Here is a 72,089-nt window from a genome sequence, read left to right as displayed (position 1 = left end):
CCAGTCTTTGTTGCAGACAATACACCAGTTCAAATTGGACAATATGGAAAAATAGTCACATTAACCATTAAAGTTTATGATAAACTCTATAATAGCCAAGTTTTTATAATTAAAAAGAATGGTGCGACTGTTGGGGTTAAGCCAACGATAGAAAATATAACCACACATGATACATTTTATGGGGTAAAAATAAGAGTTGCTGGAATACAATTTACTTTTCACCTGCATTTGACATCAGCAAACGATTTCACGAGCTACATTGTGGAAGCACGCAACGATGTAGGATGTAATTACTTCTACGTACGAGTACAATCTGAAAGTAAGTTAACTCAAAATCTTAAAATGAATATTTAAAAAAGAAATTAGCTGCATATTTTTATAAATATACTACAAACATGTTTGATTACTGCAGATTTGTTAACATATAAAGAGGAAAAATAATTCATGAAAATAAATTTTTATAAAACTAGTATATCGTGTAAAGAAATGCACGAAAAAAATCAAAAGTAACGCAAAGTGCTTTCACAGATGAACATAGACAAGAATACTCACTGTTAAACAATAGCTTGAACGCCTCAGAAAGCAAAAACGACGTGTCGTTTTTATCTTAAAGTTGAACTTCATGTGTTAGATTTCATCCAGAACTAGTTCTTCTTCCCTTTATTACAATCAATTTTATTAGTTTTAAAAAGCTGTTTCTAACTACTGCTCACGAAACTATTTTATTATTTTGTTTTCTGTTACAAATTACATTTACAGGTTGCCCGGAACCACCATCAAATGTTTCAGTTAAAGCAACAGGACAGATAGTAACCGTGTCATGGATTCCAGGTTTCAATGGAGGTTTCGACCAAGAATTTTTCTTAGAATTTGGAACAGACTTCAGTTTGAACTTTACAGTAAGAGTACCTGAAAAGGAAACTAAAGAGGAGAAAATGGACCACAGTTTAGATAACCTGTCTCCAAACACAGCATATTTTATTTGCATATTTTCTAAAAACAAGAAAGGAGATAGTAATAAAACAGATTACGTTGCTTTCGTGACACCACGTAAGTGTCTCCTAAATCTGTTCCTACTTATATACTGGACACCAGCTTAGCTGCAAACAAGTTCTATTGTATAAAGCAGCATACTCTTTAAAAAAGAATATTTTTGCAAAGCATTTAGATTTAGATTGCAAAATACATAAGTTGAGGATGAAATTGCACGTTGGTGTCTTTGTAGTACGTCCTGCATCTATTAACATCTTAGAACGTATTCACAATCAAAGACAATCTCTTTCAATTTACTTCATTAACCGTATAACTCCTTACGTATCCATTTTCTATAAATTCTTGGCTTTCAAAGTGTTTAGTTTGGGCGTTCCTGAAAAGCTTTTTCGGCGCACCAAAATTGTACAATGTTATTTTCATTTTTTGGCACTGGAACCCAAGTGTAGCATCAGCTCAGTACTCAGTGCATAAGTTCTGAAATGATTATTAACATACCTTTTTTTAATTCGCCGTTGATAAACTAAGAAATTAGTAAAAAAAACTAAAGTTACAACTCCCTCAAGCAAAGTTGACCGTAGATGGATTTGGTTATTATTTTATGTCTAGTTTGGTCAAATGGCTCATACGCGTTGAAGTGCCAATACATGTTTGTGACTTTCACAGATTTGGGTTATATCGTTTCATACGAAGAAACATATGAAAAGGTCTTCGTGGTATAAAATTTATATAGAAAATATCATATGGCTTTTTCAATATCACATCCGTATCAACCCAAGACACCAATATAATCCCAAGAGCTCTGCTCGAGGGATTATATTGGTTGGGGTTGATACGGTGTGTGATATTGAAAAAGCCATATCATATACACTTTATTATATACATGTACCTCACGTAGATGTTTTTTATGTGACATGACGTCATACATATAAGGGGATTTGAAATGACGTCATACAGTTAGAGGTTTGACTTGACGTCATACAGGTTAGGGGTTTGATAAAGCCTTTGCAACAGTAACTGCAATCGATGACGTGACGTCATACAGATTAAAGGTGTGATAAAGCCTTTGCAATCGTGCTGATATCGATATCATCACGGGTGACTGATACAGCACGCTTGCCAATGACTGTATTACACATACAATTTATCTGTATTTACTACTAAGTATATAATTAAAAGTGTTATTTCATTTATTTTTATTGTTTATCATTTCATTCATCCAGAGGTATCACAAGAAGAGTCTACTTTGCATAGAAAACTAATTGCACTACCAGTAGTTACCACGATTGGATTGTGTTTAACTATTGGAATTGGAATTTTTCTGTACATAAAACAGAAAGGTAAATAGTATATGTTAGTTAAACCTTACATTGTATTTCAAAAGCGATATTGAAATTTTACGTTTATATGAGTCTATCAATGAACGTTTTTAAATTTACGAAACTGCTGATATTCGAAATGAACACATCAACGAAATAAGGCCACCTGCTTTAAAACTAGGGTAATTGTTTGGAAAAAAATGCAGTAATTAATTGTATATAAAATAAATATAATCTAGAGATGAGCGTACATGACATAATAAAGCGATAAGATACGGATGAAAGCAATATCTTATATCTCTTTTTTTTAACTTGCCAGTAATGGTATTGCTGAAAGGACCTAAATTATAATCTAAAGGTATATACCAATAAAAAAAGTGAAGGTACCAAGCGGGCAACCAAAAATCATTATTCCAAAAAAAACCAATAACAAAAAAAAAAAATGACAACACCTAGCCAAAAAGAAAATCGACGACAAGGTAAGCAACAATAACAAAACCCAACATTGAAAACCAAAGATTGATTAACACGAACACAAATCAAAACCGGGGTGAATTAAGGTTTCCCGTAAGGGTAAGCACTTCAACCATTGCGGTACTCATTGCAAGAAAATATACAATAATAAGATGCATTCAGGTATGTCACGATCGAAGAAAGGACGACCGGATAGTGGTTATGAAAAGTGGCACATATCATGTCACTAGAATGTCGTATTAACTCGGAGATATAAACTCCATATGCAAGAGCTGATGAAGAAATCTTGCTACAAAGAAATGGAAAGTTTATAATATCAATCTCTTTTTTTGAAGTTCACAATTTGGAAGCTGAAATCAGCTCTTTTGTCGTAAAGTAAAGTTTTCAACCGACCCTCTTTTTCAATTGTAGATGTGTATCAAGATACGAAGCAGACCGTGTATATCCGTGGTGTCCTTTGTTTAAAGATCATTTAGAAAAAATGCACAAAAGAATGAAAGAAAATAGTCACCAAACTTTGAATTATTCATGTTTAAAGCGAAACATGAAATAAAATGTAAATGGGAGCTTCATTACATTTTCCCGAGAGGCTTATGTATGAAGTTTGCCTTTGAAAATAAGTAAATAAGTTAGCAATTCCAATCTGAGGTGAACAGTTGGTTTTAATAAGGATGGCGATTGTCTGTCGAAATACAATTCCTCCGACTGTTGATTAAATGGTGTCAATTGAACAATATAAAAAGGGGGTTACTTCCGGGTTTTTGCTTTGGTTCGTGTTGCTCCTTACTGTTTTTCTGTGAAGTGTTTTGTAAATTCTGTTTCTTCGTTTTTCTTTTTGACCATGTTATTGTCTATTTTTCTTCAACTTGATTTTTCTGTTCTGCCACTTATTTCGACAAGATCCAAAAAATATAATTTTTACCCATAAAATATTTAAGTTCAAGTACCTGCTTGAAATGTGATCCGCTAATCCGAAATAAAAGTTTCTATACGATTTTGAGTTCATGAAACAAAAAGGAAAATTATACAATGTCATAGAAATTCTCTTGATAAAAATTAAAATGAAATTTTTCTTGATATTTTTTTTTACAGCAAAAGGATCATTTGGAACAAATATAAGGTATGTTGTAATTGAAAAGATATTGCATTCCTATCATATGAGAATGGAGTGGAACAACTGAGAAAACTGAATGATATATACATTTATTAAAGATCAATTATGTACATAAAGCTAATTTTATACGTATGTCGCCACTCATAGAGTTTTTCTACGTGTTGAAGGCCTATAGATGAAGAACAGCAACAAAAGCGCTGTATCTTTGCTTTTTTTTTTTGCTGTTCATGTACTGATTTCGTGTCATGAATGGATACCACACTTTACTTTTCTACTATAGAAATTAATGACCAATTCCGAAGTAGTAATATTTCATTGTAAAGATAATGACAAATATACTGCCCTCCCATATGAAAATAAGCATTGAACGTGACATGAAAGAATTATTTCTTTTTTATTTAATTTGCTATTACCACATTATTTTTCGCCGATGATGCTTGAAACAAAGTAACTTTTATCCAAATTTATTGAATGCCGAAGATAAAAAAAATCTTTAGTAATAAACTATTTTAGCAAAAAAGTGTCCAGACAGTTGTTGGTCATTACATCACAGACATTGTCGAATTAAAAAGTGACACATGATCAGTTATACTGTTGTGGATTGACAGTCTACAGTATTTTAAGGAAGGAATATCACTGGAAAAAATGATTGAAGAGAAAATTTGGAAAATGTTCTGCCTTGGAATAGTATTGCTATTGAATAATTATACACATATTAACTTTACTTTTAGTGGCACTGAAGATGAATATGCATCGGATACTCAAGGTACAATTAAAACACAATTAATTGTTTAGTTTAATGAATCCATTATCTACTGCATACTAGCATAAAGTATTTCAGGTGGCGGGGGCGTCTTAATTAGAATCCATAGTATATTTTAATAATTTGTCAAAAAGAAGTTTTTATCATGCTTTTTTCAAAAATATAATAAAAAGTATGGGTTACCGGACTTTTTTTCAAGCTACAGGTTGTGCAAAATTGTCAGATTTTGTATAGATTATGCATGGAAAATCCAATTTTGTGTGACAAAAAGAAAACTACATGATAAAAAAAAAGATAAAATGTGCGAAGATAGCTCCTATAACATGCTTTCAGATAAGAAAAAGAAAAAATGGGGTCACCGAACTTGTTTTCTTGCTATATATTAAAATAGGTAAATTCACAATACTTTCTATTATAAAAATTACTTTATCTGAATTATCTCCCCTACTATCTGAGTTATCTCCCCTTATTTTGCAAAGTTGAAAGAAATGAATCAAACACATATATAGTGTTTTTTTTTTTTTAAATTACAGCCGTAAATATGATAAAACACATATTTTTCCATATTTACATCAAAAGTCTTTCACATGAATTACATACTACTCTAAAAAATTGCACATTTCATCAAAGATTTAGACCAACTGTTATCTGCTACCTTAAAATCCAAGATGGAGGAAGACACCCGAGCCACCTTAAAAAGCTTTGTAAACGGTTATTTTTTTTAAATAAAGTGTATCAATAGGAAAGGTAACGTCTTGACTGTTTAGCTCCTTCGTTCATTTTGAAGATGAGAATAGGTGGTATGATTGACAATGAGACAAATCTCCAGAGGAAACCACATGACACACAAGTTAACAACTAAAGTTCACCGTACGACATTTAACAATGATTGATTGATTGTCGGTTGCTTAACGTCCAGTGGCAAATGTTTCACGCATTTTCAGGACGACAACAAATCAATAATACATACAAAAGGCAGGTCCTGCATTAGAGGGCAACTGGAAAGAAGGTCGAGGACGACTACTGAAAAATAAAGATAAATCGATGGGACACAAATTTAGCCTTGCAACAGGCCACTTATGGATCCCTCAAAGAATTGTTGAATGGGATCTTAACGTGCGAAGAACGTGGCACTCTCTTTACTCGAGGCATTGGTTTTTATTTGGCAAGTGTTTTACCGCCAGTTGTAAGATGACTAAATGTAGTGACCATACTTCTATTTCCCAGTCACACTTGGGGGTAAAACATCTTGGGTTTTGTATATAAAATAGAATATTAGCGAAAACCGAAAATACAAATAACTTTAAAGGTTGCAATGATATAAACTATTTGGTTTAAGATAAGTTTATTGTTTTAATGTTTAATTTCTAGGGAATTCCGTTGAAAACCGCCTGTACCAGTCTGCTGAATGTTTAGATCCAGAAACCAGACGAGGTGAAGCAGAACTTGATAACCCAATAGCATCATCTTCGCATGATAATCAACTATACCAGATGCAGATGCAAACTTACAACGAAAATGATGGTAAAAAACTTATTTCGTTAATAAGCAATTTAAGAGGTAGATAATGTTAGAAATTTCATACATGAACACGTGCTGAAATAGGGGAGGTACTACAGTATTTGTCCATACAAAACAAGACATGCTGTAAAATGTAGGCACTAGAAAAACGGGACACGTTTGCATTTTCCTCTAGCGCAGATTTCTCAATTTACTTGTATTCCGGATTTTGGGTCTGCTTTTCACGAATTATGCCACCTTCGAACATACTTTGATATAATTAAAATCAATTACATACGATGTTCATAGCTTCACATTCTATTTGTAAAACCGATAAGGTCTTTATTATTTTTAGCAAACCGGGAAGTCGAATTAACGTGTTTGTATTCATATCATTTTAGTATGATTTAGTCGGATCGGTGACTGTGTAATGACGATTTGTGTTTTACTTGTTTATTTAAAAATGTATCCGTGTTATTCCGGATATAAACTAAAACCTGATCGAGAACAAGGATTTAAAAACTAAACAGTATACAGTTACATTTTATAATCACAGATATCAAATTTGTTGCCGCTGAATCCCAATTATGGTCACATTAACCTATTATGTCTGTTTTGGTTGCTCACCGAATTTTGTCAATATAACAAAACTATAAACAACTGTACTTCAAGTGGGAGGTTTACCCCACCATTTTCTTTTGAAAATGCATGTATCAAGTCAGAAAAATGGCAGTTGTCCTTTTACTTGTTCCTTTAATTGATAGCGTTTGTTTTTTTTTCAGTTTTTATGGACTTCCCCTTTTTAAATTTGCCTTGGAGTTAGGTATTTTTGTTATTTTTTTTTTTCGATAAGGTACGTTATGACATTCTACATCATTTTTAATTTTAAATCATTCTAGGAAAGAGTTTGCAATGTGCACTAGTTCAGAAAATTGAGAAATTACCAGTAGAACCTATGTCAAAGGTAAATGTCTTATATTTTCAGAGTGCAATGTTATTATATACATATATATATATATAGTTTTTCAGAGGTTTCTGTTTAAGATAAGAGAGGTCAGAAGACACTAATAGATCAAACTTCATTGGTCAACAGAATATCTTAAAAGCGTTGAAAATACAATTTTCTTAACGAAGACACATAATGTCAAATCAGACGACATGTTTTACCAAATGGAAATGTCTGTTGAATCTAGCTAGTGACTCCTTTTTAATAAACATTTAACATATATATATATTTAATTTTGTTATTTTATATATCGATGATGTATGTTAACACAATTTTGGCTGCTGGATCCCAATTATTGTCACGTCTGTTTGGTTGCTTACACTATTTTTGTCAATATAACGAACAATAGTTAGCCCGTATATATAGTTTTCAGTGATAAGTTTAGCTAGCTATAAAACAAGGGTTAACCAATCATTTTCTGCGGAAAATGCAAAACCAAATCAGGAATATGACAGTTGTTCCGTTGGTTAATGTATTGGAGCGTTCGGTGTTGTCAGATTTTACCAGAAAATCGCTTCGGACGCATGGAATTCATAACGTATTGTTTTTAATTTGTTATGGACATTTGCAGAAAAAGATGGATTACATATATCCAACAAGATAGTTTAAGTTTTTTTTTATCAACATCTTTCATTTACATAATTTAAATATCCAGTTAAGTGAAAGATTATACAGTTCTGCTCTTTTGTTTGAAATTAAAAATCGTACATAAAATAGATCTTTGACTGGTCATATGTCGTGAAAAAAAGTGTTTCGTTTCCAAGCGAAATGTCATTACATATAACTAATTCTCTTATTAACCCATTTATATCATGTAAAAAAAACTTTATTTGATGCTTGATCTGCAGAGACAACAACATGTTTGTCAAGGAGGTAGACAGATGTTGGACAACATTTAGGTCTCGAAAGATATATTTTACACGAACGATAATAGACTCATTGCGTTCTTTATTTTGTACCAACGACCTCGCAGCCTTAATCCATTCTGAAAGAGTATCTACATATTCTGTGTCATCTTTTGTTCATTGTCTGGCGTAATCATCAAGAGAGCCGAAAGCTATCAGAGATATTCAAACTCATATGTCCAAAATAAAATGACAACGACATGGCTAAAAACAAACAATAGTATAAATACAAAACACAACATAGAAAACTAAAGACTAGGCAACACGAACTCCAACAAAAGCCGGTGGTGATCCAGGATGTTCCGGGAGGGTAAACAGATTTTGCTCCACATGACTGTGGCACCCGTCGTGTTACTCAGGTAAGTACAAACCCGGTGAAAATTTTTCTCAGTAGGTCACATTCTGGGAAAAGAACTAAATTCATTCCAATTGGAAGGATTTTGGCTCATAAGGATTTTATGCAAAGAAAGGAAATAGGTTTTTTGACATGGTTTTGTCAGTTAATTTCGACTTATGTGTTTACATGTCCCTTTGGTATCTTTCGCCTCTCTTTTATGTACAGTACATTTACAATATTAATTTAAAATAAAGTCGTTTTCTTTGAATGTTTTGTTTTGTTTTGTTTATTAGAGTTTTAGTTTTAATTAAAGTGAGTAAGCGATCGTTGACCAATACGTGTATGTTTGAAAAATATGGCGCAATACATATTTACCTATCATATAATATCAAATGTATGTCTTGATTGCAGATTATTGAAGCTGACTTGAACTATGCAGAAATTGTATTTGAGGACCGACAATTGCCTGGTCCAGTGATTATTCACGGAATTGATGATAAGACAATATATTCTGACATAGTTATTGGAGACCAATTTCCAAATCTACTATCCACCAATGACAGTTCAAGTGAAAGTGAAGACGATTTTATTTATGTAGATGGAATCGAAAATTACACTGAAAGAAGGAAAATGAATGCATCTCAGCAATAATTGTTGTGTACATACCATGTATATAATTATGTAAAATTCAATTCTGATTGTGTTCTACTATTTTCTGTATAAAACTTAACACTGGACAAACATACTGTTTACAACCAATGCATACATAGCATCACTATGGAATACGAGGCAATCTACATTACTCGATTAAAGATTTTCTACACGAGAGAGCACATGACGTCGTCCTCGAAAATGCAAGATCCAACCATGTACCTGTCCAGTCTGGAGTTCCTCAGGGCAACGTCAAATACTATTGCTGCTATACATCTATGCCTTAACGTATTACTCCGTCAACAAATCATCAGTTCGACTTTTTGCCGATGATTGCGTCCTGTTCATGCAAATAAAAAGTAACAGAGACATGGACCTACTCTAAGAATATATGGAGGCACTACAAGCATAGGCGAATGGCTTGCTAATGAAATTTCATCCTAAAAGATGCGAAGTCCTACAAATTACCAACAAGAGAAAACATGTTAAAACAACTATATAAAATGTATAGCCATGTCTTAAAGGAAGTTGAATTGAAAAACATTTGGGAGCAAACATACTCAAAACAATTAACTGGAGTACGCACATAGAAATGATAAAACAATTCAAAACAGAAGGGCTTTCTTGCAACACCTACCAGTGCCCACGCAAGACAAAGGAACTCTGCTATAAGATCCCCATAAGACCACAGATGGAGTATGCCAGCATCATATGGGATCCATACATAAACAACAATATTTATAACCTGGAAATGGTACAACGTAGGGCCGCAATACCGTAATGGGCGACTATCACCTAACAATAAGTGTAACAAACCTTTTTCTTCAACTGCAATGGTCAACCCTACAACAACGTCGAACTATGAACAGGTTCATCATGCTGTATTGCATTGTCAACCACCTGAGTGTAATACCAAAAACCCTACTTAGTTTCAAAAGTAACAACTTAAAGAAGACACAACCAAAGATTCATTGTTCCATTTACAAGAACGCAGGTATACCAGTTCTCGTTTTTTCCCGACACTATTCCATAACCAAACAGCCTTCAATTAAATACCGTTGTCAGTAACTCAGTCTGAGTTGCAGAAGACAAAGATGTGTTAAGAACTGTTGCGGTGATTTTATTTGTACATATGGTTTTAACTGCACTGCAAAACAGTTCGATGGTCGAGGGTACATTATAAAGGATTGACAATTAAATCCTAAACATGACAAAAGGGAGAAGAAAATGGTGATTTTTGTTTACCCCATTTTGGCAAACGAATCAAAGAATGCAAATTTTGATACAATAAATATCCAAATAAGGTATGCTATTTTGATCAATAACTATATCATATGTGGCCTTAGGCTGTTTTTGCTCTTTGGTCGGGTTGTTGTCTTCTTGGCACATTCTCCGTCTCCATTCTCATTTAATAGATAAAATTATAAAAGTTATCAGTTTGTTTAATTACACATTGTATGCCTTCTTCTTGTCATATATTTGTATGTCCATGTTTGTTATACTAGGTTTTGTTCATTTTGTCACAAATCATTTTTTGTTGATTCATACGTCAAAAACATTTCAATTTTGAATACAACTAACACAATCGTTAAATATCTTTTTTATCGACGTATGCTATTTATGTTTTCATCAATATAAAACTAATGGAAACTTATCTGTGTTTTTCCTTTGAAAACGCTATTGTTCACGTCGCAAAAAGAACGCTCACGTGACATAGCTTTAACAGTTCCAATTGTACAGTTATAGATGCGTTTTTCGACAAGTAACGTCTCTTCAGTGATGCTCGACGCCAAAATACTTTAGTATAATTGTATAATAGCAAATTGAATAAAACAATATTCGTATTTTCGTGCCAGTACCGATGTAGATATTCACAGAGGAAACCTACATATTATCTAGTCATTTCTTAGATTATTTTCTAGTCTAATTTGAAATTAAGCTAGAAATATGGGCCATATTTTACGTTTAACGAATGTTGGACGCGTGTGTGACTTTGAAGAAAATGCACTTGTCAGTCTGTATATGTTTTTCAATTCAACATCAAGGACAGTTAAGTAAAGGATGTGCCTATTTATATTATATAAGTGCACTTGAAAAGTTAACAACCACTTTAATCTATAGTTAGACACCAAAAGCACGATACTTAAGTGATTATGTATTAGTTCAAATATGTTCTTACTCGGTTTTCAAACTCCTTTAATTCAAAAGGTAAGAATTTCATACTTTTTTCTGGATCTTTGTGCATTTATTTAAGATTGTTCTGGATCCTAGATTTAAAATATTATTATAAAAATAACAGAAATGAGCTAAAAGAGATGAAAACATTGACAGCTCATAAGACATGTTTTCTCATCTAGACAAGATAAGGTGCAATAACTAAATGTTATTGTTTTTATACACAGATTAAGCCTATTCCTCACATATGTTTTACAGCATTGTGTGTTTGTAAATATTCCTCGACTCAGGTTCAAATGTAAGAACAGTAAACCATTGTAGATTTTTTGTCTTGATTTTGACATATAAATTTCTAAAATTACAAAACCTATCATTGTCAGGTTCACGTTGAAGCTATATGTAACCTATAACACCTTAAGCATAAATTCCGCCGACAAAAATACACGGAAAGGTAAAAGATGGATCTTTTCGGCGGAATTTATGTTTATGCACAAAAAAGATACACATGTATTTGCACCTACCTCAATCCCTGTTTTATGTACATGTTTCTTTAATTTAAAAGTTTACGAATATATCCAAGCTCCATACTACAATTTAAGTATAAACACATATATAAGATGCAAAAAATCTAAATATGCACCTACATTTAACTTTTAATGCCCATAAACACAGATGTAAACTATTCAAATATACGAACTTGACCATTTTTACCTGTATAGCTATCTTATAAAGAGTTCCAATTTCAATGGAATATCAGCCTGGTCCGATGTAGCCTAAACGCGTTTTCGATATTTAGCTTTTTTGATATTTGGTAAAGGGAAATACTAGAACGAGAAAAATGATTGTTTGGCAGCAAAACTCATTTCATTACATTAGCGAAATTATTGTTGAAATCCAATTAAAATGTATGAAATGAAAATTTATTTTTAAAAATCAAATTCAAGTAATTTTAAATAATCTTAAATAAATGCATAAAGATTTATTAACTTGACTGTCATACACAACTGTGAAAAAGGTTCTTCATGGTATCTATTATATCATTATAGTGACTACTTTCTGTCAGAATCTTTCTGGAATCTTTTTGTAATATTTGCTGTTATAAAGTTCTTTAATAGTATTATAAATTTATTTCACAGCAGGGCCATTTTCTAAAAGTCCTGCGTTGACAATGTATCCTGAAAAAAGTAAAATCACAAAAATACCGAACTCTAATGAAAATCCAAAACGGAAAGTTCCTTATCAAATGGTAAAATCAAAAGCTCAATCACATCAAACGAATGGAAAACAACTGTCATATTCCTGACTTGGTACAGGCATTTCCTTATGTAGAAATGCTTATAGTATCGTAGATTCTTATGTGAACGTTAAAGAGATGTATTTTTCAAACATGTAACCAAATTATAAATGCATTGAGATGGCTTAAAAAACTACAATTTTTACAAGTTTAGGAAAATTTCGAGTATTTATCCCAAAAATGTAATAGAAGGAAATCCTTCCTGCAAAGTAAAATTCTGAAAATATATATATCGAATATAGTTGAGTGTGGTTAAAGCTAAATTTTACACACAAAGAGAATAACATTTAACATGTGTAATTTTGTCTTCACAAGTAACATGAAGTATTAAAAAATACTTTTATCTAATTAAAATATGTGAAATTATAATTTTTTTGGAAAAAAATACTTAACAGACTGTTTTATATTGAATACTAGTAGATTTTAACAACTTTAAAAATTCGACGACGTGAGTGAAAATAACCGGTTCTTCGAACTAACCACTTTTAAAAATAGGTTAATGACTGTATAAATTTTTAAATGATTGACGCCTTGATATGAAGATGATTGTCGTTATTAATAGACATTTGCGGAAACTAGGTCTATACCTAGGATTACACTTAGACTTACAGTTGACGAAACAGTCCTCTCAAAAAAAAAATAAATAAATAACCCAATTGAGATACATAGCAAAATTAAATGATATTTTTTTATCATGTAAATAAGTTTTTTTCGACGACTCACAAATGCAGCGCTTATAGCCAAACATATGTGTCGCCACAAAGTCCCAACAACTTTGTGTTTTTTTTTTTATTCTACGATGGCGTACGAGATCAACCTGTACTATATAGTGCGTGTATTATGTCTTATTAATTTTCTGCACTTCTTCTGCATATTCTGGATTTTGTCCTAAGTAAGTTATCAATACTGGATATCTGTTTGAATATATTTTGTCGCCAATCTGCTAATCATCCAAAGAATGCCAATATATAAGACGGTTATATGTTTCTTGAAATAGGTATACATGTATATGGTTCATCTCTGGTAGTCAAAACACTAACGTCAACTATTTCAAATATCATATGATAAGACGGGTGCGATTGTAACCATAACATACAAGAAGAATTATGTTTCCCGAGGAATGCTTATGATCCCATCCGGTTCTCTGTCTGAAGAGACCATTAACATCGTCTACAATTTTAAGTAAAGTTTCACGAGTTTCACATGTAAAAGGAATATCGTTTGCTTGCAAAACAAGTGAACACATCTCTCCAATTCCACAAGTGTACAAATAGCCTATAATATTTCCCTGATTGTAAAATATTGGTTTGTCGATGGTCAAGCTTGAACTACCAGGGTTAGAATCAGATGACGAATGAAATTTGTAATATAACGTCTGGTGGAGTCTGCATCAGGGCAGGTAATGCTGCAATGGTTAATCTGTGTTCTTCATCCATAACGAGGAAAAATGAAATAAACGCAGGAAATACACTTATCATTTATTCATTTAACCGTATTAATAGTTACATCTGCTTTACAAAAACGGGCGGTATATAGTAATTGGGAGTCGTACATCGTTTATACGATTGCACTTTTGTCTCCGCAACTGCTCCATAACCGACATAAATAGTGTATGATTTGTTTTCAATAACTTCTCACCTGACATACATTTGCACCTTTTATCCCTTTTAATCAACGGAATATTTTTTCAGATTAACTTGGTGTTGATATGGACACCGTCATAAATGCACTCTATAGTACAATTTCAAGAAAATTTCATCGTGGGATCTTTACTGTATCGTATGCTCTTAAAGTTTATTTAGAAAAAGGAGAGGGGCTATTTCAATTCTTTTATAGAACAAAATTGTGTATCGAACCAATCTTAAGACAACTCGGACCACTTATGAAGGCAACACAGAAATATTTCAAAGACGGTCGTAGTGGAAGTATCTTCACGACGGATAACGTTTAAATCTTGCCAAATAATGTAAACGATATTTTTTTTTTACAGTTTTTGACGTTAACGATACATGTAGAAAATAACGCGTTGGCGATTTCTTTTTTAAATATCAGATAACATTTTATTTCTAATGAAATATAAAAATATCTCGTTATAAATGATGTCATGTGTTTGATTAAGATTCGGCTCCAATTAATATTCGTGCATTCAAATATATATACAAGCAAAGAGCATTTAATTCAAGAATGATGTAATATAATTTTATTTGATAGAATATAAATACTTTATTTCTAAAGAAATATAATAAAAAAAAAACATTGTTTAAAAACATTGTTTGACTTGCATTCAATCTAAAATTGGGTTCACAAACATCCGTGTACTTTAAAAGACAACCTAGGCGCTATAAGAATATTCAAACGCAATTCTTCGGGTCTTTACTTTGAAATGCTTGATTTAATTTAAAATGTAATGCATGTATATGTATAATGCAAGTTAAGTTACTTTTAGTATTTTTTAAACGAGGACACGATGCAAAGGGGAATTTAAAACCCATAAATCGAAGAGAAAAGACTCCACCATGGTCAAAAGTAAAAACGACGAAAATACATACAAAAGTCCACAAAACTCCACAAAGAAACATAGAGTTCATTTGTCCATGACGATAAAAAAGATATCTATTGATTTTGACGAATCATGGTATATGTTTTCCAATTATAACGGTAACTTTTAAATAATTGAGGCCTCTGACGAATAAGGATAATTTGACATAACACAATACACATTGAATCAGGTTGACGCTAACGATAGTCAAAAATTATCATTTGGCGCCTGTCGGCCGCCCGGTAAAAGGCATTTCAACCATCTTGAAATATTTCTTGGATCACTTATTACAACACGGGCCCGACATATGTAAAGACGAATATATATCTGCTTTATATTTGCATTGCATTGAAAGGTATTTGTTGTTTAATTTTTTTTATTGATCTCGTTACGTCGTCATAAAACATTTCAGGCTAAGATGGTCAGTTGAGGGAAGCTGAGAAGAAGAAAATTTAGACAAACACAAACAAAAATCGTATTTAACGTTAAAACCGCAAAGAGCCACTGGTCTGACAAGTGTTTCAAACTAGTCCCAGCTGTCTTTAAAAAAGGTCCAGGTTAATTGGTCCGAGTTGTCTTGGTCCGATTTGCCTTTAGTCGTAGTTGTCGTAATTCTTTTTTTTTACCGATATTTCTTCTAAATCCCGTTGTTCAACTATAGAAAAAACATCATAGGAATTAGTCTTTGTTTTGAACCGACAGTTTATATTTACACTTTGAAAATGACCCAAGATTAAAATGCTACCTGTAACATGTGTAAGTGTTATTGTAATCCTAATCGTAGGGGTATGACAATTTCCACAAATGTCTATTTATAGACATTTATATGTAAGTAATAGTTATCCCATGAGGACGCGGTGTGTCAGTGTAAGATCACCCCGACGGCCGGAGGCCGGAGGCCGGAGGCTGATCTTACACTGACACACCAAGTTCGAGTGGGATAACTATTTTACATCCCAGCTCTTCTAGAATATATGAAAAAACATTTATGCTTCATAACATCTAGTTCAGAATGCCATACAATAATTATAATATACTTTATATATTACTATATAGTGTATACCCTTTATTAGCCCCGGATACAACGTTTAAATGTGTTAAATTAACAGTGAGTTTGTATCCAATCGTCCTGGTGTAGGGGTATGAATCGTGTCTTTATATGCTAAAGGTCTTGAGTTCGATTCCCCGCTTAGCCACTGGAAATTTAGTGGATTTTTTGTACATAATTTTGAAAGTTATTCTTTATTCCGATTAAATATTTCTAAGGTTTATTGTGTGTTCGACATTCCCGCCAAAATGTTACAGAATAAAAGAAAGCATGCAGAACAAAGAAACTCAAGGTAGGGGTGATCCGACTCAGATCACCCGTTAGAACAAAGGAGTTGGGATGTAAATGTAAATAAAGAAACATAGACAAACGTTATGTAGTCATACTTATTTTTAATTAATCTATACATTTTGTTATCACAATTTGTCATGTTTGTTAAGAAGAAAAGGACCTTAGGTACACGTCGTACATATATAATAAAATATCATATATTGAATTACATCAGTCCGGGATCGTTCAAGAACACAAAAGCTTTGGATCATTTTTGTACAAAGAGCTTTTTTCTAAACAATGCAGTATTACATGTGTTAGTGCTTTCCAATAATTATATAGTTCCCTAATAAACTAAATTGAAGCATTTATAGTAGGATGTTATATACAAAATATAAGAATAGTATTCATCTGAAAACAAAAATAGAGTAATCATGGATACAAATATTACATGTACCGGTGAAAACGGAAATGACGGACAAGATTTGGATCGAAAAAAACCCTCTGAAAATAGAGTCAATATATATATTATGTTTGTATGTATTAATATTCTTACATTTGTTAAGTTAATGATGTTCGCTACTCTGTTTCAAAATAATAAGCTTTTTAAAAGACTGTTATAAATTGATAGTATATAAATAAAGGAACTAAAAAAGCAGATAAAAATGAAGAGTCCGTGTGCTTGTTTTCGAGATATAAGCCATTGAAAATTTGGCGGGAAATGATTCTCTCTAGATTTTTCATACATTTAACATTGGCACCTTTTTTCTGTCTAAAAGTATGAAAAAATAACGAGGATTTAATAAGATTTTCAAAGATGGCATTTCAAACCATATTTAATCAAAATATGAAAAGAAAAGTAGGGGTTAAAGGGCAAAATTTTTAATGGCACTTCATGGATAAAACCAGAGGATTTCGAATATCTGGCAAAAATTCGAAAAACAAGAGGAGCGAACATCCTTAAACACCCCGCCCCCTTTCTTTTATATGGCGTTACGTCACATAAAAAATTATATTTTTAACAATAGACATTTTATTTTTTCTGTAAGAAATGCCAAACAAAATAAAATATCGAACTATTAGAAATCAAATAATAATTCGATCATTAAGTTTTGAAGGAAAAATAATGAGTAAATTAAGCATTCATATATTATCTCACTTCTCTTACCAAATAACGTTGCTCCGTGTTGAATCTGACTTGGACAAAATACGGAATTTCTTCAAATCAACAGACCATTATTGCCTTTTTTATGGGTAGCAAAATTCATTCTTTGAATTTGTATTGCATGCTAACAAAATGTATCCAGCAAAGCAAAAGGGGGGAAGGGGGAAGTGGGGTTTATAAATTTACAACAAGAAATATGCATTTATTTACAAGTGTACATTGCTGAAATTCCTTTCCAGTAAAAGAAAATATCGATGAATAACCGCTCCACTAAAAACGGATATATAGATTATCTGCACAAATCAGATTTTAACCACAAATATGTCTTTAAATAAGCAATGACGAAAAAATGATATCATAAGAAACTATTGCATTTTTCTCAGGAGATATAAATCAGACCTTTGTATAATTTGGAATCAAGCTTCAATTGATCATGCTGTTGATGTTAATGTGTTTTTACATTCATCGCTCATCAATAGTTCAATTTGTTTTATATAGCCACCTAAACTGTGAAGAGGGGAATTTAAAATGCCAGTAAGAAAACCTCCAAAAAACTATACATACAGGTAGGTAGTCGCTGTATTATATTTGCGGAAGTTGTCAATTAAGAATTAGACTGATTCTGAATTTATTTGAAAATCGTTTCTTTTAAATTTGCGATTTGGTACGTAGCTAGATGTTTAAACTCGGTAGTACATATTGAGGACTATTCATTTTTTTAATAATGAAGACTTGATTATTTGCACTGCCATACATAAACTGCACATTTTGCCAAACAAAATTATAGTAAAGACTGATTTAATTCAAGCTATATGTATTTGAATCTTTTCCATGTATTTTTCCTTTAGATTTTATCGTTTGAATATACCTTGATACCTTCAAATGATCATATCTCTCTAACCGCATATCTCAAGGTATTTTATAAATTAATACCACAAAGTAATGCTTTATAAGATAAAATGTCTAAGAAATTTTATAAATTGCTCCTGTCACTACTAGTATTATATTACTTTGATAAGTTTTGAATGTATCTCATGTGTATTATATTTATCAAATGGATATACATGATATATCTATTTGAAGATCACCTTGGTACTAGGGGTATATCACTCGTTATCCCTGTGTTATGTAAACTTCTTCTCTACAAATTTCAGCCCAATTTGAACTTTATTTGGTCAGATTTGTTTTTAAGTTATGCACTTAAAATTGTAGGCGCGTCCCCTCCAGCTAGCCAAAGCTGTTATATATATACAAGGGCCAACTATAGAACATTTAGATAAGAAAAAATAAATGTGTACTGACTTTAATCCATATCTGAAAAAAAAAGAATCTGAGTTTAAATACTTATAGTGCTAAGATATATTTACCACCTGCTTGTACAAAACATCTTTCAGGGGTTATTTACTTTATATGATGAATCAATTCCAACAATAGATTATGATTCTATGTTCTAGAAAGAAAGACACGAACTAAGCTAGGATTTCACAAAGAAAAATAACGTAAGTTTCTATTTGTATCAAAATTTATAAAAGCAATTAATGAAATGATATTTTGATATCAGCAGCCATTTTTGTAAAAATACATTAAAAAAAAACCATAGATATATTATTGCTTTGCAAGACAACGATTCGATCTCAATTAGGTTCGTATGCATTTAACCATTAAATGTAACCTTACTTGGAGATTGGTTGCGCATGTAATCAGCATATTCAGTTATCAAAGAATAATGTGAAAATTGAAAATGGAGAAGGGAGTGACCAGAAAAAACCATTTTGTTCACTGATTTGCAAACGCAAAAACATTCTTTTAAAAATGATGATTTTTGTTTTACTATCACATTGTTGTCAATAAAAAGAATTCTATGCGACTGTCATATAAGTGAGAGGTTTAGCTAGCTATAAAACAAGGTTCAATCCATCATTTTCTACATAAGGAAATACCTGTGCAAGTCAGGAATATGACAGTTGTTTTCCATTTGTTTGATATGTTTTATATTTTAATTTTTCCATTTGATGAGGGACTTTCCGTTTTGAATTTTCTATCTACATTTCAATTATTTTTACATCGGGTTACATAATCATCGGCAGTCCTCGCTCGGCCGGGGTGGTGTTGGGGTATAGGAGGGGTGATGTAGGGTCATCTTGATGGTTAATTTGAAAGCATCTAGTCCCAAATTACGCACGAAATGCTGATACCTAATTATGATTTCATGCATTGTGGAACTTTTGTAATTCTGGTAAAACATTTTGACATATTGTAAATTCAAGTTGAGTTTGGGACAATTCGATGGTAACGAATTTGTCAGCTAATACCCCGTCATTGCTCTTACATAACTGTTTATGACCGAAATTAGATTTTTTCCCTACTATCTTGAAAGATATTCTGTTATCTAAAAAAGAAGATGGGCAGATCTCCCCCTTAAAGACCTTTTTAACCAAATATGCAAGCAAGAATCAGTCGCCCGTTCGTTAACATTTTCTTTGCCAAACGACGGGCGTACCTTTACCAAAAGAGAACGTATTATAAAAGTACTCTAGGCGGTGGATCACTCGGCTCGTGCGTCGATGAAGAACGCTCATGTTTGCCTATTATCTAGAGAATTAGAAAGATGGACGTAAAAATATGACTGAAACTATCACACACATGATATTTGTCCTTACATGATGATTTTTGAGAAGTTTTAACTTCTGAATAGAAAATTGTAATAGTATTAGACCTAAACATTAAACAGCAAATATATGATCATTAAGGCAAGATGTAAAAAAGTCACACGACCAAGATTGTCAAATAACTCTTTACTGTTGAAATTACCCTTAATGGCTATTTTTCCCAATGTTATATGCATCAATTTTAAATATCTTCACCTACAAAACTGTAAAACCAATTGGAACCAAACTTAATGTGTCTAAAATTTCGTTTGTGAATTTTTTTCTGGTCCTCCAACAAGATTAAAATTTGATAGATTGTTTTTGTTTATCGTCCACTGGCAAATAGTTCATGCATGTTCAGGACGAGAAGAAATTACCAATTTTAAATATTACAATAAGTAGGTCATGCAATAGGAGGTCGACTTTGACGAAGAGCGGGAGATTTGGAATGCCATTGGAAAATGAAGGTATAGTGTATGTGGACAGAAATAAAGCCTTCCAACAGACCTCCTTCAGACCCCTCAGAGAGTTGTTGCAAGGGTTCTAAACGTAGAAAGAGCGCTCTCGATCTCTCTACACGCGTCTTCGGATTGAACTTCCCCATTCTAATTGACTTGGCTGCGAATTTATATATCCCGCATAATGAAATTTGCGCCTAACTAATGCGATGGTTTGACTGGCGATCTGAAGAAGATGATCATATTATTATACCCTAGTCGCCTTTTTGGTAAACTAATATTAAACCATACAGATGTAGGGGCAAATAATTACCAAGTACACGCATCTTGGAAACTAGTAATTAAGGAAAATTTGACAAAGGCATAAATTAAAAAAAAATGTTAAAAAGATCAAGATCCAATAAAAAACCTATATCAAACAAACCCCGAGACGAGTCTATACTAGTGTAAAAAGTTTAGCAACAGATATTTCAATCAAAAGATCTTTTAATTAAAAATTGCGGAAATTTTAATTTATATATATAGATAATTGAGTTTTTGTCGAGTAAACATTAAAACCTTATGTTTTGCTTTCTTTGTTAAAATATTGTATTTATTGGTTTTTTTTTAGAAGTATAGGTTTTTTTTTAAATATGATATTATAGATATTTATTGCTAAACTTTTCTTTTACTCAGTATGTATTGCGGCTATTGCCCTTTAAATGTGATTTTTACACACAGATAAATTTAAAACCGCAGAATTATCTAAATTTGATATGGTGAAATCGGAAATGAAAAGAGGGGTCGGCAATTTTTCAAATCCTATTTTATCTATATATTTTACGTAAATATTATATACATGTAATGTTGTCCTTCTACGAAGAAAAAATAATGTATTGGCCTCGACGCTGAGAATTTGGAAGTTATATGCCTTGCGAAAAAGGTGAAGGCAAACTACAAAAAGGCATATGTGAGCAATGACCCTCGTAATCTCTAGCTATTGAACACAAAAATGTCACTGATTAAGAATACCAAACCAAGGCGAACGGAGAATGTGTATTGCAAATCATCTAAAAATATATCATACGTTTTGGATAGTTCGAAAGATTCAGAAATTCGTTAATTATTTCTTGTTTCGATTAAATTAATTGTTTCTTGATAACTGAAGACTATGCAATATGCATATAGATTCTTGAGATTAAAATAATTTTACACGTGAGTAATACAGTAACAATTATTTTTATTTTCCTCAGTTTTTATTAATTCTACAACTGTATCTGCTTTGTTATCATGGTTATCCTTTAGAATATATTTTCAGTATTTCGGAAGTTTCATTACTTTTTTGTTTAAAGATGGTGTATAACAGCTCTTTTCTTCATCTAGTGTAAACAAAAAGTTCTTGATTTTATTATAATATTGTTTCAACTTCAATTTAAAAAGAAAAAAGAAAAGAAAACGAGGTCATTCTTTCCGCAAACTGTTTATTACGGTTTTACACTTAATTCAAATTGGGGCTTTAGTTTTGGATAACATGTTGTATTTAAATCTTGTAATTGGATTGTAATTGCTTACATCCACTTCACTTGAACTTTGGTGGATAGTTGTCTCATTGGCACCTTATTTTTATATTTGAACTAGCTTTCAGTAACCATGGTATCTACTCTTAGATTGGTACTTTGTGTCTTTTGTTTTTATGTTATTTGATTTGTACCTCGTACCAATCTGTTGAGTTGAGCCATTTCTTAATGATTTTTACAGTGCGTTCTAATGTTGTGTTAACGTTGTGACACCACTGACTGACTAGGGGTAGGCTGGGTGGGGATGAGCACCCACAAACATGTTTTACCCCGCCACACTCGTTATGTGCCTATAACAAGCTAGTTGCTTGTAATGCCGTGGTTGTTGGTTGTTGTCTGCCATATTAGTTTTTGTTAAATGCTTTGTAAAATATCAGGCCGTTGCTTTTCTCGTTTGAATTGTTTTACATTTTATCATGTCAAGGCAGTTTTCAAGCTAGTTATATGGTATGGGTTTTGCTGATTGTTGAAAGACGGACGGTGACCTTTAGTTCCTAACGTCCACATCATTTGGACTCATTAGCAATCACATACCATCTCCATATCTTATATTTTGTATATAATTCATTTGGGTGCATTTGTAGTTAAAGGATACATGTGCGTCTAATTACTTTGGTGTTGACTGAATAGCATTTTCATTTCTTGTTGGATCCACTCGGCAGTAGTATCCGTGCCTAGAGGGTTGTCTAATTTGCTGTTCAGAAGGTATATATACGTATTTATGTCCAGTCGGAATGTGACGTTAATTTGGATGTTTCGTAGAGGGAGTTTGCTTGTTAAAGAACTCTTTAAACACCTCTTTAAGGGGTGTATTGATATCCTTATCCTTTTTATTTTCTTTACTTTATCATGTCATACGTTTACCGAATAAAAAATTGAAACGGTTTTTAACACCGCTATGGAAATCGCTGAAATACAAGTAATTAGACAGAAACCCGTTACCGGAGTACGGAGCAATTATATTTTGAATGTGTGATACAAGTACTAATCGCAGTTGATACTATAATTGTTAAGCGCTATATTTGATTTCTTCAGTTTGCTTTCAGACTTAGCGCATTAGCATGCTTTAGTTTTATATACTTCAATTAAAAAAATAGCGTTCCAATATCCACCGCCGTTGCACACATTTTATTGGTCCTAGGCCAATTACTCATATTAAAAAAAACTTTTTCATAATTATTCTACAAAAAATGTAGGAAGGCGGTAGGCATGCGATCGCTAACAATGTTATTTTTCACATAAATTCTATTACCAAGGGGAATAACTTCTGCAAAAAAAAAATTGGTCAGCACTCTTCCAACAACTTACTGATATAAAAAGAAACGAGAGAGAGAGTCTCAATATTACCTTTATTTATGTATGAAACTACATTTTTTAATCTTCAGACTTGTTATCTTAAAAATACGTTTTGACAATTTATTACTTTATTGGTCTGCATTACCCATGCATATAATGAAGAAGGAAGAAGGAAGAATGACCTTTTGATCTTTTATCATTTAATTTTTTTAATTGGATATAATTTTCAAATTATAGACGTACTTCCTTATTGCAAAACTTCAAGGTCTTATTATATTTGGTGTTTTAAAATTTGTACTATAGTATATATGTGCCCATAATGGAAGTTTATTTTGGACGTTAAAACGAATCTTGAAATTTGCTATATCGGATTTAACTTGTTGTTCTGGAGAAGGGTGTCAAAGGCATGAAAATTGGTATGATACATATCTTAGATATTTTGATAATTTTGTATGTAAGCGCCAATATCGAAGAGACGAATTCACGCGAGATGCTCATGTAGGTCGTAACAAGCTCTTAATTGTACTGAATCGAACGCAAGGCGTTCTTTTCTAACTTATTAAGCCCCAGTCACAATTAAGTATTTTTACAGCCGTTCTTGATAAGACCATTCCCGAATAAAATTTGTATAAAGTCTAACCAATATCCTGTGATTCGTTGCTGGAAATTTTAAAAAATATTTATCTAATCGCGACAACAATCAGATATTGTTCATAAAACGTCCCGATTATTCCGTTCTCAATCCTATTCTATTCCGATTTGCAGGTTTCTCATGGGAAAAAACAACGACCAAATATGTCCCGACAGCGCCCCAATTCTCCTGAATGCGATCCGCCAGAGATCAGAGAGTGACCAGACAGTAAACCGATGCAGGTTATTGTATCGATGTTGATCTGAATATACAAAATCGGCTGAGTTTCCCCAATGTTTCGGGACATACCTAACTGTTGGGAGTGCTTTGTCGACCTCTCCAGACCATTCCCGATCCTGTAAAAATCCTGAATGTGTGAATTAGGATGAAACACACGCAGTCGCAAGTGTACTAATCATATACAGGGCATCTAAAAAAACACCCTTTCCATTGTGCCATGCTAGTTATATACAGGAGGAAGCAAATAACGAAAGAAATGTGTGTCTTTATTATAATTAAGAGTTGTATTTTTAGTTATCTAGTATTTCCTACTCATTGCATAGTTATCATACAATGACAGGAAGTAAAATGTGAATGCACCACGGAAGTTTGATATATAATATAACGAAATTCTTAAACTTAATGCCAAAAAAAACCCCAACATACTTTGTATTGACAATAAATTATTTTTCATCGTTTTGAGGGAAGAAAAGTCCTATCACTGAATTGTATTGAAAGGGGCGTTATATATTAAATAAAGTATATGTGGGGTAAACACCAATGCGACAAAAACCCACCAACACAATACAACAAATATGCATTTACAGAGAGGTAAACTAATTGTAATTTATAGACTTGCGTCCATTCAAAATGTCAGCATGTAATGCGCCTGGTTTTTTTTTAGACCTATGGACGTCTATTTTCTTTTATTCATCATGTTCATATAAACAAAATTGTAAAGGTGGATCACGCAGATTTACTTGTCAAAAATTTCCCGCCGTATAAATCTTTTTCTGAAGCGTTGGGAGTGTAAAAAGTTATGACATACACCACGAAGGGAAAATTGTATTAATATGGTCATTTTCATTTTCTATTACTCGCTTTAAGTTTTTTCCGATCAAAATTTCCGTTTTTAAAAGTTTCATTTTAAATGAATGTACTTTGAGCAGTATGCATGGATAATGAATATAAAATGCAATGTTACTAAGCTTTGCCTAATTCGGAGGATTTTCTTTTGTGATTTTTTAAGAGTGTGGAAAACTGGATAAAGTTTTATATTTGTGAAAAAACCTTGAACAATCTTAAAAACCATAAAAAAAAATACATTACCATCTAGGGGTATACGAGGATATAAAACTGTGTGTTGTGTGTGTTGTTTGCAGACGTTAGTAGATGGAACGAATTGTTTTTATCAATAACAGAAAAACCAACCGGTATATCTTTTTTTTAATCCGACGAAGATTGTGTTGAAAGTTAGTAAGCATTTCGTTTATTGTTTTTTTTACTTTACTATATCACTAATTGACTGAACACTGTGACTGAATTTCTGTTTCGTATTTCTAGATTTCTAGATTTAAAGAACAAATTGCATTTTACTTGATTTTGAAAAATGTTAAAAAAAAAAAAAAAAGCATAGATATTTTTTTGAAAACATTTTTATCGTCCTATTTCCAAAACCCCAAGATTTGAATAGGGTATAGAAATTGTGTGTTCTTTAGTCCGTCAGTAAAACCCTCGCTATCCCGAGGCGTTCGTATGATTGTTTGGGATGTATAAATTCGCAATCACGTCCGATCGGGAAACGGAAGCTAAATCCGAAAGGAGCATTCTATTTGTTCTCATTCTGAATATTCACGGTTGCCACTTTTCTATCAATTTATTAAATTAACATGATCAAAATCATTGTACTTTCATGTATACATCGTTTAATGAATTCATACGGAGACCAGAGGAACTTCTGTTTGGTGGATCACATATACGTCGACACCAATGTCAACAAAGGCTACCTTGTTATCTTATTATTCCCCAAACATTAGTGCTTAGATTTAATTTTTGAAATTTAGTATACAACATGTAACTTCTTAAACATGATATTATCAGTTTTATTGACTATTGGAGATAGAAACAAGTAAATACAAAAAATGTTCTGTATATTCAAAACGTGACCCGAAATAATCAGTATAACACATGTTTCGCCGTACATTTGTCCGCCTAACAACAGTTCCCTTAATTGGAAACTTTGCCATTAACAATACAGTGGCGGATCCAGGGGGGAGGGTCCAGAGGTTGGAACCCCCTTTTTTGACGATCAATGCTTTTGAATGGGGACAAATGGTTGGAACTCCCTCCTTTATCCTGGATTGGGAACACCCTTTTTAAAAATGGCTGGTTCAGCCCCTGCAATGCCATACTATTTTATTCCGTATAGAACAAATACTGTAATACTTGTTACATTTGGAATTACCATCATGCTCTATTCCTTGACAGATGTGGTAAATGCATTGCTATCGTGCCTACATGTAATACGATTTCGTGAGGTTGACAGGTAAACAATAATTTTACCTGGCGTAGCTGTGCGTAAAATACATTTCGGCATTTCCTTCGAAAAAATGACTTTAAATTTTAATGGATTGAAACGTCTGATTCGTAAACTTTAACATGCTAACTTAAATGACCATCAAACTGGACAATGACGAGTCCATTTTTATTTTTAATCGATGAAACTAAAGGCATGAAATGCAAGAATTGCTACTTCTTATATTTTCAAATTTTTTTTCACATATATAGAGTAGATAAGTTACTTTTTAATAAATGATGAAAAGAAAAAAACAGTTTGTAGGTAAGCTAATAATAACATAATCCAATCAAAATGCGAAATATTCAATAACAATTAATGACCGGTCCACATCATAATAGGTAATAGGGGATAAAGTGGGTAGGTAGAAAATGACTGATATTTTAAGTTCATTTTTTGCAAAAACGAATAAAAATTTGTCAACCAAAACTTTTGCTTTAAATTCAAAAACATGTCGTTTTGTATTTGTATAGTTTGTGGATCTTTCATTTGTGTATTTATGGCAATAGAAAGTTTGGACTTAATTCAAAATTCTACATAATTATCGCCCTTATTAAACATTTAATGTTTTTCAAATAATACAAGGATACAAATTAAAATCATTTCTTAAAACACTGCAAAAAAAAAAATGGTATAGTGGATTGTCATAAAGTGCGTTGAGATGAACCGAGGTATAGCAAATATCGAAACCCCTCACAAAATGTTATCACACACTTTAATGTGTAACTACACTATTTTATATTAAACTAAAACAACAGTCTTTTTATTATGTACAGGTATTTCTTGATATATATTTTTAGATATACATGAATATATATATATATATTTATAACAACCAATCAAATTACCCGATTTAAATTTGAATTTGTCTTGATTCAAGTTGCAAGAAGGTAAATACATTTTTCTTCTTATTTAAACATGCTTGGTTTATTTAATTGTAATTTAAACCAAAGCCACATATGCACATGTAGTTGTGAACGAACATTATTTTGGTATGAATGTGCGACTTCCAAAGACTTTCATTTCTTTTATACCTGGGCGCGCGACATGCCTAAACGTATTTATAAATATCAGGATGTATGAGAAATGCTATTGGAAATCCATGCATATTTGAGAAACATGTCAGATAGAACAGCTTTGTTACATGCATTTATACTTCACAGTACTGCCAGCCTGTTGATTGCGGGAGATGGGGGAAAAAAGGGGAGTTAGAAAAATAATGAATAGCACTAATTAAATCTTTCTTTATTTGATTGGCGATTTCACACACACACACACATACACACACACACACGTAACAAATTGGTATCTCGTTAATTATAAAATAACATAATTGGCAGAGCGCTTCCTTAGAAACAACCTGTTGTCATATGAGAACCTCGGGGCTCAAAGGGGGGGGGGGGGGGGCACTTACTATTTAATGAGTGGTAGGGATGAGCCGCTTGAATAGGTCACTATTTCATGCTCCATGATATATGAAAAGGGTGAGAAATTCAGATTAGATATATCAATAGGTTGATATTATCACTTGCTTGATTATATCATAAGTATCTGAAACTAATCAGAAGTCAGTGTTTATTTTTGATGCAGTTAAGCCACTGTTGTAAATGCATCAGCTATTAATCTTGAAAATATTTATAAAAATCTTCAGTGTGAGAAACTTCATCTCAAGTTCTCAAAATTTATACTCGGTGTACACAAAAGAACTGTTAATTTTGCTGTATTATCAGAACTGGGGCGTTTCCCCCTACATTATGATATTGTAAAGTCAATTGTTAAATACGGGTATAGATTTGAAAATCTTCAGACTGAATTCAGTCTGTTGAAAGACGCTTATAAATGCAGCCAAGAGCTTCACAGATCTAACATAACTTCTTGGTTCTCATTTGTTAAGAAATTATTAGAAGTTTTTGAAATTAAACAAGAAGTAAAACATTTTGGACAATATAAATTTTTGAATATACTCTAACAAATTAATTCACACTAAATAAATTTAAAATTGGTATGTTAGCCAAAAAAATGCTTCTGATGGAAAATTTTGGCTATGAAAATAATCTCTCTTTGGTTAAGAACTTTGATTTTAGAAGAGCTATTTGTAAATTACGTATATCTGTTCATAAGCTTCAAATTAAATTTGGTCGTTTTTCTAATATTCCACGAAATGAAAGAATTTGCAAATATGCTCCTCTGGCTGTCTTGAAGATGAAATCCATTTTTTAACTTCATGTGAAAAATTTAACTCTGATAGAGATGCTCTCTTTGACTTTGTTTGCCATAAAATACCTAACTTTACTTCACTAAACAATCAGCAAAAATTCATATATTTATTAAGCTGTGAAGATAATCAGGTTCTTAATGCTGTTTATTCAAGTCAATATGAGTTAGATGTAATTATTTCTCATATAAATATATCATATACTACAAACCAAGGTTTTTTTACAGTCTAATTGTATCGTAATTGTGTATGTAAACTCTATATATCTATGCTAATCAATGCTCTTTTTTCTTATACTTGTATTCTATATATGCCCCTCGTGGGCCCTTAATTGGTAATAAAATATATCTTATCTTATCTATTTGTCAAACCAATTAAACTCTATTTATTCCAATGTGGTATTTCCACTGATGTAAGTTATAGATGCTATAAATCCGATCATTTTGACATTTGCACCTAATGAACATTCAGAGGTTTGTATAAATGAAACATGATAACAATTATTTAAAGAAATTCCATATGGTCAGCGTCCTTTAAGAGGGAACGGCAATGTAACTTTTTATCAGTTTTTCATTAATATAAAATTCAGTGAAAGTGTTACTCTCTGGGGTGTTACTACATTTATCTGACCAAACATATTTTATTGTCTATTGAAATTGAAATTTCTTCAAAACGAAAGATATAAAAGGGGCAAATAGAGGATTCGAAAGTGTTTAAGATGTGACAAATTTAATGGAAAACCAAGGTCACTGGTGTGATTATTGTGATTGCGTTGCTTCTAAATATGAACGTGATGATGAGCGGGACCTAAAAAGGAAAAATGATCCATACTAATGTACCAGAGGTCTGTTTTTTGTTAATTGATATATGACAAGGTATATATTTTTAATAAACAAAATATATGAAAAGGGTGGGGTACTTGATGTCTCAGCTGCTCACCCCTACCAAAAAATGATTGAAGTGCCCCCCCCCCCCCCCCCCCCCCCCCCGGAGATCAGAACAATGGTATTTACAATAAAAAATACGACAGAAAACCATCTTTTCTGTATTATCCGCCAAAGGTCACATGTTGAAAATAGAAAATTTTACTTTTTTAGGGTAATTATTTATATATAGCCTGCACACAACAGACAGAGAAACTTAATATGTGATGCACATATACCGTACTGGGGAAACATATGATTTGTTTTACTTAAACGCGTGTGCCTGTCCCATTTCAGAAGCATGTAGTTCAGTGGTTGTCCTTGGTTCATGCATGTCTGCCATATTTGTTTTTTTCGTAACTCGATCGTTTTGTTATAAATTAGGCCATTAGTTTTCTCAATTGAATTTTTCTTGTCGGGGCCATTTATAGCCTACTATACGGTATGGGTTTTTCTCATTGTTGAAGGCCGTACGGTTGCCTATGATTGCTTACATCCATGCACTCCATTTGAACTTCGGTGGATAGTTGTCTCATTGGCAATCATACTACATCTCCTTATTTTTATATTATACATTATTATGCAATATCTCAATAAAAGAATCAACAAGATTGTAACAGATATAGATATCAATAAAATTATAAATAGTTATTCGACCGAACGGATTGCCCATAGAATTAATCTTAAACAGGTATTGCAAATATTGTTATGAGTTTACAAAATGTAATGCTTAACTCTTCACTAATACAAAATAGGATCAGTACGTACGCTTAATACATCTTATACACACAGAACGAGAAATTGTATTAGTATAAAATCCGCATATATGTAGGATTGTTAAAAAACACAAAACAAATACAATATTCAGAGTACATTTAGTACATTATATTTTTTTCATTACACCAAACTGTTTCCCTCAATAAATTATGATAAAGAATATGACACAGTAATGACCATGTCAAAAATTCTGACCTAAATGGTTTATTGGGTTGAATAAATATAGTCACCCTTTGGTCTTCCTCCGACCGGCAGTCTTGTCAAAGTGAGGCGTACAGTTGGCTTTACGAGATGTATAAATACGTAGCCAAGTTTGAAGTCTCGCGTAGAGAGGATACCATGGCATCTGGGCGTTCAAGAACCCTTATAACAACTCACTGAGTGGTACGTTTAAAGGTGGGCTGTTGCAAGGTAAAATGTCTATTCCTATCTAACATACCCTCGTTTTCTAGTGTCAGTCACAATGTTTTGTCCTTCATCCCGGTCGACGACTCTCATCTTGCAGAACCTACATATTGTATTTATTGTTAATATAACATGCATGGAATATTTGCAACTGGACGTAAAGCATGTAACTATAAATTTCATCAGTTCTTATTATACAATCTTCTTTTTTATATTCTAATAAACAGAACATTTGTGGTGCTGCGTTAAAAGGAACCAATGATATGTGATATGCACAGATTCTAAAAATAAATACTACACAGAAATAATCATTTTAAAATTCATGATATGTTACCAAATGTACATACATTAAAATATGTCTTGCTTTTTAATAAATCGACTGAAAAGTATTCAGAGCGCATCACATTATGTTCACCTCTCAACGCTTCAGAATCTAATATCTAATACCACTATTAATATCTCAATATAATTTATATCATATCTTTCTCTGCTCCGTTAAGTTTGTATGTAAAAGCGAGTGTCTCATTTCAATAAGTATTCACACTTATTCTAAATATTAACAGTGACAAATTTTGATATATGTTTGAGGTCATATAATATTGTTAAAAACTGACATAGTTTCGGGGCATATTCGATACTCATACCACAGGGACATGGTTAGCCAAATATTTTTAGTGGAAACCCTATTGCATTCTGATTATCAGTATTTTTTTCTTCTGCCAAATTTATTTCTTGCACGCATTTTTTTTCTCAAGATGTCGTTTAATGAGAAGTATTTTGTTAAGTATACGGACTTCGATAGTATACTGCTCATTGCTAGTAAACATAACCTCTTGAAACCACTGTTACTAATTTAAAATACAAATAGACAATGAAAACGAAAAACACATTAAAACAATTTCATATTTTTAAATAACCCATTTATTTTAAACTAAACTAAACTTAATAATTTGTAAATATGTATGTCGTTCAAAGTGCCACATATGTATGTAATTGCTGGAAGAATGCAATATTGAAGAAATAACAATACCATTTTAATGAGTACTTTTTAAAGGAATCTTTATTTATAAAATCCAATATATATGTTATTAATAGAAGCGAACACACATTCAAACATACACATGTGAAAGTTAAATTGTGAGCTAAAAGCTTCATGTAGTTAGGTAAACAGTTTGGAAATCTTATATACAATAATCAGTGCCTTCGTTTTTGGTATGTTTGAATCCAAACAATTGCAATGCACTCAAGAAGAGTCTAGGGGAGGCTCACGGTAGAAGGCCGGAAACAAACACAGGAAAGAAAACCAAACTAGAATATTCAAGAAACTCTCTATAGTGTTTGCATTCTTCTTGTAGATAGACAAGCTTTAGAAAAGAATGTCCCATTTTGTTATAAAGATGACAAACGACTCCATTAGTGGGACACTGGGTCTTATTAGGACAAAACCCATTGTAATAAAACATCTACGAAATGATGTTTTAGTCTGGTTTTGATACCGAATTGGACTAGATCTATTCCTTGCAGTTTAAATTATTGTTGAAAACTCAAATTACAGATATCAATAATCAGCTTAAAGGTATCATATTCTTAACCACTTAAAGAAGGATAACTCTAACGCATTTTATTCACATTTTCTTTAGCAGAAATGCTAAAATTGATAAAAAAAAAGTAATTCAAGGGAATATCTCCTATATGGAGTGAATGCAGGGTTTCAACCATATTGGCAATTTTATTGTTTTGTTTTTAACTTTAGTTGATAATGTTGTTCCTCTGTATTTGTTACAGTTATACAAAACACTAAAAATTGTCCTGGTCTCAGTCATACATGTATTCATCGGTTTATTTGTAGATTATGTTTTGCTGATACAGTGTAGCTATTTATGTTTTGAATTGAAATGCACTATATGTGCATTTCGACATGCAATGTATGGCTCTTCAGTGATGCTCGAGACCAAAATATAATACAAACTATGAAGAGCTTATATAACGAAAAATGACAAAAGTAAAGACAAACACAAACAAGGAATCGGAGAAAATATGAATAGAACAACATCCGTATTTTAATGCCAGTACCGAAGTACTGGGTACTGGGCTTGTGATACTCTCGGGGACTAACCTGCCTACAAACAGGGAAAACAATAAAATCGTTATTTTTTGGCAATTAGTCTCATATGAGGAGTCGATTACTATTTTTAGGCTTCTTGCCTAGTAGTTGCTGGTCATTGTTGCATATTTACACTTTCTGTTTTTGTAGATAACGGACAATAACTCAAAACATGTTCTACTTGGAGTCGTCTTATTGTTTATTAGATCGAAATGGAAATTAGATAGATCATAACTTTTTCAGCCTTTGAAGTCCTATCTATTATTGAGATTCAAAAAGAGAGAGACTATACCAAAAATAACCAGGTAAATATCAACTACTGAAAAGTCTACACATAGACTGAACAGATCTAAATTGACTGAACAGTACGGAATTAACCGCAGTGGCAGTGGATAAGTTCTTTAACTATTCTAAGACTGAAATTACCATAATTTTTATTGTTCAGTTTTTTAATATCTGTTTAGATCAAAATGAGCGATTCAGATCAACATTCGTTTACTAGCTAGTGTTAGTTAGTGCAATAAAACCAAAAGTCGAATAAAACAGACAAAACTATGGCCAAAATTGAAAACTTAGGTATAAAAGTCAAAGCCATCAAAGTATACACAACACTGCACAACAAAACAAAAAGTGAGCAAAACGAACCCTAATAAATAACGAGGTTAAGAATTCATGCTTGTTTCACTAGCGACATTAATTTAGTCATGTTATTCTTGAAAGGAATACGTAATTTCTACAATATATTCTCTTTTTTTACCGTAAGACATTCCGAATTTATAGATATTAGACAACTACAGCCATCATATATTGAACACGTCTCAAATAAAACGTGTAAGTTGCAATGGTGTAATGGTGTTTGGATTAAGTTATCACTAATTTACTAGAAACATTGAAAAAAAAATCAATTCTGTACATCCACGCGGACTTGCTGAAGTGTAGCATAAAAAGACATGGAAAATGTTGCAAAAACATTGATTTTTCCAAAAGTTCTCCTTTCGTGCGTGTCCGTCGGACAGTTTTTGTTCCAATAAAGCCTATGCTTTTAATATTAAATGATATCAAAAGTTACACCCCGTACACCATAGATTGCACTATTTGAATGCAAAGTACTTAATGATAGCGCCATTGCCAACAATATTATTTTAAGCAAATATTTTCCTCAATGACGCTTTAAATAAATTGTTTTTGGGAAAAACTTCAGCATATTTTAATAGGAGCGCGATATCCATTTATGATTTTGCCGCACGTAATATATAAGGTCCTACGTTAAGTATGTTTTTTTCATACTTAATGATTCCATTTTAGATTTGAACAAAATGGAAAAAAAAAGAATCCCTGGTCCTTAATAAAAGGCCTTTAAAGACAAATGTGTGCTAGTACGAAACATTATTCATAATATATTTTAGGAGAAAACATATCAAATGATATAACAACTAAATCACAGATAGCTAGCTATTTTTATTTCTATGGCATGTTGCCTTTACAAGTGACTTCCCCAATGTCACTCGATTTATAGTACATTGTAACCATTTTATTCATTGTTAGTACAAAATATTCAGTGATAAATTAGGGTTATCTCCCTTTTGGCAGTGCCAACAACGATCTAAATAATTAAAAAGCTATTTTATTTATTGAATAAAAGTTAATAGTCGAAAACGAACTGACAATACCATGACTAAAATATAAAACAACCAAAAGACCAACAGCAGTTTACAAAACACAACATAGAAAACTAAAGACTGAGCAACACGAACCTCATCAAAAAGTGGGTATGATCTAAGGTGCTCATGAAGGATTAGCATATCCTACTCCAAATGTGCCACCCGTTACTCCTATAACACGCAATAACAGATTGATTATTGACTCTTAACTTACGAAAAGACATCGCCAAATTCATAAATCATCGGTCAGGTAAAATTTCGTACCCTGAAATTTGAACGAATGTGAGATTTTGAATTGAAAAAAGTTGTTATGACAAAGGATAGACTTTTACCGATATAAACAACACAGACATTGGAAAATTAAAAAAAAAACACAAAACAAGAATAACACGAATCTCTTTTAAAAGAAATATGAGCGATCACAAACTAAGGTCTAACTTGTAAATTATATCAATATTATGGGCATACTTACCTATTTTATTTATTCAACAGTAACCTTGACCAGAAAGACATGTGATAACTCTACTTGATATATGTAATTTATTACATATATAATAGACATGTAAGATAAATTTTTACAATTAACAATTTAGAGTCGAGAGTCTAGAGTTGAGACATTAAAATAAGGGATTATCTCAAAAGTATGAATTTTAGATTTAATTTTCTCGGCACATTGATTATAGCTTTGCTACGTATAAACTATATACTAGTAATAACTGTTCTAGAAAAAGGCTGTATTAGCAAACAATAGTCCGTTTGCCTATTACCGTTTTGATTCTGTTAAACAAATTACTTCCCTTTTATCAATCGTAGACTTGTTCTATACCGGACAAAATTGGCTTTTCCCACGCAAAGCATGATTTGTTTAAAATGATGTGTCGGCGTGTTAACAAATTTTAGGGGAAGATATCTTCTGGTTTCAAAATTTTGTAGCTTAACAACAAATTAACTCTAATTAAAAATGTAAAACTTAAAAGTTACACACATTACGTACAGATACATTTGTTCTGTCCACTAGCTCTCCATTGTCAATACAAATTTATGTCCCTCCTAAGAGACACAACTTAAAAAGGGATCACTAATTACAGGGTCAATTACGGGAATTGGCACACAGACTGTTGATAATGGAAGTCATTACATAATTTTTAAATATAACATGATTTTAGAGGCATGTTAAAGGTCTTCCTTCGAAAACAAACAGGACGGGTACAATTCCTTTCATTAGATACTCAGAGAAGATCGCCTTTGATAAGGAAAAAAGGGTATACGATGGAATGTTAGACTAATATAAAACGTATACAAAAAAAAAAAAAAAAGTTAAAATCTAGGTTGGAATTTAATTGTAATGAAAATAATTAACAAAATGTATGAAATATTAATTCCGACGATCCCTTTCAAAATAAAAAAAAAAGGAAAATTCAAAGATTTTGTTAGAATGGATTTTAATCCGAACATATTCCCGTTTATAAAGGAAAATACAAGAATACTTTTCTGAAGATGACACGAAGAGCGCGTAAACTATTTGTATGTTCCTAGAAATATCACAATTTTGATACAAATAAACATATTGCACTGACTTTAAAGTCATATGAAACGAGTTTCTTGAAATTTTAATGTTATCGAAACAATTGAACCAATGCATACATATGTACTAAACTAAGTCTTGCATGCACGTTTTTTTATATTTATTACACATCTATAACTTATCATCGACAAATAATATTTCATTCAGTGGTTGTTGACCGCAAGCTAATTAGCTTGCGAGTTTGTTGCCGAAGTTTACCGGATCGTGATATTGATATTGATAAACAATAAAAACAAAGCACGTGGAAAGTGCAACAGATAAGTGAACTGAAAGAACCATTACATTTGTTTTTATGTTTTCCATGGGTTCCCATGTTTTAATTAAACTATTCCTTGACAGTGGTTAAATGATTTGTTGTTTAAAATCTGTTCTTTAAGAATCTGTTATTTCTATTTACCTTTTTACATGCTTTCATCAAGGTTTTCATCTCGCACTTGCGCTGTGCGTTGGCCGAAGCTATAACGAGAGGTATCGTAGTTAAGGTCACTGCATACGGAAAAATATCGGCGAATTAGTGTCTGGGAAGCAAATAAAACAGTATCGGTACCTTTATGAAGATTTTGATAATATTGAGGTTTTTTTTCGAAAAAAAGTTCACGTTCACTTCTTATAAATAAAGCTTAGCCATTCAAGTATATAAAACATGTTCAACTTTTTTTTTAAATTTTGAAGTTTCATAAGACTTTTAAATCATTAATTGAAGGGGATCCGGGCCCTACTTCTTTATGTGCTTGTTTCTAGTTTAATTTTAATGGAAGAATTGATTCCTGGCCTGTTTCATTATTTGGAGGCGAGGGACATTTCTTATCCTGTTAGTAAAGATAGTGCGTTGAATACTTGTAACTGGACATTACAGTAACAATCAATATGACATATGCGGTGAAAATGTCAATCATTAAATCTTGAAACCGGCAAACGATCCAAACCGATCAATTGATAAGGAATGCGAAATTCGTCAAATATGACATTATGCAAAGTTTCAATCGATCAATCAATTAGCCTACCAACCAATCTATATCGAGAACTTAAAATTATGATTGGCAAAGATTCTATCATCTAACCACACAACAAATAATCATGTGAGAAAATATGGAATGACTTCACTCACAAAGTTTTTATATTAATTGGAAACAATGTTAAAAAAGCTATTAGTTTTCCGAGTCAATCCATAATTAAAGTAAATAAATACTTTTGAGATGAACCTATTTAAAGGCCTCAACTCTAGACTATCAATTGACAATTTTAAACATTTATCTAATATTATGTCTAATATAACGTTTGATATTTGAATCTTCTATAAGTGCCTTGAAACAAACACATGTTTTATGTATCTATATTTTTTATAGGTTATTTGCAAAATGGACATCATTCTACTTCTTGCATATAAATCTTGCTTCTTCTCAGTGGTTGCATTATTGAATTTTGAGATTTCTACAGTACATACATATGGTATGTTATTAATTGCAAGCTAGCATTTATAATTAAATTACAATGATAATACGTTTAAATAATCCTACAACAGCATTGTCATTGCAATCGAGAAAAGACCTCCAAAAACTAAATGAAAGCAGTCACAAGTGTTATAAATCCATTTTACTGAGTAAAAATAGTAGATTAAAATGAGAAAACAAATCGATTTTATATTTTCTACCTATGAGTTATATTGAATTTCATGTACTATAATAACTGTTTATGTGCTGTGTTTAAATAAACAAAGAATTAAACGAGCGATGATCTATCCATGCTCATCTGATATCAGCTTTGATTGCAAGTTCCCGGCTACAACATAACACATCTGTAGTACATACAAACGACCAACGAAGTGACTCATGTTTATCTTGAAATTGAGTTTTCTATTATACAAATAAATGTGTACAGATACCACGAAGCGATACCCTCATATTATACGTTAAACTTTATATTATAGTCTACTGGTATCCTGCTTTTTTATCGAGCGAATAGTTACATTGAAATTGCTGTTTACATCACAGTTAAATTTTGGTTCCTCATTGCGGTCCGCGTTAACATGATAGTCTTGTCGATTTCATTCAATAACATAATCTACGATTGGGTTTGAAAACAACTGCATAGTATACGTTTAAGCTCAATGTTGAATTGAAGGATGAATACAATATTGGTACAGTGTAGGAAAGTATAAAATTTATTTGTACTCGCTACGATTCAGAGGAAAAGTTCTCTCTGTTTCTTAAGCTCGTTAAATAAATTATATTTTTCCAACACTGTACGAATATCGTATTTGAGGTAAACTACTTAACGTCTAAACATTAAGAAAACGATCAAATTAATATATTAAAATGTATTAAGTATGTCCAACTATCCAGACGCTGTAGTGTCTGCATGTATTTTAAATGTCATTTTGATAATAACTATCCTGTTATGCATTTCTTTAACAAGATAAAAACATCTGTTATATATTTTGCTTAAAAGTGCCAGTTTGTGTTACGCATGCCATAGAAGACATTTTAGTACTTAATCTAGGCTGTATTTTATCAACATAAGTGCACTTAATTGGCTATATGTTGTATACCCTTCGATTTCACGCTGATTGCATTACATAGTTATGATAAAATCTATTAAGATATTGGAGATTGCTTTCTCCTCCAGATACACTTTGAGCCAACCTGGTGTAATTGAACAAAAAGGTTTGATTTTTTAAAGTTTTCACTGGCGAAATCAGATTGCTGTTCTGATCCATTCTTAAGGATCATGCATTAGATTCTTAAAAAATAAAATAACAAAAATACCGAACTCCGATGAAAATTCTTATCGGAAAGTACATAAGCAAATGGCAAAATCAAAAGCTCAAACACATGAAATGAATGGATAACAACTATCATATTCCTGACTTGTTACAGGCATTTTCGTATGTAGAAAATGGTGGATAAAACCTGGTTTCATAGCTAGCTTAACCTCTCACAGTACAACCGTCGCATAAAATTCCATTTATAATTTTCGAAATCAAACTTATAGGAACGACAATAGCCAATTGTGCAAAATAAAGTTTACCGTATAAACAAATAAAAACCAATTGTAAAATGGGATATCAACATGCATTAAGCCCGTTATTTAGTCTTAATTTTTAACTAATTTTAGTAACACTGAATGTCCAACCAGAAATAGTACACATACACCAGAATATAAACATTACGTGCACAGTTCATGGCATAGACAATATTAATGATAAACTGACGAGACAGTGGTCTAAAGGGCCAGATCTGATCTGTTACAATGGTCATCCTATTGATTCTTCTAAGTACACAGAGACATTGCCATATGGGAACCAATTTATACTGCATATTAGAAATGTAACCGAGTCGGATGTAAACTGCAAGTACCAATGCCGGTACGGCTTCGAAGCACAGGCAAAGAGCATACAATCTTCGAAGGATGACTTAGAATGTATGTAAATAGACATAATTTTATATTTTATCGTAGATCGTATTGCAATAAGTGGGGGTATATACATATATGTATAAAAAGTGGTGTTGGATGAAAATCAATAAGAGAGCAAACATTAATCTATCAAAGCAAACAAAATCGACATTTAGAAGTAATCGTTCGATTGTAATATAATTTCAAATATTTCGCCTCAACTAAAAAAACCGTATGTCAGTTTTTTTCAAAATCATTAATAAATGTAAAAAACATCACTTTTCAATGTAGTTGTTCCTAAATGACAATCCTATTTTCCCTTAATAAACATTTTTCGCGATGCCATGAAAAAAGGACAAACTAGCTAATAAATATCAGCAGAATATAATATCTAAAATTGTTTAATAATAGGACCGGTACCTTTTTCTTTTTTCATTTTAGAAAAAAGTAAAATCACAAAAATACTGAACTCCGAGGGAAATTCAAAAAGGAAAGTCCCCAATCAAATGGCAAAATCAAAAAAACAAACACATCAAACGAATGGATAACAACTGTCATATTCCTGACTTGGTACAGGCATTTTCTTATGTAGAAAATGGTGGATTGAACCTGGTTTTATAGCTAGCTAAACCTCTCACTTGTATGACAGTCGCATCAAATTTCATTATATTGACAACGATGCGTGAACAAAACAAACAGACACAATAGGTAAAATGTCAAAAATAGGGGTACAGCACTAAACATTGTGTTATCATCTTAATCACTATAAAAACAAACAAATGTAACGAAGAAGCACAAAAAGGCATACATCAAATTTAACATCCTCATTTAGAAATGACTTGCAGGAAATTTCGATTAAAACAGATTTGTAAATATCTAAACGTGTTGATATATAAAAGTAGATGAAAAAATAACAGAATGAACGTTTAAAAGGCCAAACAAACTTTCACAACTGAATTATCTGATGATTTTAGATCCTCCAGCAAATGAGGTTAGAGCTATTGTTCATACAAACGAAACGGATCGACGTTTAACTGTCAATCTGCATTTTAAGAAAAAATTCCCATTGCCAAGATGTACTGCTTTAATCAGGGTAAGTTAATAAGCAAAGGCAGGTTTATTGATATCGATCTCATACTTCCGTTCGAATATTAAAAACGTACCTTCTTTAGATCATCCAGATCAAACAAATAGAATGCACAACTTCGATTAATGATGGAAAGATTTGATGCATAGGGTATTTGTCTGTCCGATTTCTGCTGCTTATATTTGAATATGGATATTTCAGATAAATCAATTGACTTTGTTTCAAAAAATTAAAACAACACGTTATCAATTTAATGCGTCCGATGCGCTTTTCTGGATTTACCTTCATCAGGAACGCTCAAAGCCGAATTTTTGAACGTCAAAGATGTATAAAACCGAAACAGTTGATAAGCCATATAACTAAAAATGACATAAAATAGTAGCCAAATACTTCTAAGGCCAACTTTGCCTGAGGGAGTTGAAACATTAGTTTTTTTTTTTAATTTCAAAATTTATAAACGGACACATTTAGAAAGGTTTGTTATTAATCATGTCAGTACCGAAGTACTGACTACTGAGCTGATGATACCTTCGGGGACTGATAGTCAACCAGCAGAAGTATCGACCCAGTGCTGTAAAAAATCAAAACAACACGTTATAAATTTATTGCGTCCGAAATTTACTAAGTTTTTTTTTAACGTCTAGTTTGGAAATACATTGTCACTATCGATTGACGGTGTTAAACGTGCTATTGGAAGTTCCAAACGAAACGAAATCCGTTCACAGACCTTCAAGTGTTGAACTTTATAAGACTGTCGAATTTTATGTATGTAAATTCTTGATCTATAACACGAAAAAGGGGTTTTTCCTCCAACGATAAGCATTGGATATAGTCTTTCGGTTTGTAGCAGGAAAAATCTCCTCCCCACGTTGTGGCATTGTTGAGTTAATTCATGGAATAGACTTCCTGTAAATTCAACAACCAAAATTTTTTAATGATTGCTCAGCACAATTCACCCCTTTCTAATTGATTACCAAATGCAAATTTACTCTAATGCCAGATGTTTTGTGCGATATTGTTTTTTCCTATGTTTTTGTCATAAGAGAATGAAATAAAATGATTGTGCATTTGACATTATGGACGTAAATTTTATCAATTATTGCCGCAAATTTACGAAAAGTGTTGAATAATATGTTCTGTATATACCCTTTCCCCTGCAAAATTTCTTTTGCCTAACGGCATATAATCATAGTTTAAGAATATATCTTAAAGAACTCGAAATATTACACAGTTATTGGGTAGAAACAAATTTATTAATATGATGCCTTATACCTTGAAATGCGCTTCAAAGATGTCTCAAACTTTATTCTATGTTTATTTAAGCAGCTGTTGATTTAAGTTTTGGATTGATTACAGAAGTCATTTTAAGTGATAGTTCTTTTACTTGGTATATGGAATTGTATCTGCGATGCTCCCCGTGTGAAAACAGTTGGAATTTTGAAGGACAGCAGGATTGATAAAATGGCGTAGCACGTTATACATATTTCGTGCATTTATATATATGTATTCCCCCGCCGTAGTCAACGGGGACGTTTAGTGTTACCCTTGACCGTCATTCCGTCCGTCCTTGCGGTCATCTCAATTTCGTTTCTGCATTCTAACTTAAGTTTTACTCATTCAAATGTCATAAAACTTATACACAATGCTAAAAACCAAAACTAACAGACAGACTTCGAATTTTGCCAGTGAGTCACTTACCGTTCTATAGTTATGTCCCTTTTAAACTTTTTAAAATTGCAAAGCTTGAGCGGGGCATTCGAGTCCTCAGACACTTTCTTCTTTTATTCCTATTTAGTTCTTTAATGTCAAATAAATCGATAAGATGCAGTCAAAAAACCTGATTTAAACATAAGATATGCATACTGTCACAAAATCGACATGTTGTAATAAAAACGTCTTGAACAATATCGTCGAAAATTCATAATTCAAATTAAAAATTAAACGATTTATTTGTGTTTACAAATGAAAATAGAGTACAATTTAGTATGAGAGATGAAATTAATAGCTTCAGACACTGAGTTATGTATTCAGATTCATTTTTTAGTGGTTTATTTAACTTGGACTTAATATGCTCTATGCAGCAACATCCGATGTTATCCTACAGAATTTTGAAACTGCAGTCACAAACAAGTCAACCGTTTTGAAATTATCATCGCTCCTGTACAAAGCGCAGATGGTTACGTAGACGTCAAATGATAAGTCAAGTATTTATATGTTGCTTACATGTTAATATATAATGTTAAAGACCATTTCGGAGAACCTGGTCATTGCTGATATAATTTATTTTATTATTCCCTATTATCGAGGCTTTTGACTATTTTTATAGTTTTCTATAAATTTAAATTTTGTTATAAAAAAGCGTTGATACACATTGAAGAATGTTTATTCAATTACCGTACAGGTTGCATTTCTGTAAATATAGACAATGCAGGACAATAGGAACTCCCTTTGCAGCTAAAACTGTGCCATTTTTACTATGAAGTTTCGTAAAAAATTATATCCTAGAATGGAAAGTTAATATGCACTACTATTTTATTCAAAGGTCAAAACTTAGGGCTGTGCGGCATATTTCAACATTTATATGCCCCGAACTTGTTAGAGTTTAAACTCATACTAAAATTCTGTACTACCCTTACCTTCACTTTGTGCCCACTTCAGAATTCAATTTTCACCGCAACAATATGTTTTAATACTGGTAACATTCCCAAGTTATGTCTCTATGAGATGAAAAATAGTGATCATATCTTGGAACCAGTACGGAAACAAAACGAAATATCTATGAATATTATATATCTCCCCAAAAGAGGCGTGGTTTGAGAAACAGCTGTATTTACAAAGTGCAACCTACAATAAACCGTATTTACAAAATACAAAAATAGTCCGACAGGAATTGTAATTGATACATGCATGCCAGTAAATTCTGATAGTACAATAGAAATTTGCCCAAGTGACAATTCTGATAGAATAATAAAAATTTGCCCCAGTGACAATTCTTATAGTATAATAGAAATTGGTCCCAATGACAATTCTGATAGTATAATAGAAATTGGTCCAATTGAAGATTCCGATAGTATAATAGAAATTGGCAACAGTGACAATTCTGATAGTATAATAGAAATTGGCCCCAATGACAATCAGGATGAAACTGACGTTGAAACAACAATCATACGTGCAAGAAAGCGTGCGCTGTCTGGCCAACAGATCCCGGTGCATTACATTTTCGCATTACCATTACATTTGCGCGCATTATCATTACATTTGCGCGCAAAAAATCATTACGTTTGCGCAAAGCTTTTGATTTCATTTGCGCGCATTTATTTGACAGGTAATCTCAGGTAAGTACAGGTAAATACACATATTATCTCAAGTTGATTTTTTTTTTAATTCAATATGAAAAATATTGTAATTTAAATTAACAAATATTTTCAAATATAATCATTTATAGTCATATTTATTATGAAAATTAATAATTTATAATCATATGTATTATGAATAACCTTTATTTTTACCTGCGTTACCTGACAAATGAATGCGCGCAAATGTAACCAAAAGCTGCGTGCAAATGTAAATTTTTTTAATCCCCAAATGCGCACAAATGTAATGCGCCCACAGATCCAAGCCGAATATCTAACCAAGTAATCGAAACAGAAATTATCAGAAATTGTTGTGCGGGGTTATGAATGTCATTATACCAATTCCTCAGTATGATTGTGCCCCAACTGTAATTATTTAATATCGAGAATTTGGGTACCGCATTGGAACAGCTGTAGGAATTTTAACAGAATATTTGTCGAGAAATCAAACTTAAGCTGTTAAAGACACATTTTTATTAGCAGCAACGGTTCCTGGGCTTCAGCTTTCGCTACGTGAAGCAGTTAAAAAGCTTTCAAAAATGGAAGTCAGGGGTTTCTTTCATGTAAATGCAAAAGGGGTTTAAACTCTTCTTAATGTAGATGTAAAAAGCAAAAGATGTTGTGCAATTCCCGATGCCATAATTCCCTGACATGCTCAAACAAATGATATAAAACTATTTTTGTATTTTGAATATAAGGTTTATTGTGGGGTAATTGAATAAAAATTCTATAGTTTGTATTAATGTTTTTTGTACAAGTTATAAGTGAATTTTAGTCATTTTTTTTACAAATTGTAATTTGTACAAGCATTTTTTGTATAAATTACAATTTGTAAAAAGTCAAAAATAATTTGTACAATTTTTTTTGTACAAGTTATAATTTGTACAAAATGATAACTTGTACACAACATATACATATACAACATGATTTTCGTTAAGATCATCATACATATTTCAAAAAGCAGTATGTTGCTGCGATGAAAACTTAATTCTTGTTATTCCGACCAAAAATGCATTTATGTATATTTTGAAATTAGTATTTCTTATATTTCAGGGTTCAAGATTTGTTTTCAATATAACATCATCTAAAAGCTTTGGAAACTATTATGAGGTAATTTTGCACCACCAATCTTCCGACAGACTACAGTGCAATGAGAAAGTGATAGTAAAATGTAAATTAATACACGAGTACACCATCCCAACAGAAGACCTCCGGGTATGCTTATTAAAAGGTATATATACTAGTATGATGCTTAAAATTTAGACAAAAAAAACCGGTAGTATTGTTAAGGATGTTCGCTACTCTGTTTAAAAATAACAATCTTTTTGTAAAAGACTGTTATAAATTGACAGTATATAAATAAAGAAACTTAATAAGCAGACAAAAATGAAGGGTCCGTCTGCTTGTTTTCGAGATATAAGCCATTGAAAGTTTGGCGGGAAAAAATGTCTCTCTAGGCTTATCATATATTTAACATTGACACCTTTTTTCTTTAAAAAAATTATGAAAAAATAACAAGGATTTTATAGCATTTTCAAAAATGGTTTTTAAACGATATGTAATAAAATTATGAAAAGAAAAGTAGGGGTTAGCGGGTAAATAATTTTAAAGGCACTACATAAATAAAACCAGAGGATTCCGAATATCTGGTGAAAATTCAAAAACAAGAGGAGCGAACATTTTTTATATCATTATATTATCCATCTGAACTATACGAAACTTTTTTTTAACGAAATCAGTAACAAATTGCTAAAAAAATTACTTACTGTTGTTCTTTTAGCTCAACATATACAAAATGTTGTGACTCAAGGAAACACGCCACATCTGCTTATCTTTTTTTTTATAGTATTTCTTCAAACAGCTTTTAATGTGTTTTCAAAAATTTTAAAAAAAGCGTTGGAAATATAATGCATTTTTAAAGAATTGGCCAGCAAAAAATATTTGGAGCACTTCATTCTTGATTTTTTTTAAGACACAAATCTGAGGAATGCATGTGATAAGTGATTATAAATTATATAGAATAATGCTGCCTATAAGTCGTTTCCATTTTCTTAACATCAGATTATTTGTATTTTATTTCTAAATGTCAAAATAATTTTTTTAACCATAGCCACTATTCCTTTTTTTCAGGAAAACTTACTGGAATTGGGAACCTTTCAGTCGATTGTGCATAAGCCGAAGGGTTTATGTTAAGACTGCATTGGTGTTATATGAGGCTTGTTTTTCAAATCAAGCACTCACAAAAGTTAACAACTCTAATGCACATATACATATGGTAAATGTTAAAGTTGCTATTCAGTTTTCCATTTCTTAGATAAATTGTCATGCAATCAAACTGAAGGTTATTCATGTTAAAGTTTACATCATTCCTAATCGGTAATGTTCTAACATTTACAGGAGTATGTTGTATCTGCGTTTCAGATATTTCTTCGTATATTAGAAGAAAGATGCAATTGCATCTGTTATCAGCGGTAAAAATCCAAAAGATTTCATTGTAATTTTTATAGATTAATCTTTTTTGTCTACATTTTCTACTCCCAAATATTCTAAAGAGTGCTGATTATAGGTGTGGGTGATATATAACGTCACCTGGTCAATTGTAAGTTTTTCGTCAAAAACATATGTCTGTCAAACTTTTCTCAGGTATTCCGTGTTTGTCGATGCACCTTGTTAAAACATGTAATACTCATACTTCATAATTGCTTAAATTTTGAGTATATATTGAAAGAGCTTAAAAATTACGTCATACATTTGTCTAGTACTACTAAACACAATCAGTTCAAACTTGGTCCGCTACATAAACAGATGACTCAGGATCTAAAGTTTGCGTGTGGCGTTTATGTCGGCAATTTCTTACATCATTTTCATGATTCTTTGACTGCTAAAACAATGCATAGGATTTTTTATATCAAGTGATTTTTATTTTGTTATGGTGTTGTCTGTGGTCTGCATCTGAAGACATTTTGGTTCGAAGACAATAACTTGAGTATAAGTTTATGGATTACTATGAAATTTTAGCACACAGTTCCATACCACTAAAGGATGGTTGGGACTGTTTATGGGGGCTATTGTCACTTTTGTTTTGTAATTATGGGGCAAAAAAAGGTTAATTTTACTGGTTCATGGGAAATAAATTAGTTCGCAGACAATAACTTTACTGTAAATGTATGGATGTGTAAGAAATTTATGGAACGCCACAGCTGTCTTATGTGGAACTCTGATATAACGTTATGTTGTTCTATTATTACTTGGTGATAGTTTGTCTTTACATAATATGGTTTTGACATTACGTAATGATGTTTTGTAATAACTCAATATGGAATAGTCATTACTTAATGATATTCCGATTTTACATGATATGGTTTCGTATTGACTTGATATAGTTTTGTCATTACTTAATATGGTTTTGTCATTACTCGATGTGGTTTCACCATTATTTAATGTGGTTGTGTCATTAGGCAATGTGGTTTTAACATTACTTGATGTGTATGTTACTTAACGTAATGTAGTTGTTTCATTACATGATGTGGTTTTGTTATTTCGTAATGATGATTTGTCAATTCTTTATATGGCTTTGACATTACGTAATGATGTTTCAAAATTTGACGATTTTACACTACATGATGTGTTTGTTTCAGTATTTGATGTGGTCATGTCATCTTTGATGTGGTTATCCCATTACTACTACGAGGTAAAACCACGTGACCATTTTGGAAAAAAATATGTTCTATTTTTAGACCAATTTCCATATGTTGTTTTTGTAATGCGCTTTGGATGAGTACCGCTATCCATTAAGTTAAAGTTCAAATTAAAGTTCAAATTGTTGCTCATAGTAATTTGGTATGAAAAAGGGGAACGACAGACAAAATTAAGAAAAAAGTACTAAAACATTTACAGCAATTCGGACATAAGGGGGATATCCCAAAACCACTTGCCGGTTTTTCCTTACTTCTCAAATGGAAGCAGTATTATAATGAGTTCGTAAATGATTCCAAGGAACACTGCTTTATCTTGGTCTTGAAGAATAACTCCTATACAAGTTTTATAACAATTCATGGAGGTTTACAAATTTATCATGTCAAAATAGTTTAATTCGGTAATATTCAATGCAAAAAAAAAAAACTCATATAGAAATAAAAAAAAATGTGGTATGATTGCCAATGAGACAACTCTCAACCACATACCAAATGGCGTAGAAGTTAATATATATGTGTGACTGTATGGTCTTTAGGAGGAGGGGTGGGGGACTAAGCGACAAAGCATCAATTCTGTAAAATAAGAATTCTCCGGGTTTTTTTTTAACGTGTATGTTCATTTGAACATATGAATATTAAACTTTTATTTTTATTAATTGCAGTTTCTGATATACCACGCACTAATTGAAAAAAAAAATGAAATACATCTGTTTCACAGGTGTCGACGGATAGGTTCCAGTTGTCGTAACCACAATCCCGTCATCTTTTCCTCGAATGTAAACTACCAAAAAAAAAAACCAAATCACTGGGTTTGTACTTTCACGAATAACACGACGGGTGCCACAAGTTGAACAGAATCCGCTTACCCTTCCAAAGCACCCGAGATCACGTTGATGGATTTATGTTACCCAGTCATACTGATCTATGGAGTTGAGCCAATAAAAACTGTCATTGCATTTTCTTCTTATGCTGTGCTATTATACACTAGGTTAGGTTAGGGTTTAGAGCTGACATACATGTTAAACTCTGCCACGTGCACTTTCTTTAAATGCCTGCCCCAAGCCAGGAGCCTGTAGTTCAATGGTTGTCGTTGTTTCATGTGTGTCATAATTGTTTTTCGTAGATTGTTTAGCTATAAATTAGACCGTTAGTTTTCTCATTAGAATTACTTCACATTTTCAAGTGATGGTCTTTTGTGGCCGACTATACGGTGTGTTGAAGGCTGTTCGGTTAACTATGATTGCTTGCATCCACTGCATTTAAACTATGGTGGATAATTTTCTCATTGGCAATCACACCACATTTAACTTTATTTCAATTTCTATCTTGTGTTTTGTATGCTGTAAAATTGTTTATCTTTTGAACGCATACCTACCCTTGAAACCTCTTTTCGGAAGCTCGAGCAAAAGCCCTTGATCCGCGATAAAAAAATAGAACTCATATTAGATAACTCGAATTTCAACTCTTAATCTTAATCTAAATGAGACTCAAATAAGGGTTTACCTCGAACTCTACGTCAAAAGGTGACTCAAATTCAAAGTTGAAGTCGAATTGTAATTCGGAACTCTATCTTTAAATGTGACCCAAACTCGAAGTTCAACTCGAAACTTGGTATGTGGTTGAGAGTTGTCTCATTGGCAATCATAGCACATTTCTTTTTTTTTAAATGCATTAAATATTACCAAATTAAACTGTTTGACATGATAAATTTGTAAACCTTCATGAATTGTTATAAAACTTGTATAGGAGTTATTCTTCAAGATCAAGATAAAAGCATCTACAGAAAAACATTTTTCCCCGTTAAGTGTACCGGTTAATGTACAGTCAGTCAACATTACGCTTTTACACTGACAGCAGAATTATCAGGCGCGACACAGGGTTAATAAGAATCTTTAATTTATTTATTAATTTACAGCTTCCATTTGAGAATTAAGGAAAACACGGCAGGACCAAATGGTTTGGGGATGTCCCCCTTATGTCCGAATTACTGTTAATTTTTTAGTACTTTTTTTCTTATTTTTGTCTGCCGTTCCTCTTTTTCATACCAAATAACTCTGAACAACAACTTGAACTTTAATTTGAACTTTAACTTAACGGATAGCGGTACTCATCCAAAGCGCATTGCACAAACGACATATAAAAAATCGGTCTAAAAATAGAACATATTTTTTTCCAAAATGGTCACGTGGTTTTACCTCGTAGTAGTAATGGGATAACCACATCAAAGAATGACATGACCACGCCAAATACTGAAATAAACACATCATGTAGTGTAAAATCGTCAAATTTTGAAACATCATTACGTAATGTTAAAGCTATATAAAGAATTGACAAATCATCATTACGAAATAACAAAACCACATCATGTAATGAAACAACTACATAACGTTAAGTCACATACACATCAAGTAATGTTAAAACCACATTGCCTAATGACACAACCAAATTAAATAATGTTGAAACCACATCGAGTAATGACAAAACCATATTAAGTAATGACAAAACTATATCAAGTCAATACGAAACCATATCATGTAATATCGGAATATCATTAAGTAATGACTATTCCATATTGAGTTATATCAAAACATCATTACGTAATGTCAAAACCATATTATGTAAAGACAAACTATCATCAAGTAATAATAGAACAACATAACGTAATATCAGAGTTCCACATAAGACAGCTGTGGCGTTCCATAGAAATTACAAGATTCCAAACCAAAATAGGAGGGTTGGGATTGCTTTTGGGGGTTATTGTATTAGCTGGTTAATAATTAGGGACCAGAAACAATTATTTGTCCGGTTCACAGACAATAACTTGAGTATAATTATATGGATCTCTATTAAACTTTAGCACAAGGTTCCATATCACAAAAGGAAGGTTGTGATTTATTGTGGGAGTTATTGTCATAGCTGTTTAAGAATTAAAAACCAAAAGATAACAAAACAAGCATTCTCTATGTTTCAGGACAATAATTGGTGTATAATAGTATAGATTTCTATGAAATTTTACCACAAGGTTCCATACTTCAAAAGGACAGTTTGGACTGATTTTTAGAGGGTCATTGTCCATACCGTTTAATCATTAGGGGTCGTTATGATCCGAAATCTACTATTTTTCTGGTTTGCAGGGATTAACTTTAATTAGGTGTATGGATCTCTATTCAATTTTAGCACAAGGTTCAATACCACAATAGGAAGGGGTTTATTTTCGGGGTTATTATAGTAGCTGTTTAGGAATTAGGGGCCAAAAAGGGCATAACAAAAACAATTATTTGTATGTTTCACACCCCATAAAGGTCCAAAGTATCAAAATAAAAATTTAGTTTGATTTTAACAAAAAAATGAAACAATGTGGTTATTTGATATTCTGAATCCAACCATGTATTCAGAATTTCAACATTGGACCATAACTGGTAAATATCTAATTTTAAAAGTATTTAAGAACCTATACAACATTCATCATGTGTTAGAAACTATGCTATTATTACATATTTGTTTAAAATCTAAATTCAGAGATATTATTGGAAAATTAACAGAAATTTTAAGTTGAAAATAGATACAACATCACATCTAATTTCAGAAAACTATTTTTGTGGTTTATATAACTGGTTCATGGAAAATAAATTGGTTCACAGACAATTACTTTAGTATAGGTGTATGGATGTGTAAGAAATTTTATCACAAGGTTCCATACTACAATATGAGGGTTTGGATATTTAATAGTTGATTAAGCTCTACATTTATAGATTTATTGCACAACTAATAGTTGAGTCATAGTTTAAAATAGATTTGCTTTTTCAGATATATTAATTGTGGTGATAACAGTGTATGCATTGTGCTCTATCTAAAGATTGTTAACATGTTTGAATATTTTCTTATTGTTGAAAATCCCCTGGAAAACAAAGTAGACCTTTGTCCATCTGTTGAAGTTGAAGTGTAGGTAAATACAATTGTGCCCTACATTATGTTATGTTAAATCTTAAAGTGGCATTAGCTGTCAACATCATGTTCACCGATTTGACTCAAACTCTCATATTTGATTTATTTCATAATAAAACATATATCCAAATTATAATAAGTCTGAAATAAACAGTTAACAATGCATGTACTCGACGACATATCAGAATTTTGTGTGTATTTTAGTCTAGACGCCATCTAATTAACTATCGGGATGACCTCCGAAGAGTGCCGACTGTCACATAACCCGATATAAACATAAACATAAATATAAATAGATAGCGACCTTGTGCAATTATATTTTTCTATGTCTGTTTGATTTCATTTTATAAGTTCAAAAAATAAGTGAATTATCGTTTTTACCAGTATAAAATAGAATGTTTGTGGATCGAAACAGTCAATAAAATGGTTTACCTCTGTTTCACATTTACAATGTTGACATTATTTTCCTTTTAATGGCTGAACTCGACTCGACTAATGCATGCGTAACCAATCTCTAGCTAATGGGTTAAGTTGAAGGTCTCATGCATACGGATTTAATCAGGTCAAATTATTCACTTGCAAGTGAATAATTCATCGGCGATGTTTCTTAGTTTATTTTGAGAAAATTGAACCGAATTGGCTGCTGAACGCGAATTATTATTTCATTATTTTCTTTTTAATAATTGAACCAAACTAAATCATATCCTATTTTTTTTCATATCTCGTAGCTAATGCCCCTTTAATAAAAAATGTATTTTTTAGATAATAATCTATTTTATTAAAGGATATATTTCATTACAATACATTGTTTAGATAAAGTTGTTGACATTGATATAAAAGTTGCATATATTAGTTTGTGACAAATAAAAGAAAAAAAATTGGGAACTATTAATTATATATATGAAGCTTGATTACACTAAGTGTTTTATACAATCTAAAATTAATTTGCCTTCTTTAATTTTTGTAATTGGTCCAAAGGGTCCAAAAAAAAGAATGTTTCTGGTTCTTTAATATGCTGAATCTAAGCGTGTATTTAATTTTTTTATTTTGGGCACAGTATTCAAGTTGGTCCAAATTGGGATCCAAAATTGAGATTTGCTTGATTTCATCAGGAATTTAATTGTTGATGTTATTTTCTATGGTAAATCCAACAGTGTTTTAGATTTTTTTATTTTGTGTTTGGTTTTCAAAATCGGTCCAAATTGGGATCCAAAATAAGACTTTGTTTGATTTCTTCAAAAATTAAATCATTGTTGTTCTTTAATATGTGCAGTCTAACAGTGTCTTTAATTCTTGATTTTAGGCCCGCTTTTCAAACTGAAGGGTCAAAGTATCCAAAATGAAAATTAAGTTTGATTTTAACAAAAATTTAATTCTTGTGGATATTTGATATGCTGAATCCAAGCATATAATTAGATGATCAAGTTGATTGAAATTGGGGTCCAAAGTTAAACTTTGTGGAAATGTTTGATATGCTGAATTTAAGTGTGTATTCAGATTTTGGATTTTGGGTCCTGTTTGTCAAATTGGTTCACATTGAGGTCAAAAAGGTCCAAAATAAAACTATTTTGGATTTCTTCAAAAATGGAATTCTTGGAGTTCTTTGATATGCTGATTCCAACTATGTATTTAGAATTTGGATATTAGACCAAAATTGATAGATGTCCAATTTTGAATTATCTAAGAACTTATTATATGTTCATTCTGTGTCAGAAATAATGCTTTAATTAAATATTTAATCAGAATCTAAATTCAGAGATGTATTGCGAAATCAACAGAAATTTTAAGTTGAGTCATAGTTGAAAATAGATACAGCATCGTATATAATTTTAGAGAAGAAATTGTGTATTGATACAGTATGAAATTTACTGTTCATTATTAGATCTTTTGAAAAATAATAATGGTAAGTTTTATAGATTTTTTTAAAGACTTTGTATTAATGTGGAATAAAATTTTGGATATGTTTTTTTCTTCATTTTTGTATAATACTTTTCTTATTACTTTGTATAAATTGCTTATTTCTTGACCAACTTCAATGTGATTAAATGCAAAGTCTTGAATTCATGTGGTTCTTTGATATGCTGTATCTAGCCTGTATTTAAATTTAAGATTTTGGGATCCGTATTTTAATTGGTACAAGGGTACAAAATTAAGATTTGTTTGATATCATCAAATATTTAATTATTGGTGTTCTTTGATATGCCAAATCTAAGCATGTACTCAGATTTTTATTTTGGGTCCTTCTTTCAAATTGGTCAATAGAAAGGCCCAAAGGGTCAAAATGATACTTTATTTGATTTTCAAAAAGATTGAATTATTTGGGTTCATATATTTAGATTTTTGATTTCGGGCCAAGTTTTCAGTTGGTCTAAATCGGGATCCAAAATTTAACTTCGTTTGATTTCAACAAAAAATGAATATATGTGGTTCTTTGATATGCTGAATCTAACAATGCATTTAGATTTTGGATTTTGAACCCATTCATCAAATTGGCCCACATCAATGGCCAAAGAGCCCAAAATTAAACTTTGTTTGAATTAAACAAAAAATGAGTTCTTGGGATTCTTTGATATGCTGATTCTAGCCGTGTATTCAGATTCTGGAAATTGGGCCATAGAAGGTAAAGGTCCAATTTCAATTTTCTTTCAGTTTTTCAACCACATTTATTCTGTGTCAGAAACCTATGATATGTCAAATATTTAATCACAATCCAAATCCAGAGCTGTATCAATAAAATTGAGAATGAAAATGGGGAAGCTTGAATGTAGTGTCAATACTTGCCCCAACTGTTCAGGGTTCGACCTCTGCGGTCGCATCAAGCTGCGCCCAGCGGAGTATTTTATTTCAGTTATATCAGTAATATTTAGTTTATAGAATAATTGCAAGAAAAACGTATTTGCCTGACCTTGACTTCATTTCGTCGTGATTAATGATGGGTTGTGTGTTAATGTTCGTTTCAGATACTATAGGTAAAAGACATAGGTTGTATAAAATGATTGTTATATGTACATGTTCATGTACGTCAGACATTAGGTTACTATGATCTTGACATTATTTTCAGGTTTCCTTGTTCAACGTAAGGTCTTCTTGATAAGATAGTTTTGTTGATACTTTAAGTTATAGGTCAATTAAAATGTGTCAGACCACCAATGCAAAACCATGTAATATTCAAACATATTTTTCATTTATTACAGCTTTCTAAATATTATAATTTCATAGAAACCAGGTATATCCTGAATTGTACTTGATCACCTTTCTATATGCCAATATTCAAACAATGTTTAAAGTCTTGTAGTTAAACACCACTGATCGGAAGTCAACTGCTACTAAAAATTTCTTCTGGTTTTCTTGAAATCTAAAGTAAGAATACTATGAAGCATACTTTTCCTTAATTTTAAATGCAAAATCATGGACAAGTAAATTTTGGCTCGAGAGTAGAAACATATATTTCTCTTTCACCAAAAAGTTTATTTCGGCTAATTCGTCTGTTAGCTTCAGTAAACAATGACACCGAAAACCCTTTCAGTTGTCAGGGAAGGGCTGTTTTGTATATGTTCTTAATTGGAGAGGGTGAATTGGTGGTCTTATGCCTAAACTTTATGTAGAGACTAATCTCGATTGGTTTTTTATGAATCAGTTACACATGGTTACCTCTCGGATTATCCGGCGTAAATGACGTCATTGAACAATCAGTTCTTACAGAGACGTAACAAACAAAAGCATTGTGACAAAGTTAATTTACGAGAGGATGCAGGAATTTAAAATTCGTCTATAAAATTTTAGTAGCGTTTAAATGTCCGTCAGACAGTGTTACTTTGTTCTCATTTTCATTGTTCTTTAATCAAAGTTTAGTTTCGTGATTTTGTTTGTTTCTAAGCTACTGTAGGTAATAGTTCTACTGTATCTGGTTTATAAAGTGATTGTTTGATTTACATATTCGTCTTTCATTTTCATCTTTTCTTGATATAATTGCTTTAAAGAAATATAACATCTTTCTGCGAGTCAAAAACTATACATTGTATGAATACCAATGGCAGAACCGAATGTTTTATATGAATATGCAAAGATCATTGTAACTTCTTAGTAATCTAATTAGGCTTTTATACATTTTATTATTGACGTTTGCAGATATTTCGTGTTATAAATGCTGTATATACATGTTATTACATTGATGCTGTCTATGAAAAGAAACTCTTCGTTTAATACAAATGTCATAAAAACAAACATAATTAAGAAACGAAAAAAAAACCAGTCGATTATAATAAAAAAAAACGGCAGCAAGCAAACACATCATATAACTGTTACAGGACGAGCGTATACGTAACAATATCAAATTGGTGGGCTTTCACCTCAGTCATTCTTCATTAATGGGGTATCTAAGTATATTATGTTGCAAGTATATGTTGTCGTATATAAAAGAAAGATGACACCAGTTAACCATGACAGTGTTTTTCTTTTCAGTAACAAGTAATACTATATCATTATCGGTTATCTTTTTCATATAATTGTAAATTAACGGAAACGTCATTAATATGATGTTGAGATATATATTTTGTTTTAAATTCTTTAACATTCTTGAAATTTCATCTGTTTTTAAATTGCAAGACGATGCATTGAATGGTACGATTTTCATTATAAAGATGAAGTTTATAATTTTATTCCTTCGACAGGATATTCATCAAGGACTTTTATTTCAATATTACACACATTTGTATTCAAAAATTTGTTTCGTCAAAATATTGCGTTCTTTTTGCTTTGCACAAACATTTTGATAATTCGGTGTAAATCACAAAATGTTCATAATAATACGCCTAAAACAAATGTTATGGCAATTGGTCATATGTAGATTGTTTGAATACCTCATATGTACGAAGTGCATTCATAGCTTTATTAAACAATGGTCTTCATCTAAAAAAGTGGAGCAAATTGTCTGAAGAATGAATCGAATTAAATTTACCTTCTGTCACCAATTGTTTACAGACTATAATAATACCACGGTTCTCAACATGCAAAACGAGTACAATTTTGTGTTTTAACGAAATATTGTGTACTCCTAATCCATTGTTGTGCCATTGAGGACAAGATGCTTTCTCCAGTTAAGTATTATACTATTATTCTTAAAGCAGAAATGTCTCGATGCATAATTTGAGAATTTAGCTACACTAACAAAGACAGCTTATCATTGGTAAGCTAGACTGCTCATGATAATTGGTTTTGATTCTTCTGAATAGTTATTTCCATTGCATTTGAAGATGAAACTGCACAACTAACAGTTTCAGTATACATGTTAAGATATTCTTCTTTTTCAGAAAATTCATCCAAAAAATTAGGATTTATATTACTCGGTACTTTTATGCCAACAACACTGCTGATGATATTTATTTTATTTTTGATAATCTCGAAACTAAAGAAAACATCACATGAAGATGGTAAGCAAAATACAGTTCTGATATTATCTAGAAATGTTTCCAGAAAATAGTGATTAATTATGACAATGTAAACTTGGTGTCTTCATGCATAATAGTTTTTGCTGTTTGATTTTTAAAAGTTAATATTGCGAATGATTTGATACTTAAGAAATCCTTCAATTTTTAGTTGTAATCAAGTTACATATAACTCCCTTTTTGACCATCCTGCGTGACGTTGAAATAATATTTTCATATAATTGACCTTCTTTCGTGTAAAACAAATATCGATCTAATGCTACTTTTTCTTACGTAATTTGCACAACTAACTAGTCTTATCTTTCATCGAAGTTTCCCTTCCAAAATAAATATCTGGATGAAGTATATAAACAGAAAAACACCAAACTGGGTTCAATATATTATTAGTTGTTTTTTTTAATTTTTTTTGAAAGAAAATTGAAAATAAAACCCAGAAAAACATTGTTTCTTTTTTTTTATCATACTATTACAGACCACGAATTGGAGATTACAGATTGCCATCAACTGAGACTGTCCTGTTTTCTAACGAAGGAAAGAGGAAGCAACTGGAACAGCAGCATGAGGTCTAGCACAACCAGCAACCCTCCCGATAAATCAGATCAAACGGAAGCATGCCTTAATAGTGAGAAAAGTAGGTGTAATTACCTGAACTGTTAACTGTTACGTGTTTTTAGTTCACGTTATAGGGTTTCATTCCATGAGTGTCACCATTAGAGATGTGAGAATTGATTTTTCGTATCAGGGAAATACGACGATGCTTTGATGCAAAATTCACCTGATTAAACATAATTGAATATCCAAGCAAGTTTGAAATATACATGCATATATATTTGCAGATATGTTAGGTATAAGTCAATGAGTAAGCAACACAAAATTTAAAATGACAAAAATACATCTGATAATACTTATGGTACAAATTTTACTGCAGCAGATGCGCTTTTCGACAAAAAGGTCTCTTAATTGATGCTCGAATCTAAAAATATATAAAAAGTCCAAAACCTATTGAAAGCATGGTAAAGACGAAGAGTGACACAAGAAAAAAATCAGAACTATGCATGAAGGAGATACAGTAAATTGAAATAAAAACATTATCTTTCTTTTCGTACTAGTACCTAAATGAGAATATACTGCTGTTTAGTTCCTAAAACAATAAACAGATTTCTATATAATCTGTCACACCGAGTCTAAAGCATTTGTGAACGTTAATCTAATATATGTAACATAAACATATGCTAGTATATGACGTAAAGCCTGGTATGAAAACTTCTTTGTTTCTAAAAATAAGTATAGCAATATAATGTGTTTTAAACATTCTATGATTTTGAGGCAAGTATTTTCTGAATTTGTTGCTGTTGTTTTTGTATAGATGGAGAAAGCGAAAGTAATACGAAATCAGAAATCACTGAAAATTTTCTAATAGGGACTTCAGAGTATCAAGAGGAATCAGGAGATAACGCTGAATGGAGTTTCAGTAAACAGTTAGAAGGAACTTGACATTTTGTGTTAATTGTCCTTTGTTGCCAAATGCTTTTCTGTAATAATGTACAACTTCTAAATGATAAAAAAGAAATCAGGGGAAGGAGATCTCAAAACAGAAACAAACAAAAAGATACGAATCCAAGAAAAACACGAGGACCAATAAAAATTCCATAACGGTCAACCACCGAGTAATGATGGCATCCGTAAAACTTTTGTACACATGACATTAATTTTGCCATCAGGAGATATTGGCTCAGTTTCTACAAATTGGACGATGAAAACCAGAAAAAAAAACTAAAAAAGCTTTTGCGGAATAAATTGGTTTTTTTCCCATGGTCATGATTTGTTTGAGGTGATTTGTTATATTTGTCCGTCCTATTTGTTATGGTTGATATAATAAAACGCACAAAGGACAAATAACATTGCCAAAGATATTGCATAGTACTTAATTTTGTCTAGGTTTAGTTATTTTCATGTAAGTGTTTTGTTCCCTTTGTTTTGAATAATTGATAAATATATATTGTACGATTCTGGCATTGTGCCTTTTTGTTTTTCAATGTATGTGTTTTTACACAGGTAACAGTCTATTGTTGTCTCTTTGACATATTTCCCTTTTCCATTCTATATTCTATAATCTATCATTTGTCACGAAAAACGTGTTTATATATATATATATATATATATTATCAAAATAATTATTTCTGTGACTGCATTTTATGATCCTCTACGATAGGTAATTTAGCTAATCTGCAATCAATTCCATCTTCATGCCTAATATATCATGTACTGTGTTACAACTCTAGATTCTACTGACGGGGAAAGGTAACACTAGGCCACCGAAAGCTGAATTTTTAATTTAGTCTAGGTGGCCGAGTGGTCTAGAGCGCTGGACACTGTGCAGGCGGTGTTGTCTCGATATCTCAATAGCATGAGTCCGAATCCCGGCGAGAGAAGAACACATATTTACTTTCGCAAATTTGCAGATTTAACATAGTTGTGCTGATATTTAGAGTAATCATATGTATCAAATTTTCACAGTTGGTTAAGTTTCAGAACATTTACTTTCTGATTGTTTATTAATTTGGTGATGTTTAATGGTTTGATAAGAGTCGATTTCCAATTACCAATCCCACTATTTTGCGATGATTAATCATTTGATAAACCTATCAACGTATTGTTTTAGAAGTAACTCGGCTAATGTTGCATGTGGACCATGTTCTGCTAATCCTTCCAGAACAGCTGCGATTACCACTGTTTTTGGTGGGGTTCGTGTTGCTCAGTCTTTAGTTATCTATGTGGTTTTTTGTGTACTGTTGTTTGTTTTTTCAGCGTAATTGCCGTGGCATTGTGAGTTTGATTATTCCTTAGTTTTTTTTACACCTCTCGCTTTCTAAAGAATATGTAATATTCAAGTTATTTTTTATAAAGTGTCATAATCGTTGCGTTGCAACTCATGATTTTTCTATTTTTTATTTTGTATTGATATTTACATATGTTAATTTGTTTTGTAAACATGTATTTGTATACATCTTGTTGTTTGCAAATACTGTTTCTAGAGTTCTTGTAACAGAATCATTGGTATTTAGTGATTGTTAATTTATATCATCTTTCATATGGCATGTGTAGAAAGACTAATATTTATTCATGTATAACCTCACAGAATATAATGTACTAAATAACAGTATAATGTACGGACTGAGACTGCGTCATGGTATAAGTGGAATAGATCATTCAGTTATAGGGCAAATTCATGAATTACGAATATTTGTTTTTCCTTTTACCCTTTAAATTTGGTTTTTAATTAAGGATATTATACAATTGATGAACTAAGGCTGTATCCAAAAATGCTTTAAGATTTAGGGTTAGTCTTCTAGATATCATGGGATTTCATTGGATTTAGAAAAAAACGCCCACTATTTATTGGCATATATAAAAAAAAAAAAAAAAATATACGGAGGAACACTATTTATTTATATTTTTGCTAATAATTGTGATACACTTCATAAGTTTCTGTCATTCATTACGGTAGAACATTAATGTTGAATTAAAAGCATTCATATGTGACTCTCGTTTCTTGCATATTTAACACACGTTTTATATCATCTATTGATACACTTTATAATTATTCAAATTACATTCACATATTGTGTCAAATATTATTATATTGATTATATTTGCTTTAATTATCTTTATCTACTGTAAATATTAGAAATTGATGATTATGTCTGAAGTTTCTAAAACAAAAAAGAAAGTAAAGTAAATGGCGCTTCATGACTGACATTCAAATGTTGCCATTCACTTAAATCCATACTGTAAAAAACTTACCAAACTGTGTAATATAGATGTTCAATTGACTGTAGGTTATGGTCCTTATGGCTTGATGGTTATATGTAAATACAATGAAACATATTATTTACATTGCTTAAAGACGAAGATGTACCTTTTGAGAAATTATAGTACTAAAATCATTACAATGACAGCTCTACATTATTTACATTGTTTAAACTAAAGACGAAGATGTACATTTGAAAAATTATAGTGCTAAAATCATTACAATGACAGCTCTACATTATTTACATTGTTTAAACTAAAGACGAAGATGAAGATGTACATTTGGAAATTTAAAGCTCTTAAATCCGTAGAGAGACAGATTTATCATTACGAAACCTATTTCATATTTACCAGCAGTGTCTGTATACTGGCATTCTTTTTATCAATTGTTGTAGTTTATAAATTACATTAAAAAGGGAAGAAGGATTCCAAGGGAAACCACAATTAAAAGAAAACACCCAATGCCATTGTCTAAAAAAAGACGATGACAAAGATGTAATTATAGGATCAAACATTCGCTGGCAAAGTTAGCGTTTGGTAAATCTGTACATTAGACCTTTACGAGTTAGACACTCAAAAATATATATTCGTGTATTTAACGTCTAAAGTTTTGGTCTGATTCATAAGGGACGGAAACTGTGTCTGAAATTTGTTTACCCTTCAATATTTTGTATCATCGATTTTGACTTCACATCTTATCAAAATTATTGACATAGCTTATGTATTTGATGAATGAAGCTGACATTTTATTGTAATTTTTAAGTACTTTGCAAATTCCAATTCTTCATACTGAGTTTCGTTTTAGATCTTCATATTCATGTAATATTTTTTTATTTTTACTTTGTTATTTTGATAGACATGATAGATATCATTATTTTAATTATTATTATACTTTTTATAATAATCATGATTTTATTATATTTTTTCTATCTTTATAATAAAATACCAAAATGAATTTAGCTTTCCAGTTTATTTGAAGTATTTTCTCACAACTGAGATTATCACATGCCTGTAATTAGAGATACAAATAAACGGAGTTGTTGGTTATACGTCAATCAAACAGAAACCTGTAAGCAAAAGTAAAATAACAAAAATACCGAACGGGAAGTCCCAACCATGTAACAAAAAGACAAAGTTGCCTTCATTTTATATATATTAGATATTATTTATCAGATTCTTATATTTTTGAAAAAAAAAAAAAACCAATTCATTAAAAGATAAAATATTAATGCAATAATAAACAATGATAAACACACTATAAATATGACATATTACTTTTTCGAACCTACCAATTTGTTCAAGATCAGGATTATATCCATTTTGGTCATATTGCTCGTGACAGCAGGTGTTATGGTATATTTACTTGAAACTATAGTTCTAATTCCCACAAGCATATTCAACCTTAAACGAATATGGCTATTTTTAAGGTCCTTTTGTTTGTTTAAGTACCTTACTTCCTTGTCTTTAATTTTGTTATTGAGCGTTCCTTTTTACTGTTAATTAAGAAAAGTGCCTCGGACAGACAAAAGTTATAAAGGGCTATTTTTATTTTCAATTTCTAGCACAGGACACATACCCCTGCTGCTAGAAAGTAAATCCCGAAGGTATAATCAGCTCATTCGTCAGATCTGATATAATCTATAACAAACCTTTTTAAAATTATATAACAAGTTTTCGTCCCCTATTGTTAATTTTCCTTTTTTGGATAGTGATGTTCCTTTGGCACCATCTTACGGTGTTTATATATCACAACCCATTCGCTATGCCCGTGTCTGTTGTGTGACGTTTTGGATTTTAATGAACGTAATCTATGTTTAACTGGTAAATTATTAAGTCAGGGATTTCGTTACCACAAATTACTTAAAACCTTTACTGAATTCTTCCATAGATATAAATATTTGGTTTTGAAGTTTAGTTGTACCTATAGAAAACATATTTCAAACGGGATAGCGCATCCTCATTTTTACGGAGATGTTGTCTACCGAGCCCGGAAATTTAGAGACGACCCGGGTAAATTTAACGATCCTTTAAATAAACTTATTCTAAAAGGTTACCAATTCAACACTGTAATCAGATCTTTGAATATTGTTTTTATTGGTATCAATATTGATTTTGTTATCAGTAAATTAAAATCAAACTAAATATTTTAATTGTTATATACATATAAAATTAAGAATGGAAATGGGGAATGTGTCAAAGAGACAACAACCCGACCATAAAGCAGACAACAGCCGAAGGCCACCAATGGGTCTTCAATGCAGCGACAAACTCCCGCACCCGGAGGCGTCCTTCAGCTGGCCCCTAAACAAATATGTATACTAGTTCAGTGATAATGGACGTCATACTAAATTCCAAATTATACAAGACTAACAAAGGCCAGTGGCTCCTGATTTGGGACAGGCGCAAAAATGCGGCGGGGTTAAAAATGTTTTTTGAGATCTCAATCCTCCCCCTTTACCTCTAGCCAATGTAGAAAAAAACAAACGCACAACAGTACGCACAGTAAAACTAATTTTAAGAGAAGTCCGAGTTCGATGTCAGAATAGGAAACAAAAGAAAATAAACAAAATGACAATAATACATAAATAACAACAGACTACTAGCAGTTACTGACATGCCAGCTCCAGACCTCAATTAAACTGATTGAAAGATTATGTCTTCATCACAAGAATATCAGGCACAATCCCTCCTGTTAGGGGTTTAGTATTATACCATCATAAAATATATGAGAGGAACATAACCCGTGTCATGCCAACAACTGGTTTTAGGATAAATATGTTTAATTCCGATGCAAAGACCCTATAAGTGAATCAATATTAAAGCCAAAATATGCAATCTTTAATGACCTGACAACAGTATCGTAACTATATCCCTTCTTAATAAGTCTGTTTAAAGGTTTTGTTAGCTTTTGAGGTGAATACTGACATTTTTGTGCTTTGTAAAGAATATTACCATAAAAGATTGGATGTGAAATACCCGAACGTATAAGATGTCTGCATGTTGAGTTATATTTACGAATGATGTCCATATACCGATGATAAAATTTAGTAAATGTTTTGACTAGTTTATGATATCGAAAACCCTGGTGTAATAATTTTTCAGTAATACATAAATTTCTCTCGCTAAAATATGCACATTCATGGCACTACAATCTGTCGATACCTGTATCTTGGCATCGCGAAAGGTCATGTTTTTCTCTGAATGTTTATGACGTCTTTAGAGTACATACAATCCAAGACTCTCTCATCTTGCAATAGTATTCAAACATTTGACTTTTCTGCACTTTACAAATTAAAAGTATTCCCCATTCCAAACTAAAAGACAAATTGAAAGAGTTGGTATTACTTTGTTTCATTAAAAAGAATGGCAAACGTAGATACAAGTATCTTGTCTTGAGGAGGGATAAATCCTACCTTGTAAAAAATCACTCTGATTCAAACAAAAAATTCTCTGAAACTGACATTATCAAGATGCTTGATTTCTTGATTGACAACATATTTGTTACGTTTGGAGGACGTGTTTTTCAACAGACTGTCGGAATTCCAATTGGAACCAATTGTGCCCCTCTTCTTGCCGATTTTTTTCTGTATTATGATGAGGCTGACTTCATACAGGAACTTCATAGGAAGAAAGATAAGAAGTTAGCAATATCCTTTAACTCTACATTCCGCTATATAGATGATGTTCTCTCACTAAATAATACAAAATTTGGTGACTATGTTGAACGAATCTATCCCATCGAACTAGAGATAAAGGATACTACAGATGCAGTTAAGTCTGCCTCATATCTTGACTTACATCTAGAAATTGACAATGCGGGTCGGTTGAAAACAAAACTTTACGACAAAAGAGATGATTTCAGCTTCCCAATTGTGAACTTTCTATTTCTATGTAGCAACATTCCAGCAGCGCCTGCATACGGAGTATATATCTCCTAATTGATACGATATTCCCGGGCTTGTATTTCCTATCATGATTTTCTTGATAGAGGATTGCTGCTCACAAGGAAGCTATTAAACCAAGAGTTCCAAATGGTGAAGTTGAAATCATCCCTTCGTAAATTTTACGGACGCAATCACGAGTTGGTTGACATTATGGAATAACCGTTTCACAGATGATATCGGATATATTCCTTATGTCGTAACTACAATACCCTTCCCTTTTCACGAATGTGACCTACCGAATTAGACTATTTACCGGATTTGTAATTACATAAACAACATGACGGGTGCCACATGTGGAGCAGGATCTGCTTACCCTTCCGGAGCACCTGAGATCACCCCCAGCTTTTGGTGGGGTTCGTGTTGCTTAGTCTTTAGTTTTCTATGTTGTGTCATCTGTACTATAATTGTAGGTTTGTCTTTTTATTTTTGACCATGGCGTTGTCAGTTTGTTTTCGATCTGTCAGTTTGACTGTCCCTCTGGTATCTTTTGTTAAATGTATTTCTATTTGTATCCATCTGATGAGTTAAGCATTTTTCAACTAATTTTTATAGTTTGTTCTTATGTTGTACTGTTACACCACTGTCCCAGGTTAGGGGGAGCGTTAGCGCCTTCGAACTAGTTTAAACCCGCCACATTCTATATTTGCCTGTCCCAACTCAGGAGCCTATAATTTAGTGGTTGTCTTTTTTTGCTGTTTCTCATATTTGTTTTTTGTTTATTGTTTTGCATAGTTTGTTCTTATGTTGTACATGTTGTATTGTTACACCACTACCCCAGGTTAGGAGGAGGGTTTGGCACCAACAAAACTAGTTTAACCCCGCCACATTCTGTGTGTGCCTGTCCCAAGCCAGGAGCCTGTAATTCAGTGGTTGTCGTTTGTTGCTGTGTTACATATTTGTTTTTCGTTCATTATTTTGTACATAAATTAAGCCGTTAGTTTTCTCGTTTGAATTGTTTTACATTTGTCATTTCGGGGCTTTTTATAGCTGAGTTTGTGGTATGGGCTTTATTCATTGTTGAAGGCCGTACGATGACCTATAGTTGTTTATTTCTGTGTCATTTGGTCTCTTGTGGAGAGTTGTCTCATTGGCAATCATACCACATCTTCTTTATTATAAGCTAGTAAATATAGAACATCTTCTTATATTATAGTTCCGGAAACCAATACATACAATAGTAAATCACCAAAATCGTGTTTTAAACTTCGCTCGCAAACAGGGGAAACAATCAAAAAGGAAAATCAAAACTTCAAGTAATTGAAAAAAAAAAAGAAAACACTAATGCAAAAAAAATTTTCCGAATATCCCCACACAGAATACATACATTTGTGCAAAATTAATCATTTCGTGGTTCTATTGTGGTACCAGACATATTAGACATGATAATAAAAAAAAATGTGTAAAGTAGCATCAGTTTATGCCGCAATCAAGAAAAAACAGGATTTTTGAAAGGCAACATCTAAGTGGGCGTTTGTGATAAAGATTTGTCATAACTATAAGTCATGTAATGATAATGTCAATAGAATTTCTAATAAATAATTTCATTTTACTATTAGAAAACTCAAGCCCTGGAACATTCAATTTACTGGGCGATATAATTTTCAGTAGTTGGTTGACGATTATTGTTTTAAAAAATGGAAAATTCAAATAGGACTCGTGAAAAAATTTCCTGTTTAGATTGTAGCTCTCATTAGTTGTCTTCATTATTTCCAATCAATCATTATCTTCATTTGACTCAATTTAAGATTTGAAGGTGTGATTCAAGTTTTTCGATTAAAATTATCGATAATTCGTTCCGGAGAAAAGGGAAGTTCACAATATTACTATCATTAGTTATGACAATGTTACTATCATTAGTTATGACAATGTTACTATCATTAGTTATGACAATGTTATTATTATTAATAATGACAATGTAACAATCATTCGCTATGACTTAGCTAGCAGAAGTACATGTATATAAGAAAAGGGAATTGTAAGAAGTTCAAAACAAATGTGTAAAATAGTCGATATATTTTTATTCCAAAACACGTGTTTCTAGTTGAAATGTAGGAAACAATGACCGTGATAAAGGTATTAGTGATAATAGGAATAAACTTGTCTTTAACATAGGGAGGGAATTAAAATGTAGAATAATGATTTAGGATCAGGACATTTATTTGCAGAGGCCCGTTTTAAACAGAAACATTTTTATGTCATCTTATCCAATGCCACTCGGTCATAAAAAATCTGGACAATTCCTTTAAATAGTAATTGGTCAGGTCGGATTTAGAAAAAAAAAAAAAGATTAAATATTCAACTATTTAAATACCACACACAAATGTGTGTATACAATTTACCCTCAAGGCAAATTCAAAAAGGGGAAGTCCATAAAACTGACAAAATCAAACAATGTCAATCAACGGAACGAGTGAAAAACAACTGTCATATTCCTGAATTGGTACAGACATTTTCTGAAGAATGTTGGATGAAACCTGCTTTTATGGCTAGCTTAACACCCCCCTTACATGACAGCTGTTGATAGAAAATGTAGTTTGTTTATAGAAAATAAAATTAGCTATATAACAAGGATTTTTTGATGCTATCAATATTAACTACAATTTTGCCTACTTCAAAGATTTGACTTCACTGGTGCATTCTTGTACCTATATCGAATAAATTTCCCTCAAGATTTAAAATTACAAAATGGAGTGACAGACCTTCCTCTTCAATAACATGAATAAGAAAAAATCAAAACTGATTGTTTTCCCGTAAAATAATGTCTAGTGCAATAATGTATGTCTAACATTTTATATACACAACAGGTCATAACAAAAAATATCTTTTGATTGTTCATAAGAAACCGTTCGATTTTTATCAGAGGGATGGGACGGTGCTAGTTGGAGTGAGGCAATAATTTTGTCATGCTACATATTTGCCACGAATATTTGTCCCAAACACATGTTTTGTGGGAAAAAAGCATGTTGTAAATGAGGACACAACCTCATTTTTATTTATAATGTCCAGATGGTCCTTATCCCAAAATAAGAAATTCAATGTGTATTTAACTTCAAATTAACAAATCTTATGAATGGGAGAGTTTTTGTTTTGTTCCGTGTTGAAGGCCTCACTGTAACTTTGGGAAGATGAACAGCAGTTAAAGAGCTGTTGCTTTGCTTTTTGTGTGTTTTTCTGCTGTGCATGTACTGATTTTGTGTTATGGATAGATACCCCGTATCCCTTGTTTTTTTTCTAAAATGTTTTATTAAGGAATAATTTGTTTTGAGTTTGCTTGCAAAATTCTGTAACATTATCTTATATTTTTTGAAAAAAAAAATTATATCTTTTATCAATGACAGTCATGATTTAATGAAAATTAACATATTATTTGCATAAATGTATTTAACAAAAAGTCTATCTCTTTGTGAATTAACATTTTACACATTGTAAGAACAGTATATAAAATTGAGATAATGACAAAATTTAAGAAAATATTATGAGATATCAAAAAGTTACAAGTTTATGAGTCCCTTTGGTATATTTCGCCTCTCTCTTATAGATATTCTCAAAGATGACTACCGGTAACTGAATTACCTCCCAGCTGAAAATTCGCATTTTTCACCTATTATTTAAAAGAATAAAATTTGACATCAATAAACTCAGTCTGATAACACATGGCAAAATCAAAAGCTCAAATTCTTCAAACGAATGGAAAACAACTGTCATATTCATGACTGTACATTTTACAGGCATTTCCTTATGTAGAAAATGGCGGGAAAATAGTAGAAAAATACCGATTATTCTAAATATAATTGTATACACACATTTGTGTGTGGTATTTAAATAGTTGAATATTATTATACACAAAAAAGAAGACACCCACGGTAAGCAAATGACCCCAAATACAAATTTATTTCGAAAATTGTATGATGTTGTGACTGAACATATTATTTTCTGTCTGATAACAATTTATTCAATAGCAACAGGAATATAAAAACGCAACGTACCCAAAACACCAAAATAATCGAGATATTATCAACCAGTTTGACATTGTTTATTTTAACTTATTTTTTTTTGAGAAAATAACTCGTATGCTGCGCTCATATATATGTGTTTGAGAGTTTATGCTAGCAGAAATTATGTTTTGTCCATTCAACACAAATTTACAATTATAACAAAATGTCATCATTTGAACATTTGTACATTGATTATATCGATATGGGTCCCTTATCTCATCATAGGCCTTATGTTCATTAGAACTTGACAGAGAGGCGATAGATACAAGAGGGACATTCAAACTCATAAGTCGAAAATAAACTGACAACGCCATGACTAAAAACGATAAAGACAAACAGACAAACAATAGTACACAAAACACAAGATACAAAAACTTAAAACTGAGCAACACGAACCCCACCAAAAACTGGGGGTGATCTCAGGTGCTTCGGAAGGGTAAGCAGATGTATTGTCATGGCAAAAACAAATATATTTATGGCTTATTCGGCATGGATCGTAACTGCTGTGGATGTATTTAATAATATATGATATGAGGGCACATCCTGGGACCCTAAAAATATATGAATGTAGGACAGAAAGTCACAGGACAAAAAGTCACAGACAAAAAGTCACGGACATAAAGTCACAGGACAAAAAGTCACAATTCAGTTTTGAGATTATTTTTCTTTGAATAAGAAAACACTTATTTTTAAAAACATGAATTGTATTATTATTGAATTATCATATATAAAGCAACTTTGTAAACATTTTTTTTTCTGAAAAAAAAACAGTGATGATCACATGATTGTTAAGAAAACAATTTGTCAAAGTGGCTAGGTACTAAAGCATTGAATGCCTAAAATTTGACAAATCTTCATTTCTCAAGACTTATGAACGATTTCCTTAACTATAAAATGAATATACATGTATGTAATAAAAAGTAAATTATTTCAAGAATTATCTCTTATATATTCAAACAATTTTAAACAAATTATTTGTGACTTCTTTCCAGTGACGTTTCGTTCCATCAAATTGTGACTTTCTGTCCTGTGACGTTCTATCCGTTTACCAAAATATATATACGTCTCCATATATTGTACATTACACAAATTCTTTAATTGCACATTAGTATACATTTAAAAACAAAAAGAATATTCTGATTTTTTTTATACTTTGTGTGTTAACAGTCTGAACACTGTCTTTATTTGTTTCAACACATTTTTGACCGTCTCAATATATTCTTACCAATCTCAACACTGCCTGAATTTGTCTCAACACATTATTAACATTTTAGACAGTCTTTAATTAGTCTGATATTGTCTGGACACATTATAAATACTCTTTACTCTGTCTGCAAAAGTATGAATACGTTTATTCTGAACTGTCTGATTATACACTGTAGTTTCAAGATTCAAGATTCAAATTTTTATTTTATATATATGCATTATCTATTTGGTGTAAATCTTGAACCGCAAATAAAACAAAATCAAAATCTGTTTTTTTATGTCTTAACTTCTGACTTTATCATACGTGAACATGGTGAAGACTACTTCTGTTCCAATTATATACATGCTTAATTGAATGAATAAATAAACCATATTTTATTTCTCTTTCTCAATGTAATAGACTGTTTTATCTGTTTATTACTTAAAATCTAAACTCTGTGAATTGCTATTAACTTTTACTCTGTGTATTACTATAAGCTGACCTCTGTTAATTACTAATAATTTTAACTCTGTTTATTATTATAATCTAATTTCTGATAATTACCATATTAATGTTTATATCCTGAGTATTGCCTATTTTAATTTCATATTCACTGACTATAAATCATTTAAAACTCTATTTCAGTAAATATGCCGTGTAATTTTTCACATATACAATATTTATCATATTACAAAAATTCTTCAAAAATTTTTACAATACTATGTATACGCTTTTGTTTTTAAATGTTCGATTATAAAAATGTTGATTTTTTTTCATACTGATGGAAACTAAAAAATGGTTCCAATAAATAAATGATGAAAACATAAATACAACGTGAGTTACAAACAAATCTTGTAATTGTATGCTATCAAAAATTAATTGGAATGTTTTTGATATAAGCCGGAAAAATCTATGCATTCGGACCCAGATATGACTGTCAGTATTAAGCATTTGTTTTAAATTGATGAAAGCATCATCCCAACATGTGATAAACCGCGAGATATTCGTTAAAAAGAGGCTAAAGATACTAAAAGGACATTCAATATCATAGGTCGAAAATAAACTGACCACGCCATGGCAAAACCAAAAAATGACCAAAAGACATACAGAGGTACACAAAACACAACATAGAAAACTAAAGATTGAGCACCACGAACCCACACAAAAACCAGGCGTGATCTCAGTGCTCCGGAAGGGTAGGCAATTCTTGCTCTACACGTGGCAACCGTCGTATTCCTCATGTACATTGTAAGTACAAATCCTGTGACTAGTCTTATGTAATTTATTCAACATACATGTTATTACCCAGGTTATGACATATCAAGACATGCAAATGAAAATAATCTTTTAAAAACAAATATAATTTGAATACTTATTACTTATTAGTAATTTAAAAAGATACCAATGGTATCAATAGCTTCCATGTTACTGGAAAACCTCCGTCGTTGGTGGATCCGGGGAGAGGCAATGCCAACGCCCCCCCCCCCCCTTTTATCTAGAAAAATGCAAAAACTTACATCAATACAAATTAGATACAGAAGTTAAATTAAAATGCCATCCTGCAAAATACTGATATTTATTACAGACATCTGATTTCTTTTCTTTTTTTTAATATGAAAGTACAACGGGAATGGCTGCGAATTTTCTATAAAATGTTCATTATGTTTAGAATTGAAATAACAGAATGGTATATAGGAGCAAATCCAGCCATATTTAAGGGGTGTTCCAACATGAAAGTCATTACCAAAAAAGGAGCGTTTCATGTAAAAAAGCAATAGCTGCCCAGAAAAGGGGGAATACTATATATGAAATTTGTATTTTTGTGTGTTAAGCGTGTTTAGCCGTCATGGTTT

General features: G+C 31.7%; 2 protein-coding genes and 1 long non-coding RNA gene across 3 annotated transcripts in view; 2 read left to right on the top strand and 1 right to left on the bottom strand.

Annotated features, from left to right (window-relative positions):
* Positions 1-10,630, top strand: part of LOC127736616 (synaptogenesis protein syg-2-like) — a 22,558-nt gene extending 11,928 nt beyond the window's left edge. The window contains exons 4-11 of the mRNA XM_052247170.1: positions 1-319; positions 760-1,050; positions 2,214-2,330; positions 3,876-3,903; positions 4,629-4,663; positions 6,032-6,184; positions 7,060-7,124; positions 8,820-10,630. The exon at positions 1-319 is cut by the window's left edge and continues 5 nt beyond it. Coding sequence (XP_052103130.1) covers positions 1-319; positions 760-1,050; positions 2,214-2,330; positions 3,876-3,903; positions 4,629-4,663; positions 6,032-6,184; positions 7,060-7,124; positions 8,820-9,059 — 1,248 coding nt within the window. The 3' untranslated portion in view covers positions 9,060-10,630. The remainder of the gene's footprint in view (positions 320-759; positions 1,051-2,213; positions 2,331-3,875; positions 3,904-4,628; positions 4,664-6,031; positions 6,185-7,059; positions 7,125-8,819) is intronic.
* Positions 10,631-33,299: 22,669 nt separating this feature from the next.
* LOC127736614 (uncharacterized) lies at positions 33,300-60,973 on the top strand. The gene is made up of 8 exons (XM_052247169.1): positions 33,300-33,443; positions 37,731-37,833; positions 39,499-39,804; positions 40,752-40,870; positions 45,271-45,448; positions 57,167-57,286; positions 57,774-57,932; positions 58,668-60,973. The coding sequence occupies exons 2-8, from the start codon at positions 37,743-37,745 to the stop codon at positions 58,793-58,795; spliced, it is 1,101 nt and encodes a 366-aa protein (XP_052103129.1). The 5' UTR covers positions 33,300-33,443; positions 37,731-37,742; the 3' UTR covers positions 58,796-60,973.
* An 86-nt stretch (positions 60,974-61,059) lies between these two features.
* Positions 61,060-61,963, bottom strand: LOC127736615 (uncharacterized). Its single transcript, XR_007999081.1, has 2 exons — positions 61,304-61,963; positions 61,060-61,220 (listed from the first exon to the last, which is right to left on the bottom strand). It is a non-coding gene; the product is annotated as an uncharacterized LOC127736615 (long non-coding RNA).
* Positions 61,964-72,089: the final 10,126 nt, after the last annotated feature.

The sequence above is a fragment of the Mytilus californianus genome, unplaced genomic scaffold (genome assembly GCF_021869535.1).
Source record: "Mytilus californianus isolate M0D057914Y unplaced genomic scaffold, xbMytCali1.0.p SCAF_34, whole genome shotgun sequence".
Lineage (NCBI taxonomy): Eukaryota > Metazoa > Mollusca > Bivalvia > Mytilida > Mytilidae > Mytilus > Mytilus californianus.
The sequence above is the reverse complement of the archived record's forward strand: the minus strand, read 5'-3'. Positions and strand labels throughout refer to the sequence as shown.

Coding starts and splice junctions, on each gene's coding strand:
- LOC127736614 (XM_052247169.1), top strand. CDS start 37,743: ATGGACATCATTCTACTTCTTGCATATAAATCTTGCTTCTTCTCAGTG. Junction 45,449..57,166: donor CCGGGTATGCTTATTAAAAG/GTATATATACTA, acceptor CTTCTTTTTCAG/AAAATTCATCCAAAAAATTA. Junction 57,287..57,773: donor GAAAACATCACATGAAGATG/GTAAGCAAAATA, acceptor ATACTATTACAG/ACCACGAATTGGAGATTACA.